Consider the following 72,089-nt stretch of genomic DNA (forward strand, 5'->3'; position numbering starts at 1 on the left):
TGCTGGTATATGTCACTGTCAAACAACACCCCAATATGTGTTCAGCAACATCTCCTGAGTACAGCGATACCCTACATGCATGGGTTTGTCAGATTGTTTGGCTGGTAAAAGGCTACTTTTGGGGCATGCGTAATTCAGGTGGTCATTTGGTCATTGTGCCTCCCTCTCCTCTTTGGAATATCTTTGAAGCCGGTTAACTCAATTTAACCCATTCAAACCATATATTTTTGAAAACTAGACACCCCAGGGTATTCCAAATGCTGTTATTTTAACCCTTTCCATGCACCAATTATAGAACTACACTTTGTCAAACTTTGTAATAGTAATTTTTTTTATTTTTTTTTCACACAAATTGTACTTTAGTTATAGATATACAGGTCCTGGTATATGCCACTGTCAAACAACACGCCAATGTGTGTTCAGGAACATCTCCTGAGTGCACTGATACCCGACATGCATGGGTTTGTCGGGTTGTTTCAGATTTAAAATGCCACATTTGGGAAGTGCGCTTTTTTTCTCCATTTTGGTCAGTCTGTACCTATGCCCTATCTTTGAGCTAGGCCACTCCAATTTACCCCATCAGCCATTTTTTTTATATATTAGACACCCCTTGGGTATTTGAAGTGCTTTTATTTTAACTCTTTGTTGAGATTTTTGAGAAATTTTAGCACTTGCTCAAAATAATAAACTTTATTTTTTAATTTAATTTTATTTTTTTAATACTTTTTTTATATTTTTTTTTACACATTTTGCTGGTACTGGATGGTTCATCTAGTGACATCACTGCATAATTATTTTTAAATGTTAGCACATTTTTTTTAAATTTTTTTTTCCATTTTTTATTTATTTTTATTTTTTTTGAATATTTTACTAATCACATAGTGATTGGAAAGCTGGGCTCCATTGACTTGCATGGTTGAATGCAGTACCTGTATTCAACCAGCAAGTGGAGCCAGTTCTCTAGAGGGTCTGGAGACCCTCTAGCGAACTTTTTCGTCTTTATTGTTTTATTTCCCGGGCCGCCGCCATCTTGCTTGATGGCGAAGATCACCGGCAGCGGCGGCTGTGACCGCTCTCCGGAGCGGTCACAGCCCACCCAGAGGTAAGTGTTTGGTGTCGCTGGATGCCTCCTGATCGAGGCATTCCAGCGACACCATTTAAGTTTAGGAGGCGATCGTTGATCGCCTCCTAAACGCTTTTAAAACGGGCGTCCGCCGCCATACAATGTATGGCGGCTGTTGACGCCCCGGGGAGGGGCCAGGCATGGCCCCCGATGCCGATCTCGGCCTTGCTGAATGCCTCGACATCGAGGCATTGCAGCAAGGCCGTTTAAGCGAAGAAAGTGATCCTTGATCACTTTCTAAGCTTATTTAATTTTTTGACGGTTCAGGACCGTCAAAGGTCATTTAGTGACCTTCTTGTTATGACGGTCCTGAACCGGCAAAGGTCGCGAAGGGGTTAAAAATGACTTTTTATTTTTCCATTATAGTCTATGGGCATTCCGTTTTGTCATTTGTTTTAATACGTCCCAGGAAAAGCTATAGGGCAAGAGAGGTATGTCTGACAGACAGGTTGCTTTAGGGACAGACTAATCAGGAGCTCCAAGTTGGGAGGGCGGCTTGGTTATACAACGTATGTAGGCCAGTATGTCTAGGATTTATAATATATCATATATATAGCGTTTGAAAACTAATGATGCAGAGATGGGTGACATTGTGTAAAAGTTAACCTTTTTTCTGACCGCATTAAAATGAATGACACCAACCACCTTACAATGAATCATTACACCTTACCATGATAACTGAAGTATGTTCCTGTTTACATGTGTTCGGGTGCTTGAAACATGTTTTAGCCTTCCAGCTTTTGGAACCCTGCAGCCTGAATACAATGTATGGCAGCCAGAAAACACTGCACTTGTAATGCAGCCAGATTACTAAAAGTGTGCTTCAGCTGTGCCAGCACCGGGATGTGTTGTGGAGCATGTGCAATTCAGACAGCACTGGCGTACAGAATGTTTTGATTGTAGTGTGTACCAGCTGTCCTGATGCGTTGATCGCTATGCTGAAGCATTCGCCATCTAAAAGCTGTCAGAAACACGCTCCATTATACTTTTCCAGCTGCCGGAAACCACTAAGAGTATAGTATCTTTAAACCTTGACATACGAGATCTTGTTTGTTTACATAATGTATACTTCAGTATTCTATTTCCGTGCAAATGAAAAAGAAGGATCCAAATACCAATAAACAGTCAACGTTCAAATAAATATGGTAACATTTTGTAAACTCTAAAATCTTTGGGCACCACGTACATCCATCACTTAGTATGGATACTTTTGCCAAGGGACTTACTGCCATGTTTTTACCATGAATGAAGGATTCATTGCCTGGTTTATAAATAACACTGGCTCATACAAGGGTGGAGTGGAGGCTTCCTTTTGTAGAAACTGCCCACTCAAGAAAAAAAAAAAGGTAGCCTCCATTGACTTTGTAATGAAAAAAAAATCACAGGTAGGACAGTACCCTGTCTTTCATTCTCATTCCTATATCAAACAGGATCAGACTTCAACAGTTTATTTTAATCTTCAATAATGCGGTTTCATGTTAAACAAAGACGATGAAGTGCTTAACGGAATTTGAAAAGATATTAGTGTAGAAATATATATATTTTTAAACAAATGTGAACACACTACAAGAAAATATGCGGGTCAAGTGCCGGGTCAGTGTTCTTTTTACAATTCTCAGGTAATATAAATGTAAACCAGGATTTAAAATTTTCTGAGGGCCAACACTTTGTTCATCCGCTTGTGTACACATCAACCAGTCACATGCACACTGTTCAGTCATAAAGTATGCATTAACACAAACACACAGCTTACTGTTTGAAATTGTAGGATTAACAACACCCCAGTAAACACTTTGAAAACAATAAAATGGGCTTCAAACAAAAATCTAATTGTCAGGATTGAACTCAAGTTCTTGTATCTAGTTCTGTAATTATATCTGTACCCTTTCTTTCTTACTGATGTAATTAAACAATATCAGTTAATTCAGAAGTGTTAAAAATATGAAAAATAAATTATTGATTAAGGAAAAAAAAAGGATTGTTCCATGCCATGCAATGATGTCTTAAAGTGAAGGAGCACGCACCATAGAGGAAGCCATAGTTTTTGGCCCTGACCAGATCCAAGACTTAGTTTTCTTTTTTTATATTATATGATTTCCCCACTCACACACTTGCTACAAATAGGTCAGGATATTCATTTTGTCGATACATCTTGAAAAGCTCCATATTTAATTCATTGGTATATACAATGCAGTTCTATGCCTGCAGCACTCAATACAATAAGCATTGCATAACAACCAGTTATTGCACCTTTGGGAGAGACAAGGGTTGATGCTTTTAACTATGCTGGATATATCCACCGTGAACAAAATGGCGTCAATAAGCAGGCTTGGTTGGTGGTAACCCTGAGATAAAAGATTTATTTAGTGAGAGGTAATTAGGAAACACTGAATTGTACAAAAAAATCAAGAAACCAAAGTGTTGCAATTTTCCGTCTTAACCAGCCACCTTACCTGTCAACAACCTGTCATCGTCCACTAGAAATATGTCCAACTGACCATTAACCAGCAATCAAACTGAGATCATTGCCAAGCCGACCGCCAGGTGCCTAGAAAATAAGCAGCTGACCTACCCTTTAAACAGTGATATGCAGCATGCTGTCCAAATGCTACTCAACTGCAAACTCCTTACAGTTGATAGAATATACAACATACCTAATGCTGTGCTAACTGATCATACATTTATTAAATGGTGGTGTGGATTCCCTTAACATTTCAAACTAGAGTTCCATCATAAACTAGATCCATGCTAGATAAACAATTGACCCTTCCCAGTAACCAGTTGCATGAACTCTCATTCTTTATAGCATCTACTGGACCTGCTCCATCAATCAGCTGGAGGCTGTGAGATCTCTTCCCTCAATCCCTTGTGCATTTATTGTGCTCTTGCAGCCATGATCACAAAACTACTAATTGTTCTGGATTAATGTGACATAGCTGGAGCAGAATCTGAGCTAGTGCTATTTGAAAGAGACATATGCTTTGCCAGACAGAGGCAGAGTCCCACCCATTCCGATCTCTTTATGGGACTGTGATAATATTATTTAGAGCTCTGGTCCATTTCATTGATATTACACCTTCTACTCCCAAGCAGTTAGCAAAATCATATCCATCGTTCTTAATTAATCTTTGTTTCATCTTCTGCTCCTTCTGTATTAAGGTTTGCCATTAAAAGATTTATTTGAGAAAACTGCTTTGTTAACCACTCCATTCAAGCATGGCTGAGGATGGAGGTTGTTAGCACAAGGTGGTTGCTGGTCTGGTGGTGAGCTGCCACACATGGACACAATGCTCTGATCTCCTCAAGTTTCCAGTCAATAGGAGGCAGCTGTAGCATATTGATCCTGCCCTCACCCTTCACAGTCTATTGGGCTGTAGGACAGTGCTCCTTTTGAGGGTTATCTCAATCTCCACCCTGGTCCTCTTTTCGTGGATGTCTTTGGGGCAAACTTGGGTTTGGGCTACTGTGGGAATTGCCTCAGTTGGATTATTGGGATGGATGGAGACACAGACATCTCTGCCCCTGCTTGGTGACCCCTGCACAGTGGGGTCTGACGAGAGGCATGGGGGGTCTGTACAATATAATACAGGCAGGGGATTTGCACAAAACCTTCAGGTAGGGAGTTTGGGTTCCAGACGGAGGGAAGCTTCATAAAGACCTTCTTCGTCCAACACTCCTGAGGAATCCAGGAGATACTGTGTTACCTGTACAAATGTGATATCAGTCATAACATGCTGTAAATGATTTTATAATTATGTTGACATTTTGTGAAAGAGTAAAAAACCTCAACTGAACTACAGACTGCTGTTTTGTTTTTAATTATTAAAAGGGAAAGTTGTCTATTTGCTATTAATCAGTTGTGCACAGTATATATATATATATATATATATATATATATATATATATACACATATATATATATATATATATACATATATATATATATACACACATACATACAGCACTGTGCAAAAAGTTTTAGGCAGATGTGAAAAAATACTGTAAACTAAGAATGGTCCTCATGCCCGTTTCTTTGTGCTTCTTCAAAAGAGCTTGGACAGAACACATGGAAACCTCTAACGTGAAATTTCTACCTGAGAAAGACCTTGTTGATGAGGTATAACTACCTTGTGTCTTGTTGCTGTGCTTGGTATTGCCATGGTGTATGAAATTTGACATTAAACTGTCTTCAGCAACCTCACGTTGTTAGTGAGTGGAACTGTGCCTAACCCAGTTTTATTCCTCCTACACAACTGTTTCTACTTTGTTAAGGATTGTGTTTCAACCTACATAATACGTTGATCATGAGCACCTGGTTGGGTATAATTGTTTAATAATTACATCTAACTAAATGCCTACAAAATTCCTGACTTTGTGCCCAGAAGAATTGATGCCGTTTTAAAAGGCAAAGTTTGGCGACACCAAATATTAATTTGATTTAGATTTTTCTTCTGCTCACTCACGTTGCATTTTGTTAAATGATAAAAAAATAAGCTATTTACATGTCTATTTTTTTTTTAAAAAAACAAATTTTCTACAATTCTACACACAATTACTGTTTACTACATGCCATTTTCCATTGGACCTCCTTTTTCAAGATGCTTGTAGTCTGTCTGGAGGCCAGATAGGCTCTCTTCAAAGAGCGGGCCTAATGCTTTATTTAAAAAAAAAAACAATGGGTGAAAATACCTTAGGCTGGTGCTCAATCTTGTACGATGTTTGTTGGAACTGCCGAATCTCCCGTATAATATGTGATATCTAAAACCAAGACAAACATAAGCAGCAGTGAAAATATCCGAATTGCCAAACACAGAGCAAGAAAAATATATTATATATATTATTATATATTTATTATCTTTATACATTAAATAATTTTAAGTTTTTTTTGGAAAAGCAAGCTGTATTTGACATTTGGTGTGAACTGTTGTACATTTGTTATTATTAGATCCCAATACACTTACCAGTGTGATCATTACAGAACCCATAGACCCTCAACTGAGAGTCCAAGTTCATTGGACCCAAAATAAAGAGACAACTACTTCAAACTGCTGAACTTTACAGAAAGAGGAGAGCTAAATATTTTCTCATCCTTTTCCTGTAATATTTTACTTTTGTATATATGAATATCTCACCATCCTCATCTTGGAGAAATTGACAAGTCCATCCTCGGTGTAATTAGGGGTCCCCTCCTCAATACATGCCAGATCAGTCAGGTACATTCCCAGATATGGAACACAGGGAGGGTCGCAGCTGAGAAGGCAAAAAAAAAAACCACAGAATTAAGCTGTGAAATAAAACAGCTGCAAAATAGTGATATCGCTAACTGGACCATGAATCCCATTTCTGCACCTGTGTGTCTAAATTTTCCTTTTTGAAAAGGGATCTATATTTTGCTATATATTCTATATCTAAAACCTCATGTATGCCATATCTGTTTATATTATACGTTAGATTCCTTGCTTGCGGGAAAGTGGTTGACACTTTTTGAACTGGGAAACAAATAAAGCTAAGTGACCTCCCCTGGCCCCTGCAACCCTCCATGTATGCATACACACAGGTATTCACACACGCACCAACACTGCTTCCCATAGTGAGCCTGACCACGTTGGACTGGCCTTGCGTAAAGAACTTGGACCAGCCCAGGGGCAATTGTCCCTTGTCCTGCAGGTCAGCCTAACCTTTCTTTTCTGAAAGCTATATAATCACGTGAAAAATACTTTGGAAAACATATTTCAGCATTCTGAACATCACTATGCAGTTTGACTCACCACCCAGTGATCTTTTTGTGCAAAAATGGTTGAGCTGGCCCAGCAAACACACACAATGGTTCATGTATGATCTCCAAAAATGTATATTTGATGATATAGAATGTTATGTACATTATAACATATACATTCTCCTGCAGAGGAACAGTTAGCCATAGCACTCTGAATTAGGTAAATATAATCATGCTGCTATTGAACTTACTTCTTTAGGGCTTCTCTTAGGTTCTTAAAGCGGCCTTCTGAGGACACTAACTTCTGAAGGCGGTCAATGAGAGTCTTAGTCTGTGACAAAATTACGAGATGTTATGATTAATTACTGCAAACAGGTGCAAAGAAGGGTAAATGATGCAAGGACAAAGGGTATTCTTGTATGGTGCAAGGGAGAGAAACTGAATGGAGAGGTGTACATGTTATCCCATCTATTAGTCTACAACGATTTGTACCTCGCATTGAAAGCTGATGTTCTGCATAGGTACAAATTCTTATTAAAGGGTACATACTTGTAAGGTTTGGATCGGAGAGCACTGCAAATACCTTTAACAATGAATTTGATTTACTTAACAGCTCTGCATGGAATGAAAACGCTAAGAGAGAGTTAACATTAAAAGAGGCTCTTAGATGATATTCAAGGTGCCAAACAGTAAATGGCAAAGGATGAAACTTCCAGTAGAGTAAAACAAGGCAGAGTTTTTCTTTGCTATGTACTGTAGTTTGGGGTAGCCGTATTAGTCCAGTGTATAAGAATGCAAAAAAACCAGAATGTTGCAGAATCTTGTAATACCTTTTTTATTGGACTAACAGTATTTAAAATAATAGACGAGCTTTCGGGAGTCCTCCCTTTATCAAGTCAAAAGCATTTCTGACCAAGCAAGTGAAAAACACAGTTTAAAACTGACCAGTACATGTTCTGATACAGGGTTAAAACAGGGGTTAAAACAACACGGTAGAGAATTTGCAGACAAAAAACTAAGAGGGTCGTAAATAGTAAATAGTGGCATATACTGCACAGATAAGGCTAGGGGGGGAGAAGGGGTAAGCGTGTAGGAGAGAGAGACCAAGAGAAAGAAAAAAAAAAAAAAAAAAAAAAGCACAGGTTATAGGAAGTTTTGATAGTGTGCTAAGAAGCTCAAATCCACATTAAGTCCTCTGTTTTTACAATCATAAAAATGTATCATTTTGGCTTCAAATGTCTTTCTTTCTTGGGTGTTTTTGAAATGACCTCTCAGTGTTTTGATTTTAAGGTCATATATGGAGTCACCTGTTTGGGTAAAGTGGTGCCCAACTGGAGTGCAAAGGTTTTCTTCATCATGATGATTGATGGAGTATCTGTGCAGATTCATCCTTTTATTGAGTTGCTGGCAGGTTTCACCGATGTAACAACCTATAGTACATTTGGTGCATTGAGTACGATCCTTTAATATTGTATGTCTTGTTGTTGTGGGTGGCTGTGTTGCTGTGTGGCTGTGGGTACAGATGTGTTGGCAGAATTTGCATCTGGCTTTGTTGCATGGTTTGCTTCCATTATCTGTGTGTGTTGTTTCAGTATGTAGTTTGCTACATTGAAAGTTTCCGGCTAAGAACTGCATCCTTAGTCACAAAGCAGCACCATAATAAAAATAGAGCTAATCTCTCACCAATAGAAAGAGATGCAATCAAGGATTTAAGGAATAATCAAACCATCACAATCAAACCAGCGGACAAGGGAGGAGCAGTCGTTATTATGAACACCCAAGATTATATAGAAGAGGGAAACAGACAATTATCAGACAGCACATACTATAAGAAACTGATCAAAGACCCCACCAAGGAATACACTACCAAACTGAGGAAGCTGATCAGATCTGTCCCAGAGGAACAGCAAAAAGGATTGGAAACGTTCATACCCACCAATCCTAACATAGGGACATTCTACATGCTTCCGAAAATCCACAAACCAGGGAACCCAGGCAGACCTATAATAACAGGTATGGAGACACTAACCGAACCAATTTCAGGCTTAGTGGAAAATATTTTAAAACCCTTTGTTAAAAACACTAAGAGCTTCATACAAGATACCACTGACTTCCTTAACAAACTCAGTCAAATTACAAACTTGCCTGCCAATTTCATACTTGTAACCATGGATGTGGAATCTCTATATACCAACATCCCACACGAAGATAGAATTGAGGCCTGCTCTCTGTTCCTCTCAGAACATACTCATAAGCAGAAATACAGTCCTCAAACCATTACTAAACTCATAGAATTCATCCTCACACACAACTACTTCAGTTTTAACAACAATATATATCTGCAAACCATGGGCACTGCCATGGGGACGAGAATGGCACCACAATATGCCAATCTATTTATGGCTGACCTGGAACAATGATTCTTGGAAACACAACTTCACAAACCCTACAAATATTATCGCTACATTGATGATATTTTCATTGTCTGGACGGACGGAAAAGAAAACCTCAGAAAGTTCCATTACGCATTTAATACATTTCACCCATCTATCAAACTCAAAATGGACTTCTCCACAGAAAGTGTAAACTTCTTGGATACAACTGTCACAATAAACAAGGACACACTACATACATCCCTATACAGAAAACCCACAGACCGATCCAACTACCTGCACAAATCCAGCTTCCATCCATCCCACACAAAGCAAGGCATCATCCATAGCCAAGCCACCAGGTACCACCGCATCTGCTCCAACACTGATGACAGAGACATGCATCTAAAAACACTGTCTGAGACACTCAAACAAAAGGGATACAAACCTAGGATCATCAATAATAAAATTAACTCTGCCCTACAAACACCACGTGAACACCTGTTGCAATACACAGACAAACAAACATCCTCACGCATACCTCTAGTAGCCACATACAATCCTGCCCTAGAAGAAATCCGAAAAATCATCAAGGATCTGCAGCCAATGCTAGCAGAGGATGTGGTGTTAAAAGAAATTTTCCCTGAACCCCCCATCTTGGCCTTCAGACAACCAGCTAATCTCAAACAAAAGCTGGTGAGTAGCAAACTACATACTGAAACAACACACACAGATAATGGAAGCAAACCATGCAACAAAGCCAGATGCAAACTTTGCCAACACATCTGTACCAGCAACACAGCCACCCACAACAACAAGACATACAATATTAAAGGATCATACTCATGCACTTCACAAAATGTTGTATACATGATTCAATGCACCAAATGTACTATAGGGTGTTACATCGGTGAAACCTGCCAGCAACTCAATAAAAGGGTGAATCTGCACAGATACTCCATCAATCATCATGGTGAAGAAAACCTTTGCACTCCAGTTGGGCACCACTTCACCCAAACCGGTCACTCCATACATGACCTTAAAATCAAAACACTGAGAGGTCATTTCAAAAACAGCCAAGAAAGAAAGACATTTGAAGCCAAAATGATACATTTTTATGATTGTAAAAACAGAGGACTTAATGTGGATTTGAGCTTCTTAGCACACTATCAAAACTTCCTATAACCTGTGCTTTTTTTTTTTTTTTTCTCTTTCTCTTGGTCTCTCTCTCCTACACGCTTACCCCTTCTCCCCCCCTAGCCTTATCTGTGCAGTATATGCCACTATTTACTATTTACGACCCTCTTAGTTTTTTGTCTGCAAATTCTCTACCATGTTGTTTTAACCCGTTTTAACCCTGTATCAGAACATGTACTGGTCAGTTTTAAACTGTGTTTTTCACTTGCTTGGTCAGAAATGCTTTTGACTTGATAAAGGGAGGACTCCCGAAAGCTCGTCTATTATTTTAAATACTGTTAGTCCAATAAAAAAGGTATTACAAGATTCTGCAACATTCTGGTTTTTTTTGCATTCTTTGCTATGTGAAACCAAGCTAATTCTACGTTGATGACTAGTGACAGAATCCCAAGTTACAACCAGATGGAGGCATTAACACTGGGATCTTGCCTTCTCTATGAAATATGATCCATGAAGGCTGCTTACTGGAATGTCAGCACCATTGTATTTAAAAAGGATCAGTCATCTATACAGCTTTTATTGGGCTGATGACATTCCTATAATGAGCAAAATCTAGCAGACAAGTTAAAAAAATAATTTTTGTAATTCCATTTAATATATTTAATAAACATACTAGATTATAAAACGTGCAATTCACAAAGGTAACTAGTTCTACTTAATAATGTAAATGTATACTGTAAGTGCTATTCCGGAGACAGAGAGCAACACGTGTCTGGCTAGTACCTGTTTTGATACTTTAATCCAGGTTCTCTTGAGCCGGTAGATAGCGCTGCGGTTTAACGAAGATGTGATTTCCAGAACTGCGTTGTAATTATGAAGACATCGACAAATATCGGCGACAGCCACCCACTTTTCAATGGTATACCCGCGAGTTACTGGGTCTTCACCTCGCAGAATTTCAGTAGCAATCAGATTACTCATCTACAATACATTGCCAAATGGAATGGTAGAGTTACCTTTATTGGTACAACTTTTCATATCCCAATGATGTGAAAAAGTCATATTTTTTATCCCAAAACTGAAGTGTTTCCCAACCTATCTCTGCCGTATAATAAAACGCTCAGCAAAAGAATGCTTCTGCATACAATGAAAAAGTAAACAGATAAAATTCACAATAAAGAATGTGGAAAGGATATTATTCAGGGTGTCAACAATAAGTGTCAATGGAGTTACATTTCCTTTGTGCTAAACTCAATAACTTCTGTATGAAAGCAGGTAAAGCACTACTTGTTTTTCTGCAAGGCAAGGACAGTGGAGCAAATACAGCTAGCTTTACTGACCCAGAGAAAACAAAAACAATCAGGGTGACTTTAATGGGATTATTCTCTGCAAAAATAAAATATTCATTTCACAATGTCATGCCATGGAATACGGAGTTTCCCTTTCTTCCACGAGTAATGATTTTGTAAACTTGAAACTCACATGATTAAAGTGTTTGCTGGTGTTCATTATATACGGAGTTCGCTCATACTTTTCCATTTTCATCCAACCCTGGCCAAAAAATTCCCTGTGGTGAAAGGGATAAGGAATCATTATTTGTAAAACTGGAAGTGTAATGTAAATATACAGTGTCTGAGGTTAGGAGGATGGACGAGTGGGGATGAAATTTATTATTATTACCGTATTGGCTCGGATATAGGCCGCCCCCGTATATAGGCCGCACCCTAAAAGTTTGGTGCTTTTTTAAAGAAAAAGTTTTTTTCTTTAAAAAGCACCAAAAAAACATGCTGCCACTCTGCCCCCCCCCGAGATATGCTGTCACTGTCCTCCCTCCCCGAGATATGCTACCACTGTCCGTCCCCCCCCCCGAGATATGCTGCCACTGTCCGTCCCCCCCCCGAGATATGCTGCCACTGTCCCCCCCGAGATATGCTGCCACTGCCCCCCCCCCGAGATATGCTGCCACTGTCCTCCTCCCTCCCCGAGATATGCTGCCACTGTCCTCCTCTGCCCCCCGACTTACCGGAGCTGACTCCCGGGTGTCTTGCGAGGCCGGCGGGGGACATCTACGCAATACGCGTATACAACTTCCGGTGCCGGATGTGCCGGCACCGGAAGTTGTATACGCGTATTGCGTAGATGTCCCCCGCCGGCCCCGCAAGACACCCGGGAGTCTGCTCCGGTAAGTCAGGCGGGGGGCCAGAGGTAAAACGCATCGTGCGTTTAGACAACCTCCCGTGCCGGCCCCCCCCCCGTGGGAAGTGCTGGCAGGGGAGGCTGTCTGAGCGTATCGGGGAGTAGGATGCAGGTCCCCTGCACCGCTGCGGGGGATCTGTATCCTAACCCCGCTGCCTGCCCGGCGCCCGGGACTGCATGTCCCGGGCGTCGGGCGCTAGACCCCGAATATAGGCCGCACCCCCACTTTAAAGACTTAAAGTGGGGGAAAAAAGTGCGGCCTATATCCGAGCCAATACGGTATTTATTATCTTTTATTTATATAGCGCCAACAATTTACGCAGCGCTTAATACAATACATAAGTTCAAGGGATATGACAAGACGAGAATTGACAGACTAAGACAAACCGATACATTAGGTGGAGAGAGCCCTGCTCGCAAGCTTACAATCTAGAGGGAAATGGGTGACAAACATAAGGCACAGAGAAAGGGTGAGAGGTGGTGCGGGGGGTATCAGTGACGGGTGAGAGGTAGTGTGGGGGGTATAAGGCACAGAGAAAGGGTGAGAGGTGGTGCGGGGGGTATCAGTGACGGGTGAGAGGTAGTGTGGGGGGTATAAGGCACAGAGAAAGGGTGAGAGGTAGTGTGGTGGTTGTCTCAATGACAAGGAAGTTCTAGCAGCTACGGTGGAATGCTTCTCTGAAGAAGTGGGTTTTGGGATTTTTGTTGACTGTTGGGAGGGAGGGTGAAAGCTGAAAGTTCAGTAGAAGTAGATTGGATGAGTAGACTGGATGAGTGGACATACTGGGAGAGTATTTGTGAAGTGGAGTTTGTTACTCACTCATATGGTATCTTTTTGAAGATCAGGTGATCCAGTAAGGTGAGCTGTTCAGCAATTTCCAAAGCAGACAGAGACTCAAAGGGTTCTACAGGACTACCCAAGACCTGCACATTAACACCAACGTGACAAATTAATCTACCACACAGACTTATTCCTTATATGTTTCAGTCTGTAACGTATTCGGAAGACATAGTACATGTTGTGATCAGTCTTCATAAAGTAACATGTAGAATCGCATAAGCTTTCAAGACCCCAGAGATTCAGCACCAGTCCCCTAAAACTTCTACCTTTTCTGGAACCAATACAGTGATACACACTGAAAAGGCATTATCATGTCACTTGTGTGATTTATAATAATATATATAATATTCAGTCACCAGTATTTACCATCCTGGTTTACATATTTTTGCTGACTTACCATATGTTCAATTTCCTCCAGAGTAACCTGGCTATCTCCAGGGTCCTCCTGAGTCAAAGTGCTAGAGACAGAAACAAGTTTAATAAGTAATATATCGGCATGTTTTGGTATCAGTGTTAGAAAAATGCTTATGTTATCGTAAATATTATTGCTGACAGAGACATAAGTAGAAAATGTGTAGTCTGTGATATATGCACGAGGTCACGCCAACATGTCTACTCTGTTATTCTATATATATGTGCAAAGGGTCAAGTCTAGGCCATTCTTATTTATGCAGCTTAAGAGGCGTAACCTGCTTGAAAAGTAACCAATCAAAATATATATATATATATATATTATTAGAAGTAGATAAGATGCTATATAAACCATGTAATCAAAACATGTAATCAGACAACGCTTCCACTTTTGTTTGTTGTGTGCCTTGTCTCGATTATGCGCATGATCTAAATAAAGGAAAACTCTGAGGAGAATTCGACCATTATTTCAACCAACAATCAGTCTATATAGCTTTTTGTTAATATGTGGATGGCATGTCATCATTACACAATGGCACAAGCTGAGTTACGTCTCAAAAATAAAAAATACATTGTATGCCATTTGAATCCAGGTTTCCTCCTCCACTCTCATATTGTTTGCTAAATATAACCCCTTTAAACATATTCTCTCTTTTTCTGCTCTCTATTCTTTATCCTGCTCTTGTTTTGTAACACAAACTTTTTCTCTAAACGCTTGTACTTACTTCTCATATAAAGCCTTACTTTCACACTTTCTCATCAAAAGTTTCTTCTTATCTACTCTTTTAATGCCTAACTCCCCAAAACCTTACTCCCTCCTTTTCACCCAAATTCTATGCCCCTGATTCTTCTACCCTCCTTCTTATATGAAGCCTTCCTTCCTTACTATCTAAAGACTATTCCCTTTTCAACTAAAGTAATACTCACTTCCACCTTTCCTATCCTTCTATTTCACCCCCTCTTTAAACCCTCAAGTACTGAAAAGACTGGTTATGCAGAAACTGTAGAAGACATTTGTTTTTAAAGAAAAACACATTGCAGTGATATAAAGAATTTCTTTCATACTTGTATGGATGTCTTCCCCTCATACTCAAGAGACTCAGCAGGGGAATTAACTAATGCAGCCACTTAATCTGCTTAGAATGAAGGTGTCTTATAGGATATTCGCTGTACCCTTACTGTGGGTGCCTCACCGGATAATATTGGCCGCAGCCTTCCTTTCTTGGGCTAACAGCTCAGGGTTGTGTATGACCTCCTCAAGGAAACAAATGACTTTGGTCTTCAACTGTATGTTTGTCTCAAAGTCCTATGAAAAGCACACAGACACACATATAAAGAAACACACATTAGTCAAAAAACATTCTGTACATATACCTCAAAAAGCACAAAGGCTACTTGGAGTGGGGGATCTGAAGGTCGTTCGAAGCCAATTGGAGGTAGAGGTAGTACTTGGAGGTGGAGTAGTGGCGAAGGCTTATTTACAGATGGATAATCATGGAGAGGGTTGGTGGAAATGGTTGTTTCTTGGTAATGGGAGGGTGGAGAAACAATTGTAGCAGGTGTAATCATTGCTAGGCAGAGGATATGGACAGGGATTGGATATTTGAGATGAGGCACCGACATGTTGCTTGAGTATGAGTGAGTACCGTGAGGGTACCTGTGCATGTTTGGACACCCAGTGCCTAAGTACATTTAGCACGCGGTTTGTCGCTGCTCTCCTGATCACAAATTCCTTGTCTCCGTTCCTCTGTTCGGAAGGAAATCCTGCAGCATACAAAAGTCACATATCCTCAGTAACAAGGGGAGGCCGGACTATGCCTCCATCCCAGCAACTTGCAAAGGGGCAAAAAGCATCAAAATAGACATAGCTATAGGTTTTCCTCAACATACTTAACACTAAAGGATAGACACTGTTTTAGGGATAACCATTGGGAAAAACGTAACTGCATCTTTAACACAAATCCCCTCCCTGTGTTTTAGCATTGTATGACCATAACCCCCATCGTACTCCCTCCGTCGTACTCCCTCCGTCGTACTCCCTCCGTCGTACTCCCTCCGTCGTACTCCCTCCGTCGTACTCCCTCCGTCGTACTCCCTCCGTCGGTCCTTGCATAATCCCATGATTTCTGTATGCATTTCCCACTCATAAATCATCTTCTGCATTAACTTGACCTGAGCCTGCACATCAATAAGCAAATGCCCTAATGTTATGGAAGCCATCTGTTTTTTGTCATAGCGACCCTTTCGTTCATCTCCCCGTTGAACACCCATATACCTGCTGTGGCCAAAGACATCCTTCTGTAGGTTTCCTTGGTTGGTGTACCCTCGTTGGCTCCAGCGGTTGCGATAGCAAAGGCAGAAGCCGCAGATAGGTTGCTGCGTGTATTATCGTGTTCTCGACAAGATGTCATTACAATGCCATTATTATAAGAAAAGAGCGTGAAATCTATGTAAGGAAAAATATTAAAATGGCATTTATACCTGTATGTTATAATAACATACAAATATATATATATATATATATATATATATATATATATATATATATACACACGGTATAATCTACATCAATTTATATTATGGAAAAATATCACAGGTTTGATTAAATGTAGATGAAAAAAAGTAATCAACAAAGAGGAATTATTAATCGCTTAAAAGATGAAAACATTAAATCAAAAGAGAACATATTAGAATTAAACTGAACGAGGTAATGGACTTCGTGGACTATAATACTGACCTGTAACCAAGATTAAAAGATCTTCGTTGACCTATAGACATAGTGCTCTAAACAAGGGATCATACAATAAAGTCTTGTAGTTTCTTCATGAGTAGCTGAATGTAGCAGAATGTAGCTACAAGTAATTTGTAAAGGGGAATAAACTGGGATTTGCTCATATCCCACTATACTATGTGTGTATATATTATTTTAACCAACCTTTTACATTTTATGAAAGAACGGAATAAAGGGGAAAAAAATTAAAGTAATATAGATGGAAATAACAATAAGATGGGTTTTGGATGTATGTATTAGTATGTGGAATTGGCATATGTGAGTGTATGTGTTTATGTAAGTTTATGGTGTTAGCATGAGCGTGTGTCTACATATGGTGTTAGCAGGAATGTATGTATTTGGTGTTCGCATGAATGTATTTCAGCAGTGTAAGGGTGTGTATATATTAGTGTATGGTATTAGCTTGAGAATGTGCATTCGGTCTACGGGTGTGTTAATGTATCATGTTAACATGGGTGTGTGTATCAGGGTATGGTGTTAAAATTGTCAGGGAAGATCCTAGGGTTAGTGATGCTAGGGAAAGGAAGCATGTATAATAGAGTCATCATGTGGAAGTTGTTGTATGGTGTTAGTATATGTGTGTATTTTAGTTAAGGGGTGAGCCCCAAAGTAATACTGAATCCAGTCTTTACTATCCCTAGGCTCACCCCTGGTATGAATACATGAAATTTATATTCTGAATTCCCAAGGCAGAAGAATTACAGATACATTAATCCACACCACATTAGACAGTGAAGTAACCTGCAGAATTCCGGCTCCTCTGAGATATTGGAGTGGTTGGGGACCGGGTGGGAGAAGTATCTGTTTCAGCTTCATCGCTTTGTGTTTGTTCTGTATCAGATTCCACTCGAGTGGAAGCTTCAATGACTGCAATATAAAATTGGTCAGTTTTCGAATGATGAATATTAATATGCACACCAACTCATATATTATCCTTTGTGACTCCATTCCTTAATATCAAAACTCTCACCCCCCCCTTTCATTAGTATGATAGACTTACTCTGTCTTTGTGCTGCAGACTCTTCATCTTTCTCTGCTGGTGGTTCCTCTCCCTCTCCCACTTTGCTGGGGAAGCTTCCAGACACATAGAGCTTATTGATGTCCAGAGTGGTTTTGCTATATGGTGGAGGTCCAGGGCTGGAGTAACCATTAGACGAGCATCCCAGAGCAGCAAGATCCAGCGCTTTTCCACCAGTGATAATTGGAATGTTGAGTGACAATTTGCGTCTGCGGCTTGGGGAAGAGGACTTGGTGATGGAGAGGGGTGGCGGAGATGAGAACTTGCGGGTGGCCCTAGGTGATTTGGGTGGTTCACCATACAAAAGTTTATTGTTCTGGTTACTGGCAAAGAGGAGCTCCAAGGACCTGGGCATATAAAAAAGAAGTTTTGAATAAACGTGAAGAAAAGCATGGCGGCAAACTGTTGAATTTACATGAGAGGTCTTTTTCTTAAATTGATGCCCACCTGGCTGGAATAGCACTGACTGGCCTCCTGTAGATAGCAATAAGTTTGTCGAGCACAATATCCGCACAAGTGAAAACTCTGTATGAGTGCAAGAACGTGTTCAAGAAATCAATACTGAGGAAACGCAGATCTGTGAGGCGTTCCAGCAAGCGCTCAACACTTGCATAACGGATCTGTAACACCTTGCAGGAATTCATTGTCTTACTGAAGCGAATATCAACATCATCACAGTACAGTGAGCTGTCAGACCTGTGGGATCATATGAGCAAAGGTTCTTATTTCTCAGATTTCCAAATCACACCATCAACCAGCATTACAAGAATGTACACAGTTACATATTTTACTCAGATTGGCAACGATTCTTGAAAAGGTCCATCAAGAATAGAAAAAACACATTAAGACTTTTATCCAATGTTTTCCAAAAAGGTTAAAAACAAATCTTGATCTCCCCCCCTGGATTAACATTAATTAAACCAAGGTTAAATTATTACAATCTTGAATCACTGTGTTTACTAGTTAGACATGCAAACGTTTAGAAATTATTAACCAAATATCCCAAAACCACTTGGCATTGTATTCTACATCTTTACTGCTCTGGCTGTCAGAAAAACCCTTTCCTTTGCTTAATGGCAAACAGCTTTGCCTTAGAGGATGCCTCTTTTCTGCCTGTAAATGTCTCAGATTAAATAGATTCCTAGACACGTCTTTGTGTTACCCTTCAATATACCTGTACTTCATAATCAAGTGGTAGAAGTCGGGGAAAATGGCGTCTTTCCTTCAACGTAAACAAGCTTAATTTGTGAAGTCTGTCTTTTTAGCTGATATATTCAATGTTGTTGGCGGACTCTGAACCCTTCCCAGTCCTACCATGTCTTTTGTTTTATAAACTGATGCCCAAAACTGTATTGTCAATGATGTATGAAGTGGTAATATTACATTCTCATCCTGTACACTCAATCCCCTTTTACTACTGGATATCAACTTGCTTGCTTTTGCCGGAGCTGCCAAAGACTACTCCCAGATACTTCTCCATAGAGGATTTGCAAATTACGCGGCCATTAAATGTGTAATTAGCATGCTTGTTTTTCTTCCACAAATGCATGATTTTACATTCTTCTATGCTGAAGCATGCAAGTGCCCAATCATATCCTTCTGAAGGGAGCTGACATTCATTTCTGATTGAGTCATCTTAAATAATTTTGTGTCATCTGCAAACATTGATATGTTGCCTTAACCCGTTCAGTCTCCTTAGGACGCAACTGTACATCATTAAAACCTGTGCCAAGAAGCCCATTAGGACCTACGTCCTGTCTTTTTTGTTCAGGGCCATGGGCATCTCCCTGCTGCTACGTGGGAGATCAGACGTCTATTGACTGATGTTGTAACAGGGCCACGAGCGCTGATACACCTTCATACAAGGAATGCCCGATCACACGATTGGGAAAAATGAAATATGAATAAAATGAAAAAATAAAATTGATTGGGAGCCCAGTGATGTCATCACGACCAGTGTTCCCTCTAAGCTGTACGCTTGTGCGTGCGCACATAGCTTTCAGAGGGAGCGCACACGAACAAAAATTGTGCGCACAACCAGTAGCGTACCGAAGGGGGCCGGTCTGCTACTGGTTGTGCACACGGCACCCCTTCAGAGACGGACAGTAATGTCCGCCGCTAGAGGAGCAAGCTCGGTTGGGGAGATCAAGGATCCTGCTCCCTTTCGATGCGCGCGGCGGGATTTGATGTCATATCCCGGCGCACAGCATGAAGCCACATCCACTGCCTCCACTGCAAAGGAAGGAGAGAACACAGAAGAGGAAGAACGAAGAGGAGGAAAAGTGACAGGTAGGAAAACATTCTGTGAGAGTGAATTAGTAAGTGTGTGAGAGTGATGGGTGTTATGCTGTAGTTTAAACTGAATGTTTGTGAATGAGTGTGTGTGTGATAGCATGGATGTGTACGTGTGTGGGGGGGATAGCATGGCATAGGGAGGCTGTAATCATATTCCTATCAAGCTCAGGTTCCAGCATGTACTGGCTGCCTGAGCATGATAGGATTGCTGTTAGCAATTATATATTTTTTTGTTCCATTTTGGTGTGTTAACCACACCTTTATTAAAAGTAACACACCAAAATTGGACAGAAAAATTCGATAACAATATTTTGATATATGATTTCTAACAGCAATCCCACTCCTATCATGCCCAAGCAACCAGTACATGCTAGAACCTGGGCATGATAGGAGTGTGATTGCTGTTAATCATATATATATATATATATATATATATATATATATATATATTGTTATTGATTTTTTTTGTCTAATTTTGGTGTGTTACTTTTAATAAAAGTGGTTTTTTTTCTTCTTTTTCAAGGTGTGGGGGGGTCATTTTCGGTTTCAGTCAAGTGAATGCTAAATTTTCAGGTCCAGAATTTTCATTTCGGTGCACCCCTATATAGATATATATAGTATATATATATAGATAGATAGATAGATAGATAGATAGATACTAGGCCAGACACTAAAGTGGTAGGCCTACACCACATCAATGTTTGGCTTAGTATATAGTGGTTGGGGTTATGCTGCATTATTGTCAATGTCTGGCTCAATGTATAGTGATAGGTGTTATGTTGTACCACTGTCAATGTGTGCCTCTGTATATAGTGATAGGTGTTATGCTGTACCACCGTCAGTGCGTGCCTCAGTATATAGTGATAGATGTTCTGCTGTACCACTGTCAGTGTTTGCCTCAGTATATAATGATAGCAGTTATGCTGTACCACCGTCAATGTTTGCCTAATGATAGAAGCTATGCAGTTTTAAAGTGTGTGTGTGGGGGTCCCACGTACAGGATCCGCCCCAGGTGCCAAATACTCTAGGTACGCCCCTGCGGACAACAGTTTTTCCCAAATTTTTTTTATCCTTTATGCGGTCTGGAGCCTCCGCTCGTGATTCGCTCATAATTTACTTTTGCAGTGAGAATTTCACCTTTAAAAAAACATTACAGTAAGTAATACTATACTGTACCAAAAATATAGAATAACAATTTAAATTTAACATTTGCAGAAGCATATTGTGCACACAAAATTTTGGCTCTTGCACAAGAGAAATTTTCTGCGCACACCACCTAAGAAAAATTAGAGGGAACATTGATCATGACATCAAAAAATTTGTGAAATCTCCAAAGTGATCTTGATCTCTGAGAACAGTGCAAAAACAAATATGTAAAGCATCGATGTGGCTCTCTTGAACCCAATATATATATATATATATATATATATATATATATATATATATATATATATATATATATATATATGGGGTATGACTGTAATTCAGCTATTGTTGAACATAAATTGGGTCATTGTTGAGCTGTGGAACCTACAGAAGAAATTTTAAGCAAAATTGCAAAAAAATTTATTTTTTGTTTCTATTTTAGTATTTTTTTTATCTACTATCACTAATAATGATTATGTTTTGTGTATTTCTATGATGTCCAAAGAAGGCCCTACTTCTCCTGAATCATTTGATGTATCATGATTTTGTGCAGGTTTATCAAATATGGGGATCAAGGTTTTGTGCAGGTTCATCAAATATAGGAATCATGGTTTAACACGGTTAAGTGCCATGTGTTACAGATTATTGACAATTAAATAATATGGGACCAAGAATGGAACACTACTCCACTCCAAGCTTTTATCCAACTGGAAAATGTACCATTACACCATTTACACAGTAACCAAGTAATAGTATGTTAATCTGCGTCATATCTAAAACATTCCAGAACACCTTCATACATTATATGCATATAATTTCTTGAATAACTCACTTAATCATCTGGGGTACAGAGACTTTGGAGTTCTCCTCAAATGCATTCATCATAAGACCATTACAACGGATGTTATCCACGCACTGTAGAGCAGATACAGGGATAAGTGGGAGGAAGACATTGGCATTGAGTGAAAGAGAAAGAGAGGGACTTATAAGGTAACACAATACAAACGACAACAGAAAGGAATAATAGAAAAGACAATACAAATGCACACTAAAGACCAGAAGAACAGATAAGAGCAAGCTAGGTTTTTGAAAACAGGATATCTTCATATCCTCATATTACCAGAGAAGAATGTAGATTAATTCACACAGGTGGATCTGTCAGGGTCACTTATCCATGATAACTGCCACCTGTGCTCATGTGAAGAGAGAATGAAAAACCTGCCTTGCTCAGAGTCATTTAAGGACAGGGCTGAGAGGTTTTTGCACAAAGCACCAAGCAAAGTATAGCACACAGAGAAGACAGTACAGAGGAGGATATGTAGGGCTGAAACCTCAGATCTAGAATGTAACAGTAGACATCACATACATGTAACGAGACACATGAATCAAAGGGCAAATATATAGCTATTTTAAAAGCAATGTTCCTTAATTTACCCCATTTGTTGGTGCTGTGTTGACACTATATTTTCTGGGTCCAGAAAAGGGATAACATTACAAACAAGGAAATGCAGAGAATGTAAAGTAGTGAGTCCATACCATGAAAAAAGTATAACATATGGCTTAACATATAGCACCGAAAGTACACGTAAAAGTGCCCAGCTGAAACAACAAACAACTAAAATCCTACAGGAAAAATGTAAAGCATTAGGATATGAGAAGAGTGTGCAGCATGTGAGCGGTGTGCGAGACAAGGAGCATAGAAATACATGGAAAGAATTGACCTGAACATAACTAAGAAGGAAGCCCAAATAAGAGGTTGAAGTGAAGAACAGTTAATGAAAGACACATAATTTAAATGAGAAAGTGGATCGTAGGGGAATATACACCAGGGTCTGCAGACAAAAGACCGTCTAAAAGGTACAATAGAAAGAACAGAACACATAAAGCAGAGGGAGTGTAACAGTAAGATGTCAGTGATACCAAATACACACAATGGTGCCATAGTCATGATGACAGAGTCAGAATGATGACAAAGTGATGACACAGTGGTGACCTGGCTAATGTCACTTGTCCATGCTGCCTTCTCCTGCCTGGAAGATGCCAGCAGAATGACAACAAAAGGTGGAGAGTCCTTGGGTTCCACTGAGATCTTAAAGTCCAAGTGATCCCCATCCTGCGTTGGGGGCCTACCTATAACAGGAAGCAGAAGGACATGGATAAAGTTACATGAATAACTTCTGTGTTTAAACAGATGAGCGTTTACAGAGTTTACAGAAAGCAGAATGGCTTGATATTATTGAGGCATTTGTACACAATGAGATAAGGATCTTTTTGAATGGAACATATATGGAAAATACCGAACAATATAATTGGGTATATACTTACTGTCATCATCATCTTGTTCCTCCAATAAAGTGCAATCCATTAGCGATATTACTCCATTCTACAAATCAGGGAAAGAGATCCTGTATTAACCTACAACAATCATTAACAAGTCACAAAATACACTGAAATGTTGGGAATACTCGGGACCAAAACAACAAACTTTAACTGACCCATCCAGCCCAGAGTCTACCAGTAAGAGAGGCAGGGTTGTAACTTTCATGAGGTAGGACAGGCAGCTGCTCCAAGTGCCACATGCACAGCCCGTCAATTGTCATCAATGGGTTAATGTCCTTTTGTCTTTTCTATATTCCTGAACTAAGAGCCTGTTGTGGATACCCTTAAAAGTAATTACCTTTGTGAGATGCAATTTTCCCCCAGAGCTGCGTGTACAGATCAGAAGGTGTTTGGAAAATAAGAAGCATTGCCGTTCTCCTTCTTTCTTTAAGGACAGAGACCCAAGGCGTCCCCTTGTTACTCTGCCCTTCTCTGACATGGGGACCTGGATCAGACAGCCTAAAGGAATCAAGATCAGTTCACTACCTTTTACTATAGGTAACATCTTCACCACGTGGTTACAATTTGATAAAAGTTAGTCGGTTAAAGATCGATCGATCCCATCAACACCCTGGTGGTTTCAGTTTTAAGGCCAAGATCAGTCATTAGATCAGACAAAATGACTAAAAGCATAACTGACCTGCGTCATTTCCAAATGAATTAAACGAAAATAAAATAGGATCAAAAGTGGTAGTAGAGAGACAGTGGAGATGGAGGGATGCAGTGAAGGTGGGGGCTGCAAATAATGCCTTGTAGAATACAGAGTTTCAGATTTGATGTGGGAGTACAGCGGTTTGGTGCAAAGGTGTGTGGGATGGGAACTGGTGTGTGTGGGATGTGGAGAAGGCAGAAATTTGTTCAAAGCCACTATCTTTACCTTAATTAGAGTACTTTCCACAACAGCTAAATCAGTAACCACACTGTTAATAAATAAGGTCCCTCGGGTAATTGTGCTCATTTACTGGTGTTTATGAAAAAGTGCTTCACAATTACAGCCTTCCTTATAGAAATAGTCATCCAGACTTCAACTCTGGTCTCATTCTCCTGCTTAGTCTATTGTGTTGTATACAAGTCTAAATGTTCTAAAGCCCATACTGTACCTTGCCGCACAAAGGTCTGACTCGTGTCCAGCAAAACCTCACAGCCTTCAACAATCATCCTCTCAATGGCCAAATTCTTACGGATATTTTCAGTTTCACTGACTTCATCATGCATTATTCTAGGAGAGAAAAGTATATACAATATTCTACCAATATAAATACCAATTTACCCGAATCATAATTCACTGCAAAATCTTATTCGGTCAAATTCGGTGTACGCTGTGATTTTTTGCTGCTAAGTTATGGTTTGGAATCTATCACAATGAATAACTTAGAAACTGTACTGTGAAGTAGTTGCTGGTAGCCCATACATCTATAGGTGACCATTAGAGGATACATGGGAAGAATTATAGATGACTTAAGTACGACAATTATAATATATAAATGTGTTGTATATTTTGAGGACTATTAAATCCATCCATTGAACTGACTAAGTCATTACTCACTTGGGGCTGCTGGAATGATAAAATTTCTGGTAACTCACCGTGAAAGTTCCTCCAATTTAGATTTAGCGTAGTCAAGGCTGTTCCTTTCTACATGCTCGTGAGGTGTATGAGCAAGCAACTCATGCAGTGTAAGGATGTATCGCGGGATCTAGCAACATTAAAAAAAGAAATAAACCCATGATCATATCAACAATGTAACTCTCATAACTCAGATTCTAGCCCCCTGCATTACATCTTGTTTTTTCTTGGGAGGGCAGACTAGATGAGCCAAATGGTTCTTATCTGACGCCAAATTATTTTCTAAGAGCCTCAGTCATTTTACACCCTGATCTACATTTCTCAGTCTACATCTATGCATTTGTAAAGGAGATACCATTCACAATTCTGTTGTTCTTTTGTTTTTGCTTATCTTCTCAGTCTGTATGCTGCCCCTACACACAGCTTGTTTTTTTATTTTATTTATATATAGTTCTTTATTAGACACCTGGAACATGGGATAGGTGAGAAATGTCTCTAGGGTGCGTTCTTCACAGTCTGGCTTGGCCTCATACTGTTTCAGTAGTTTGTCAAAGTCTCGGTTCTGTTTGCAGTGAGCCAGAATCTGAAGGCTGTACTGATGGTTCCTCACAAACTCCTGATAAATATTCAGCATCGGCAGAAGGATGTCGAACAGATCAGCTGTGGAGAGAAGACCGCGTATTATCCCACCAGTGATGCGAGAACATAGTAACAGACAGAGGAACACAGAGTAGTGTCTAGACCGAGATACAATGATACATACAGCTAGAGGTAAGATGACAGGATCAGAGGAAGATACAATGTGACAGGATCACAGAGAGACATACACAGATATACAGGTCAAGAGACAGGTCATACAATCTTTTTGTCTCCTCCAAGAAGGGTATTATTAAAGAAACACTGAGTTGTTCACATGATGGTAGGACGGATATGGACAGATGGGCATGTAGACATTCTCACCCAAAACCAGTGTGGGCCAGCTGGATATTCGAGCTTTAAGCCCTTGGTAAAAGATCTGGTGTAAAAACATGATGGTTTCGCTATGAAAAACAAAAAGAAAACATAAGTAAATAATCTACAACCTCAAAGTCAACAGGGAAACCTTAAATTCGGTACAAGAAAACACAAATGAACTCAAAAGAAGTAAATAAATTAATGCCTGACTCATTTCATATCATTTTTAAAAAGTCTGAGGTGCTGAAACTCTGTTTATTGAATGCTTGTCCAGGCCCAGCAACATGTAGCATTAGACGGCCTCTCTAAATTAAGCTACATTCGCAGAGAGCCCACAGTTACCTGTTAAGGAAGATGCTGCTGACATCATCATGTGTAATTGGTGGTTTCTTGGAGCTAGCTGCCATACGCAGAGGTCTCAAAAAATTGTTGACTAGAATGTGCAGCTGCTGTACATACTCAGCCTCTGCCTCTAACATGCTAAACACAACCTGGTTTCTCTTGCGCATGCTGTCTGCATGAGGAGACCTCGAGTAATCCTGGATTATGCTTTTCCACTTTCTGCGGCACAACCAACCGCGCAAGAAACTCTGCACCTGCAGGAAGAAACAGGATCAGGGGAGGGCAAGCACCTTCGGACTCGGGTGCAAGTAAAGCCAAGTGGGCCCATCGGTTTCTTGTTCCCCAACATATGCACTGGCACACACATGTCCATACGCTTACACAAACTTACACACTCATCCTAACACACATACACTTGCTTACAAATACTTAGAATAACATATACCTACTCACACATACTTGTACTACCATACACCTACTCATACTAACACACACTATCACAACCAGGCTAACACACACTCACACCACTTTCACATACACATTCATGGTCACACACATGCTTATACATGCATTCTCATTCTAACATACATACTTACATACATTCATTCATACTCCCGCCCTTATGCTCTCCCTTACTCACTCACTAACTCGCTGACCCCCTCACACTCCTCACACTTCACTGGCTTTCTCTCTGGCTATTCAAACACATAACCACTTGTTATGTGACCCCACTGTGTTCCTGCCTCCCTGGCCCGGTCCAACCCTTTGCTAACAATCAAGGACCCGCCTGGGGTGGCATTTGTCCCCTTTGTCAAGGAAGCCCAATGTATTTCTGGGCCTGTTGTGGAATGTATGTGGAAAGTACAGTATGAATCAATATACCTTTTTGATCTTCTTGATGTCAGTATCGTCAGTTGAGCTCTGGGTTGACTGGATCCGTTCATTGTCTTTTAGTAATGATGCAATCTATGAAAATTAACAGACATTAACCAATTTAATTTGGTCCGTACAGTTGTTCTCCTTACAGAAAAAATTATTTTATTAGAATTATATATATATATATATATATATAAGCTGCGTCGCAGCTCTGTATCTGTAACATTGACATCACAGCCTCACAGACACCTCTAAAACAAGTGATAAACCTACAATCAGAGATGCAAACAGCATTAGCGATCCATGCAGGACTATGAAACACTGAAGTGCAGTGGAGTGTGCAAAAGCCTTACAATATATATATATATTACTATTATAATTATTATTGGCTGACCTTACAGCCTAGTGTCTAATAATGCCACTGTGGAAGTGGGGAAGAACGCAAAAGCATAATTTGTGTGTGCGGATGGGATTCTGCAGAATCCTTCCATGCAATTGTAAGGCTCAAGCAATGGTGATTTAAAGGGTGCAGCTATTATACGCATTAAAACGTCCCTTCAAGGTCAAGTGCAGACAACTTGGCAATGCACACTCAGCAGAAGCTCTGCTCACTTCAATTTATCTGCTGTATAACACAGTTTATATGATCTGGAAAACAACAGCATCTTCAGGATTTATTAATCCCAGAGTTACTGTGGAGTTGCAGTTCAATTGAAATTAAGATTTGGAACATAGTTCATCTCAACTCCTCACTGTCCACTATCCTGCCACCCAAATAGTACCTTAGATGGACCTTGTTCCTTCCTACTAGAGCAACTTTAAGGTGTGTGTGTGTGGGGGGGGGTTAACTTTCTTTTTTGTTTTTAATTGTTTAAAATTATATGAGAAGAGGAGGCACTCGCCTTTATCGATTGGTTAATAATGGTTCATTCAGCTTTTTTTTCAAATTATATTTTGTTTAGATTACTATTATTTAGCTTACTTTACGACTCAATTTAGGTGAGTTTAACTAGACATCTATTTTGTAACTCACATCAACTCAAAACCAACTTGAATATTAATGAGTATGCAAATTGGTTTTCGAGTTGGGACATGCAAGAGCTTGTCGAGTCACGGCAGTCTATTAACCCTTTAACTCAACTTTCAATGAATCAGCACCAAGACTTACTCTCTTTGGACCTACTAATATCTTTGTTTACCTACTGATGTGGTTTCCTAGGAATATGTGTATATATCTCAAGGGGGTAAGCGGAAGATAATTTAGGAGGGAAGGAGTTAATGCTCCAGTGATGAGAGGCAGCTTGTTATTAGCAGGACATCTAAAGTTCATAAATATTCAGATTTCCATGCTTTAATATCAATTTTCATTTACATATCAAAGTGTCAGCAGCTGTGACACAGACATCACAGCTTGGTGACACTGTGCCCTCCTCTCATCTATCCACACAAAATATGTGCATCATGTACACAACACATACTGAATGCACTTTACAGACATCACATGTTAGGGATACATTGCCTTCTTCCCATCTGTCTGTATAATCAGAGAGATTGAGAGATCGGTGGACCGTTGAACGTTTCTGCTCCTTTAATTTCAATGATGCTGCAAACTCCTAGATAATATCCCAATAAATATCAACTTATACACAGAGAGAACACCAGAACTCCAGGCCTCAAGGGCCACAAACATGCCACAGTTTTTGATATCCCAGCTTGCGGACAGGCATCTCAACTGTGTGAGAGAGAGTGAGAGTGTGAGAAAGCGTGAGTATGAGTGTGCATGAGACAGCATAAGAGTGAGAGAATGCATGAGTAAGAGTGAGAGAGTGAGAGTGTAAAAGCACGAAAATGAAATGCAAAATTCCTGGCCTGCTTGTCTGGAATTGTCCAGACCTGAGCTAAAATTTGCCACCAGTCTTTTGAGACGGGGAATTGTTGTGAAACCTGAAAATAATGCAATTATTATATATATAAACTATATGTAGTGACAAAATGCAGGTGTAGTAGATGGAGTATATCTGTGACACCAGAAACTTCCCTCGTCATGATATAGAAATCATTCTTATAACTGAGGGACTAGGACAGTCTTTATAAACCTTGCTAGAGTGTGAACACTTGGTCCTTGTTGATGCAAATTGTTTAGCGAAACACATCAGGCAGTTAGGGAGCTTGCTTGCCACTCTTAGTTGCAAGCATCGCTCTGATTTAAAGTTTAGATTTGTATCTTGGTAAAGATAAGGTCAGGATACCAAGGGCTTTTGTGTGTAGGGGCTGCGCTAGTTAGATTATGCTGTTTTGGGAAATAGCATGTGCATGTATGTCCCTACCCTCTTCCCCCATGGTCACTACATGAATTGAGTTTTGGGATGAGATTGCTTAAGAGTCTTTTTGGTTTAAGACTGGAAATAAAAGTTGCTTCAGATGTTTTCAAAAGATATTTTGATTCCTTTACTTAGTTGTCATGTCTTTTTAATTAATTCTTTCAACTGAGTATCTTTGTAATTGTTAATGTTCTCTATTTTATTAATGCCATTGTTGTAATATGTAATAATTAAAGTAAATGAAATTCTCTATAAGTATTAATAAGCAATATTAATTTATTATATTACAATTAAACAACTTCCCTTTTATTCAATACTGATGGTGTTCATCAGATATTGCTGTTGTAAATCTGGACTTGCTCGTGTTAATCTGGTATTACTGATGTTCCTTTTATGTTAAAGGGATTTGGGGTGGCATTCCTCTAATCCCTGTGGAATTATGAAGTGAGTTTGGTAACATTACAGCCTTTTGTACAGTATTAGAATTTGTCCACAATTATTTTGGTGTCATTGATATCACTTATGTTTCTCAGGTATCAGTATTAAAAACATACGGTATATGTATATGTGCATTTGTATATGTGTACACATATGTCCTTAATATTCACTAGAGTTATTACAGAATATTCAGGAGACCAATCACTAGGGGTTGTGCCCTTGTGAAGAATTTCACTGAGATTGGCCTTTAATCATGGATAATTAAGTAACTGTGTTGAAATATTCAGCTTTCCTTGACAAACCCAGACACACCTCAGATATATATACAGTATGAAAAATAAATCCTCCTTAATGAGTATGCCTGAAATGAAATTTCTATAACTAACCAGGTCTACACTAATTAACAAAAAATCATAAACTCAGAGACATTCTGCGGGAGATAAAAGGTCACATGTCCCCTTTTGATTGCATATCTGGTATAAGTGCTCTAGAATTAGCTAGATCTTGTGTGCTGGTTGCAGATGCCCCTTCCTCTCTATGGCCCTCCTTTCCAAGCTTCCTGTTATTGTCTATGAATTTTGTGATTTACATGGCATTAATGGGTTGTAGGTGTGATGATGGTATCACAAAAAATTGGGAATAATCCAGTATATCAAGTGTTAATACATGAACTAGAGTCCTCTCATGAAACTGTGTATCTCTACTAGTAATTATTTAAATGTAACAAAAATATTTTGATCCGGAGCTTACTTGAAAACTGGTTGACTTTTGGATCAACTGTTTTAATTGTTTTGATTTTCTTGGGTGTCTTCTTAGTTTATTGGAACATGCATGGTGTTGTGAGTGTGCCCTTATGCGTGGTTATTTTATATATGCATCATTGGACGGCTAATGGTTGTATTTAAGGTCCTAGTGAGTATTTTGTGTTTTTTTTCCATATTTATCTAGTATTACTGGTTGTGTGGTGGAATTAATGGAAATACGCTGAGGTTATGGTGCCCAAGTTCACACTGGGTTCTCACCTCAGATTTCAGACGCTCCACCTCTACCTCTCCATCTTCTATCTGCTGTCTCAGCTGTTTTGCCACCTTCTTCTCTGTCTCAACAATTTGTAGCAAATGTAGATACTTCTGCATTAATGCTTCATGTTCTGTCACCAGTGTCTTGTAGCTAAATAAAAGGAGATACAATGTATTTAACTGGCAATAAACAAATAAACATATGAAAATACAGAATGATGAGCATTTTCCTTGTCTTTAGGGAGTGGGCTTGGGGCAGTGTAACCTTTATAGGTGGATATGTTCACTAAACAGATATGAGATGTTAAAAACTATTTTTGGATTAGATCCTAAAACTAAACTGAATGCCACTGAAAGTCTTAAGAGCTTGTTTTTGGACAGCTTGGTAAGCTCTATTATGTGCGTCGTGAGTTTAGTCATTAGTCAATGATACTGAGAAATGTTTGATGTGTTTGTGGAATTTGAGTTATATCCAAATTCTAATTGGATTACAGTGTATATTCAATGTGCACACCGACCACAGGGAATGCTTTTTTAAGGGTATCAACAATATGGTGTGTTCCAAAATACAGTGACCCCATAAGACATGCAATCATGAATGTGTTGGCCATAAGGCAGCTGTTCCAGAAAAATACAGAAGTAGGTGATGTGCATTGAAACCAATGTGAACACAGTACTAATAAAGTGCAGCAAAAACACCAAAAACAAACTTCACAATTGTCTAAAACAAAACAATACCAAAATGGTGCCTGTCACGGAGCTGGCTAGTCCGACCGACTACCTCCGCTGTCTTGTGCTCCCTTAGCCTGGGACAACACACTTTCCCCGGTTCCCCAGTCACTAGCCGAGACTCAGTGTAGGGTAAAACCAAACGAAGACTGACTTATTTCTCACACACAGGACTGGATATATCCAGCAAAACACACATTTACATAAAACAAGATATTGGGACACAAACCGCCCCCTTAATCTGCCTCTCAGAGACAACAGGGGCAGTAACGGGATTAACAATACAATAGGTGTGTGGGGGGGGGGAGACTGATTTATACAACATTAAACATCAAAGAATGGTGGTCACTCCCTGGTGGCAGATCCTGGCTGTCTGCTGGAGATAATCCCCTCAGCCAGTGATGAGATGATACTGCTGGGGGTAGCCACAGAAGTCTCTACAAACCCAGGGCCCATAGTCAATAGGGAGGAGGCTGGCAGTCAGGCTTCTCCAGTGGCCCCAGTGATGGAGGCTTCCGTCACAGTGCCTGTGCCCCTTATACGTGAATTAGAATATACCAAGGTAATATGAAGGTAATGTGACCTTATAAGGCCATATTACCTTGGTAAATTCTAATTTACTTATAAGGGGCGCAGGCACTATATTGGTATTTTCAGGTGTTCCAGAGTTTACGGACAGCATTTCTTTATTGGGCAGCCTCTCCCGAACTTACTAACCAGAGTCATAAAATGTTCATAAAATCTATGTATCAGACATTACAGTATAGCTTACTAGTGAGGGTTCAATAAAAGTGTTTCAGTGCACAGAAGGAGACAGTATAGGGAGCAGATAGGTAGTCTTGGCTTGTGAGCTTAGAACAGGCCCACAAGCAGCATTAAAGGGGCTGCCTCCCAGTATCTTGGTAATTTATAGGTACATTTAAATGTTTCAGGGTAGTTAGAGCTTGCTGAGTATTGTGTTTACAGCCTAGGAGTTTAGCATGAATAGGTCTGCTTGAGTGAATGCCAATTCATTAATATACAGAGTCAGGATAGGGGTGCTTAGGCTCTAGAGTTTAGAAGTGTATAAAAGGTAGAACTTCACTGTGTTCAGACCTTTTTGGATACATCTGGCACAAGGATTTGGTTCCCTCATAATTTTTTTTTGATGTTTCAGGTCAGGATCAGTGCTGCGGGGTCCCTGAGCGCTGGCATCAGTGAGGAGCTTAGCTGTACAAGGATCAGGTAGTTCAGGTGGCACTAGTAGTAGCAGTTAAGTGCAAGACTCACACCATGGGCTCAAGCCCTGGTGAGCGACAAGCAGTGTGTCCAATGTGCAGGGATGTTACACTGGTGGCTACTTGTCTCTCAGGGTCCCCAGCCAGTCAGCAAGATTGCATCAGTTAACAAGGGAATAAAAACCAGGAAGACAATGGGGGCAGTGGGATCAAACCCTTTTCAACTCAAGATTCAACTTTTTTCAGGTGCAAAACTGAATAATATAGATTCAGTGTATATAAGAGGTTTATATCCTATGTTACATCGTGGCAGACTATGTTAAATGGAAAAGGTGCGTGAACATAGATGTTTAGGAGCTAGACTTATCTTATATATATATTACCTATTCAGCTACAATAAAGAACAAACACAACCTGCTTTAACTGATAAAACACAAGTTATTGTATTGTTATTGTCCGTATTGAATATATCATTCAAACAATTCACACTGTGGGTTGGGAAAAGTAGAGAGTCTCCCAAGGCTAATCACTTCAACAAAAGCTAATTGGAGTCCAATCAATGAAACGGCATAAAAGCTGGAAAGGGTTTCAAAGTAATCTCAAAATGTTCATATATTCATCAGTCCACAGTTAGAGATATTATTTATAAATGAAGACAATTCAGTACTGTGGCTGGCTACCCTCCCCAGAAGTGAGTGCCCAGCCAAGATGACTTTAAGGGCACAACGCATGCTCAATGAGGTAAAAAAGAACCCTAGAGTAACAGCTAAAGGCTTGAAGGAATCATTGGAACTGGTTAACATCTGTTCACGTGTCTACCATACGCAAAACATTGAACAGGCATTGTTTTATGAACAATAATTGCAGAAAACCAGGTAATTTCAAAGGGTTCACTTACATTTTCTATCCACGGTGTTTATAAATAATAAAACTTTCCAGTGCAGAGTGTTTGCTGTATGGATACATTATGTTGGAGCTTTATGATTCCAGTCTAGTGTATTTGGGCATTTTACTGTATATGCAGTGAATATAGATGAAAGATGAATACAGGAGCTGTGCTTTTCTTGTCCTCTAAGAGCGGTATATGTTGCTTGGTCTCACCAAGGAACATTTTGTGAATCCCAGACAAAGTGGCAGTTTGTGTGTATGTTGTCTGTGTGTTTTCTGGACATAGTGGGTGTATTAAGCAATAGTGGGTGTAGTCTGGATGCAATGCAAACTTATACCTGGCATGGTATATTGCAATCACCAAGGAACAATGTGTGAATCCCAGACAAAGTGGAGTTCTGTGTATGTTGTGCGATCTCCGGGCATAGTGGGTGTATTAAGGGACAGTGGGTGTAGTCTGGATGCAGTGCGCAATTATACCTGGCATGGGATATTGCAGTCACCCACTCATCGCAATCCTTTGAATCCTCTGTCCGTAGCTCCAGAGGCTTCTGATTCTCATGATTAAAGTTGATGATGAAATAATACTGAGAAAACAGAGGAAGCCAGTGATCAGTGAAGTAAAACTAATCATACGCTCATTATATTTTGGATAAATAAACAAGGTATGGAGCCAGGATACACAATATATGCACACAGCGGGATGGATACATTGATGCATAGAGATGATCTGTACATGTACAATATGCAACTTGATGGGAGACTGTGGCACAAATTTGGGGTATGCATAAACAGTAACTCCGGTCCAAAGTTTGTAAATTGGTCTTATTACTTTTGAAGCACATAGAATATTCTTCCTAATTGTAGTATTCCATTCTTTGCTATAGTGATAAGACCACATTTCAAACATTGCACCGGAAATTACTTTTAATGCATAACACTCATTTTATTTGGGAGCAGTGAAACAAAAGAACCTAAAATGTAATGACCTATTGTGGTGAAGACATTAAAAGTGCTGTGTACTGACCTGAAACAAATGTACAGAGATTTATTTTTAGACTTCTAATGAACTTAAATCAAGGATTCATTAATATAAGCTGATATCCATTTATAATTGGTAAAGAAGGGTCCCTGGGGCAAAATTTGCAGATCTGGCAGATGTTTCCTTATGTAAACTAAATCAGCACAGAATCACTCAATCCTAATTATCTAATAGGTGAAGGAGATTACAGCTCACACCTACAACTGCAAGGTAATTAAAGCGGTACAGTACTGAGCAAAAGTTTTAGGCAGGTGCTGTGAAGTAAGAATACAAAAAATAGTTTTATTTACTAGTTTAAAAGACATGTTTATAGTTTATTTTTTATAATTTAACAAAATGCCAAGTGAGCGTACAGAAGAAAAATCAAATCAACAAATGGCGTCACCACCTTTTGCCTTCAAAACAGCATCAATTCTTCTAGGTAGACTTGCACACATGAACTTGGCAGGAGTTATTCGGAGAACTAACCACAGTTCTTCTGTGTATTGGACAGAACATCTGAAAGCTTGCCCTGAAATTTCTGCCTGGGAGAGATGTGGCTGTTACAGTATAACTACCTTGTGTCTTGTTGCTGTGCTCAGTCTTGCCATGTTGTGTGACTTTTGACATTAAACAGTCATCAGCAATTAAGTTGACGATCATTAGCACCTGTTTGGTATAATTATTCCTACATCTAACTATATGCCTACAAAATCCTTGACTTTGTGCCCTTAGAAGAATTGATGCTATTCCGAAGGTAAAGCTTGGTCACACCAAATATAGATTTGATTTATATTTTTCTTCTGATCACTCACTGTGATAAAATATAAACTATTAACTATATCACACTATAACATTAAGTTAACCCTTACTGCTATAGGACCTGTGACATTGTACCTGACCTATAGCCCTCACTGCTTGTTTAAAGGAGGAGCCCTTATCCTGTATATGATCTCCATTCCATAGCCATGACCTGTCCTGAACATTTCATTCTTTTGCTATAGAACCCTTATATAATATCAGTCCAGGACATCTCATCACTGTATATATTTGCTGCGTACCTCCCACTGCTAAGTTACAGGACTCCTCGTGTCCTTCGTCTCTGGTATGCCTCACTGCAATATTACAGCAGGGTTTCTGAACATAGATCTTCAAAAGCTCCCAACAGAGCAGGTTTTTACACGTGTTCTAGCTAAAGCGACATCTGTGTTCATATGAGTAGAAAACCTGCACTCTTTGTGGTACCTGAAGCCATTGATGAGAAATTAATCTTTATAGGAACTCTCAACCTAGTATAATTGTATTCTAATTATTTTGCAGGATCAATTCCCCTATAGGTATCCTGTACATTCTTCTCTAATAGCACACAGCACCCTGTAACACCTTTTACAACTATCCAGCTCTGTTACATGACCCATCTGATTTGCTCACATTTGCTCACATGACCCTTCGCTGTATAACTTTCCTTTTGATGCCCCTTCTATACCGCAACCCTGTATGTAACTATTCTCATCGAATAACAAATCTCTTGTCACAGTACTCACACATCAACCATGCATCTATCAGACAGCCTGACAGCTATCACATACCTACCACTTCTCTATTTCAGGTGTCTAAGCGACCATATATATCTGAAATTACTCTGTACATTTCAAAGGGGGTCTTTTCCACCGGGTGCCGATTGTTGTTGAATATGTTGAAAAACATAACACATTAGTCCTCTCAATCAGATTGTATGTTATTGATAGACTCACTAGAATCTTCTTGCGATCTGAGATCTGCTCTGATTTGATTGCTGCTTCTTACACAGGGATTTACTAAATACAGCATTGTCCGTATTATACTATATTGTATATGATATTGTATATGTTGTCATGCACAATGCCTTGACTCTCTAATGTGCAGAACAGCTGGGAGGAGAAAAAGATGGGCTAGACTTCCACGTACAACAGTCACAAGAGGTGAAGAGACTCTTGGCCAGTCTCAGATCCTCCAAGTGTGACCCCCTAAGTTACAACCATACACGGAACATCAACAAATGATTGCCCTATTTAAATAGTACTTATGCAATCATGACATTACTCACATAGAAACATAGAATTAGGCAGAACCACTGTGCCAACCTAATCTGACCATTTTATTCTGATGTAAAAACATTGGTCACGTCTGTTATTTAGGATAACCATAGGCATATCCCATTGGTGTTTAAAATGTATTGCTGTATTAACCTCTACCACTTCGGATGGAAAGCTGTTCCACTTATATCCTACCCCCCCCCCTTGTTGAAATAATACTTCCTTACATTTAAATGTAATTTCATTTTAAATCTCTTTGCATTATATGTTTGACCCATACCTGTTCTATAGCAAACACTTCCAATACTTCCAGGACTGGCGCATTAATTTGCTGCTTTATTATTACCTACCATTCATGCCAAAAAAAACCCTAATCTGCTGCCACCCAGAATGTTTCTCTGATAACTCTGCACTTCTTTCTGGTAAACAAGAATTTTCTATGTTTTAATGTTTTTGTAATATATTTTTTTCATAAATGTGCTTAAGGATGTAAAAAATGTTTGTGACGCAACGTTTGAAAAATGGCCTTATCACCATAACAACCAAAGGACTGCTTCATTGGTTGCTATGGTGATAAAACCACTTTTTGAACAATGAGGCAGAATGACTTGTTATACATAAGAACAAATTCTAATGATTTTGTCCCCCATTGTATGTGGCTTCTGTCCTACCAATGTAAGACTTGACCTGCTTTTTGGGGTTCATCACTTTGTGTCCTTGCCTGTGTCCGTACCAATGTATGAAATCTGGACACCTTTACTCTTCCGTTAGTATGTATGTATTATATATTATCTCATTTTATACATACAGCATAACTAATCATTCTCAGTTAGAAGCAGTGATTGGATAAGCCAAGGAATTTATCTTGATCATACTTAAGATATAATAGGTATAATATTTATTTATTATTACTTATTATCTAATATTTATTATATATGTGGCTTCAATCATCCAGGCTCCCACAATGCACCTGGTTTTGAAGGCAACCTTTATGTGAATCAAACCACCCCATTACAAAATATACATTGTGTAAACTTACACCCTGATCCCCTACCCAACCACTCTGTGCCGCCTCGACACTATATACACTGGAACTGGAATTGGGAATTGGGCTTTTCCTCCCAGTTACACCAAATATGCCCATATGCAACAACACGTCAAAACAAGCCTGCTTATACCTGGCATACTACACGTTGCTTTAGATTGGCTCTTTGAGCAGGGCTCTCCTCACCTGTTGTTTCTGTAAGTCAAATTGTTATGTTATAAATTACTTATGTCTTGTTTACCCATTGTACATCTCTGCTGAATATGATGGTGCTATATCAAACAATAAATAATAATAATTTCATATATTATAAAACCCTTATCTCACCAGAACATCAGTAGCATGGAGGAAGCCAGAGGCCCTTTAAATCTTACTTGACGCCTATAGCTGATGCTTTTTGTTGGACTAACGTATATGTAAAATTACCTTAACTTTCAGGCCCACAGAGGTCTCTTTTTCAGATGGTTTCTGAGGCCCTAAAGGCTTTTGCACTTTACATATTTTTGCATGAGACTCCATGTTTTCCTGGGTGAATACAGCTATATGCCCGTTTCCCAAAGTTTGGCCAGAATGTGGCCAAATTCTGTTTATGAGAGAAATGGCCGAGTCCCAATTCCAGGTCCTTTTTCATGTCATTTTTTATTTAATGCTTCACCTCAAAGCTGCCCTTCCTACCTAGGCCTCCCCTATGTATAACCTGCCATAAGCTGAGCTCCCATACCCAACCTTTACATACCTTTACATAACCCCAGCTAATGCCTGCTCCTTATTGGCTGATTCTCTAGCAGTATAGCCCCATATAGCGCTGCAGCCCCTGAGCCAGTGTGTTACCCCATGGCCTCCTATTACACCTGTATCCCCTTCCTATGGCATACCTGTCAGCCCTCCCCTCCCCCTTCCCTATCTCCAGGCTATGCAATCCTAACCGCCGGGGCCCCTGCCCACACCTGCCTGGATGCGGCTCCCTGCACGCAGTGTATACCTGTCTGTCCGGGCCGCCCTTGGCCCCCCGCTCGCAGCTGCAGCCCTCCAGCAGGTAGAGGGCACAGGGACGGCCGCTGGTCTCGCTCTCGAAGCAGAAGAGCAGGTTGTGCAGTAGGGAGAAGCTCCGGCTCTGCCAGCGGCTGTTGTCCGAGCTCCTCTTGCTCAGGATCCCCCTCCGTGTCCCATCTTTGCGGGCAAGCTGCCCCAGGTATATGGCGTGAGCCTCGTTCAACCGGAGCCGCTGCATCTTGTGGCCTGGGCTATCAGCCCCGCCTACGGCACCCCAGGGTGCACCCCAAGTCGGTGCACCCGCTCCACCCCCGCCGGTGTCCGGTGCTTCTCGTACAATCAGGTTCACCCTCCCTCGTGCACGATCAGCCCGCTCCTCCCCCGGCACGTCCCACAGTGCCTGCAGACCCCAGTGAGCTCGCTCCTCCCCGCCCCGATCCCGGTGCCCGGAGCACTCTCCGGCGGGTCCCGAGTCTCCGAAGCTCGGGAGGGATACGTCATGTGACGTTGCTACGGGGAACGCTGCCGATTCAGCACCGTGGACAGAGCCCAGCCCACGGCAGAAGGAGCGCCGAGTGGGCAGCGTGGGGTCGCCCCTAGGTAGTCCACAGCACCCAGATACAAGCCAGATGAGCGTTACGACAAACCAGTGGGTTTGATGGAATAGGCTGGAGTTTGGGAGGTGAGGAAAGGCACAGCTGGAGGGAGAGGAGACACAACGTCAAGGATGGGGCTGAGCTGCGTGGAGGAGATGCAGATTTTAGAGAGTGAGGCTTTAAGGGGATTATCTGAATTCCGATGGTCTGAATTCTTAGATGGCTGTCAGGGTGGATGAGCAATAATACCCTCCCTGGGAAGGAGAAAGTGAAAATTCCAGGGTTAAATGAGATCTTATGGACACGGTGCTGAATCGGCAGCGTTCCCCGTAACAACGTCACATGACGTATCCCTCCCGAGCTAAGGGACAATTCTGTGATATGGAATGGTATAGATATTATAGGGTCACAGGTGAAAAGGCATTCCTGGACATGAGTTAGAAGGTAATGGATGGGCATGGCATTTGTCATGTGAAGACAATGGTTTCTGGATCTGACAAGCTCATGGATAAATCAGTGGTCCAATAGGTGATGATGCCATGGCAGGGGCTGTGAGAATGTTGGGAATCTATAGGTGAGGTGAGGAGCAGAGCTTTGGGGTCGGAGGAAGAAGATTATTTCAGACTTGACAGGGAAGTAGACCAGCTTCAAGTTCTAGGCTTGAAGGTTAATAGCCAATGCAAAAAGGCAAGACCTTAAAGAAGAAAAAGGTCTAGAGATAAACCCATAAAGTTAAGTTACAGTGCAGAAGCTTAGAGTTCACATTTAGGAACGATGGTTCTAGTTTGATGTGCTGGGTTATTTAGGGAAACAGAATTCTGGTACACATTGCAAGTAATCACATGCAAAATACAAGGGTGTGATGGAACTGTACATGGACGATGGATATGAAGATAATTCCTGTGTGGAATACAGACTGGTGTAGGAGAAACGGGAAAAATGGACAAGACTAGGCTCATGGCAAGGTGGCAGGTGTGACTCTAGAATGACAGAGGAATGTTACTCATGGTAGTAACAAGCTGATGAGCAACTGAATGGATTGAGTGGATGGTTCTTAAAGTTTGGGATTTAAGATAAGTGATCAATAATGAGGATTAAAGTTCAGCTGTAAGAGTGGAAGTAGTTAGCAATGAGTGTGAGCACTGAGTTTTAGGAAGCAAGAGAAATTATGAGACTGGTATGAGGTTAATGAGAATAAAGAATAGTCAACCCTGTGCACTGGTGTTTTCAATGGAATTATTTTACATTAACCCCAAAAATATCCATTAGTGTAGAAAAATCTTATTGAAATATTTATATGAAATCCTGTACACTCTTATTTTGGCTTTGTAGGTTGTTCTGGGCCATCAGGGTGGACATCTCTGTATGCATGATATGGGTTCAGACATGACAGCAGTACAGGATTGGGAGCTTGATCACAATAGAGTTCTTGTGAGCAGGTAGCTCACATCAACATCTACCTATTAACCAAAATGTTAAAATGTACTATTTGGTAAATCATACCAATACTGTAGATGTATATGTGTTACAACACTATTATTGTTATTTATTGATTGTTATAGCATCTTCATATTCTGCAGGACACCAACCCATTCATCTGTGCTCCATGGAACCATAGAACCAACGCTGATGTTATAATGTGACATCATTTTCAGTCCACCACTGCACAGTACCGCGCAAAGCTTCATCTAGTCCAGAGCATGTCCTAGTTAGGAGCAAAATACTCAAGCACCATTATCAGATAAGAACCATTTAGTCCTTCTAGTCCCTCTCTATTCTACTATATTTTGCCTGTGGGGTTTTAAAATCCCAAGTGCATTATTTTACACTTATCCACATTGAACTGTACCTGACATGATCTCCACTATTCTCTTAATTGAATTTGCCGTTTGGCTTATTCCACCAGTGATACCTACCCTGTTAGAGACCTTTGTATCATCTGCAAAAATACTTTTTTTTATTTGCAGAATGTCTACACCAAACAGTTTCAATTTTCTTTGGACTGCATGAACCTGACCAGTATTAAGACAGATTAAAATACATTGGTGAATTGGAAAACTGTTGGGGAAATAAATATGTGTACATTACATCCCAAAAGTGGTATTTTAATTAATTAAAATAATTAATAAATAATTAACTGGTGTTCAAGGATGTATGCATGAGCGTGTGTAAAAGAAGAAGTTAGATCATTTGCAAAAGGTGTCAATCATAAAATCAATCAGCCGCTTTATATCTGGGTGCATGTTAAAAAAAATCACCCCTGCTTTTAAAGGGACGCTCCAGTCATCGTCTGTACTTTAGTGTATTTGTATAGATGTGTGGTCCCTTTAAATATACCCGGCATCCCCATTTAAAAGCCTACCTGGGACATTAAACTGCCCTTTTAATATCCCCAGGTAATTCACTCAACAAGAACTGTGAAAAGTCCTGCTCCAGTCCTTTCTCCCACAAGTTCATATTTCAAGGACTATATTTGCTATAAATAAAAATGTTTGCATTTGCTATGGTAGTAAATTAGAATTGAAATGCCCATATGTACATACATAGGTAACATGGGTGTAGAACAATATGTATATGGCTACATACACTAAAACCACTGTCCTAGTTTCTGAATGAACCTTTTGAGTGGCGTTGAGGCAAGCGTTATATTGCTAAATGCCTTTCTTACAGCTTTTGGCATTTAGGAGGGTTAAATACCTCTGCAGCAGGAAGTATTAGAAGTATTAAACATAGCATCATGAGATTTCTGAGGGAAAAACAAGCCTTCTGGCTTGTCTGGTGTCTGTAGATGAGTGTTTAATAATACTTCTACTACCCCTTAAATTTAAGTGGAAGGGTTTCCATCACCTTTTACCCACCATAACTTATGTAATGGTATTTCTGCAGCAGGAAGAATCTGCTGCCGTTTGCATCGGTTTTAATTAGTCTAAATTTTCAACGATGTCTCTGCTTTGTCAAACGGTCAAAATTTTAATCAACATCCACTTGGAACTCTTTGTTTTAGAACCGGCTTCTATATATACTGTATATGTATGTATATATATATATATATATATATATATATATATATATATACTGACACGCGCACACACATGCACACATATAAACAGTGTATGTATATGTGGTCATGATGATGTCACAGTTATGCTTGCTCATTGGGTTCAGATATGCTAGATCAGGGTGTTTGGGGTGCATTCCGAGCGGCTGGATACCAAAGTGAAGGGATTGGTGCAATGATCAGACTGAGAGACAGAGCTATTTATAGAGTCCTGTCGCCTACACACTTCTAGCAAACGTCTCCCAGCTTCCTCGGCACACAGAGAAGGAGAGAGGAGGGTGGGGGGCAAGTGGGAGGAAGGAGGACGGAGGCTGCAGACGCAATTTCTTTGTGTCTATGTGTGTACACAGTGAATTAAAGTTCATAGTTTGTGTAGTATTATATACATGTCTATTTGGGTGCATACTGTTTGCTTGTAGGCTATGAGGATACCCAGGAACTGTCCGGGTTTGACTGTGAGTCTCAGGGTCTTTGCCCCAATCTTAGGGTCTCAAGATAAGGGGATAGTTTCTTAGCATCACACATTCTGGACATGACTCCTTTCTCTTCTATATGGCTGTGATCATATATAAGACTGCCAACGGGGGCTTTTGCTGTGAACATGGTTTGTCTGATATTCCTGCTTGAATGCAGGTGAGTAAGTGTATCTTTAAATAATGAAGGGTCAAGTAATTAGTCACGATGGGTTTTATGACAAGTGGAGATAAAATGTGATAATAGCGGGGCATACTTACTGTACAAGAGAGGCTGAAGAACATGGGAGAACCTGCTTGTTTTTTATGTTTAGTACTAGTTTATGTCTAACTAGTGAGTTTGGCCAACCTGGCATCTTATGTTACCAAGGGGTAACCAAACAGCATTAGAATCAAAATACAGAAGATACACAAGAAATGTAATCGTATCACTAATTAGACACAATAATTAGAGCCTTGCAACTCGGCTTACCTGAAATACAAGTTTATTGTAGAGATAACTAACCGTTAATAGATGAGAATGATATAACTGGAAAAAATATCCTGCAACCTTTTCAAAGAAACCAACCAGGGCCCAATCCTCAAATACAGTAAAATATGAACTGGGTGGTAGTTAAGCACATGTCCTTTGGGGATATTTATTTATGTTCTCCCTAGTTACGTTCTCAACCTCTGACATATATTGCTGCTAGAATATTAAACCTGTCTCAGACCCCAGATTACAATGTTGTGACTCCTTGCAATACATGCCTAGGGACATTTTACTGCAATAGGAGGATCTGCGTCTTCTCATATATCACGCCTGTTAGTGCCTATGTTAGAGATGGAGCCCCCATGAGTGTTATCATAACCAACTTAATGTTCGCTTATTCTAGACACTAGCTACTAACGTTGCAGTTGAACATAAGTTGTGTAGAGTTCAGGAGGGCCTATCTACAGAAGAATATTGACATGTTGGAGAAAGTTCAGAGGAGAGCTACTAAAATACTCAGCAACTTACAGGATAAACATTATCAGGAAAGACTAAAGGATCTCAATATGTATGGCTTTGAGGAAAGAGTGCGATAGAAACATTTAAATCCATAAGGAGACTTAACAAAGTACAGGATAGAAATTGATTTCAAAGGAGGATACATTTTAGAACAAGAGATAGTAATCTAAAACAAGGTGGTCAGAGGTTTTGTCGTAATGTAAGGAAGTTATACTTCATAGGGAGGGTGGTAGATAAATGGATCAGAAAAAATGGGCTGAATGGTTATCTACCAACCATTTCTATTTTACTATGACCTTTACTCATTATTCCAGATGCCTGAATTATTTTTAAATCTGTCGTAGTATATAAAGAGGTTAAAATATTTACGTGAAAGGATGGGATCGGCAAAATGGTGACACCAAATCCTAAAACCACACTATACAAGCCCATCATACAAAGCACTGCCCACTGCTTTATGAATAGCATTATTAGTGTTAAAACAGAAAAATGTTGAATGTTCTCCATGACACTATTTTTTAGAGGTAGTGTCGAGAAGTTATGGAAGCATGAGTGGAGAACACAGTGGTTGGTGTGGCCAGGAGACTTGCTTGAGGTTGCATTCCCTGTAGATCGAACCCACTACTTAGTGTCAAGACATTACAAAGTTAGGACTGAAGATGCAAGCTTACACTCACAGATATATTTGAGTCCTCATCTGTGTCCACATCCCTTCAACATTCTTAGAGCCATGGCATAAATGTGCCAAGGTGATAAAGGAGATTTTTTGAGGAACATCACATGCAACCAAGTTCTGAAAAGACTCACAATTGAGATATATGCATTGAGTAGTGTGCCCAGTGCACCAGGTGCCTGACATCATCCACTACAGTCTGTTTTTTTCCCTCTAAAACAGCAATAATTATAGGTCTATTTCAGACAGTACAATAAAGATCCCTGCAAAAATAAGCTCCCCTATACAGCTAATAATCTGCTCCATTTTCTGCTAGTTTGAGATGATCCAACATGTGAGTGATGGATGAATGGAGCTTCCACATGGCTGCCCAACGATGTCACATGAATGCACACCACTGACCTAATGTTCACACATAGTGACATACATGCAGTTCTGCCCATGCATTGACACGAACAGACACAGTTTCATCATCAGAAATAATATATTTACCTACAAACACAAAACAGAAGTAAGGTGTTTTCAGCATGGAACTGAGGGTTAGAGCAGAGGTCTTGTTTGCCTTTAACTCTCATCATGATAAACCATAACTATAAACTATAGTTGCTCTACCATGGCTTCACTATATACATGTATCAGTATATATATATATATAATAGATGCCACAGAAATAATTTTCCATTACTACTGATACTATTAATTATGTATTGTTCAGCTGTTCTGTGCAGGCTTCTTTATGGTTAAATGAAATGTCACAGCGAGGCAAGAGTGATGTGTTGAGACTAGACCCAAGTAATCAGCTGCCCCTCCTAAGCGGATGTGTGCAGGTAGCACAGGTGTGTTTGGGAGAGGGTGCTAAACTGCACAGGACTAGCTCCGGATATTCAGGTGCACGTGTCACATCAATATGGCAGCCAAGCTCTGACATGGAAGGGGATTTTCTGCTTGCTTTGCTCAATGTGCACGCATCAGAACACAGGATCCCTTCCAAAACGGGCTTAACCTCACAATGTATGACATGCACCAGAGGCTCATTCTGCCCAGTTATTTTGTGCCACGGGCAAAGGAGTGGCCAGTAAAGAGCTTGACACGAGAGGGAAATAAACTGCTAGGTCTTTAGTGACAAAACATATTTATTTAAACTGCAAATACTCCACATAGGCAAATAATAGTAGAATGCATACAGTATATAAGATTGTTGTGAAATATACTGTGATCCGTGTCAACGCCAGTGTGGTCATATACACTGAATCAGAATAGATAAAGCATTGGTCTGGGTATCCACCACATGATTCAGTTACTTTGCACGTACCCCTCTGCATACCCCCAGACAAATTCACATACCCCTCATCATACCCCCAGACAGATTCACATACCCCTCATCATACCCCCAGACAGATTCACATACCCCTCATCATACCCCCAGACAGATTCACATACCCCTCTGCATAACCCCAGACAGATTCACATACCCCTCTGCATAACCCCAGACAGATTCACATACCCCTCTGCATACCCCAGACAGATTCACATACCCCTCATCATACCCCCAGACAGATTCACATACCCCTCTGCATAACCCCAGACAGATTCACATACCCCTCATCATACCCCCAGACAGATTCACATACCCCTCTGCATAACCCCAGACAGATTCACATACCCCTCTGCATAACCCCAGACAGATTCACATACCCCTCATCATACCCCCAGACAGATTCACATACCCCTCTGCATACCCCAGACAGATTCACATACCCCTCATCATACCCCAGACAGATTTACTTACCCCTCTGCATACCCCAGACAGATTCACATACCCCTCATCAAACCCCCAGACAGATTCACATACCCCTCTGCATAACCCCAGACAGATTCACATAATCCTCATCACACCCCAGACAGATTTACTTACCCCTCATCATACCCCCAGACAGATTCACATACCCCTCATCAAACCCCCAGATTTACTTACCCCTCATCATACCCCCTGACAGATTCACATACCCCTCATCAAACCTCCAGACAGATTCACACACTCCTCATACCCCTCATCACACCCCAGACAGATTCACACACTCCTCATACCCCTCATCACACCCCAGACAGATTCACATAACCCTCATCAAACCTCCAGACAGATTCACATACCCCTCATCATACCCCCAGACAGATTCACATACCCCTCATCACACCCCAGACAGATTCTCATCACTTAGCAGCCACTGGCAGGTCCACTTCATCATCCCCAGTCCAGCCTTTCATACAGATGCCAAACTATTAGCCCCTAATGCCCCCTTGGCAGTTGTGCTTTCGCAGACAAACATGTGCAGTGCGGTGCTCCAGTGTCATTTAAGACTTGAAGGGTCTGTCCGCTGTAACATATACAGGTTTATCTTTAGTTGAAAAAGATTGTGCCTGATATGGTATTTGCTAGTTGAATTTTTGCATGGAATATAATTTAAGAACTTGTACTGTGTGATAAAAAAATCTGCGCATTATTTTGCAGTATAGATCGCAGCCAAATGAATAAACACAATTAAAAAGATCCATTTAGTCATATGCAACATATCGCACAAGTAACATCCCTTCCTGTCGAAAGCGGCATTTTTCCAAATCAACATACGGACGCTTTTCCAATAGACATTGGAGAACAAGCTGTATTTTATGCCAATGTTTGAGAAAACTGGAATTGAAAATTAGGATGCCGTTAGAGATAAACAATAACAAATTTGTCTAGCACAGGAGTGTCCAACGTCAGTCCTAGAGGGTCGCACCGTGCTGCTTTTCAGGATAATACACAACCCGCTGCTCAATGATACACAAGGATAATTGTTTAATCATATGTTAAACAGAAAAATGCTAAAAATCATTTAGAATTACGTCCCTCAAGAATGAATCCTTTGCAGAGCCCGAAAAATAGTTTTATTTATTTATTATAAACCAAAGCTCATCCTGTGCTGCTGTCCGCCTGTCCGTCTAGCGGACAACACTAGAGAAATAGGTTTTGTTTATTAGTCTTCCATTCATTTTTGAATATATATTTTATATTTTATAGAATGTTTTACAATATATTCAGCACTTTAATAAATGTGTAACATTTGAGATACATTGACATATTGTATTTCTGTTCGGTGTATACTTCCATTTTGTTTATTAATCTTAATTTATTTATTACATATTTATTGAGTAAAATGTATTCTTATTGTGGCGTATATTGGAAACCAAAGCCTGCCTGCATTTGTCATTTAGCGCTAGCGTGGGAATTCACATATAAAATTACAATTCTTGAAACAAGTTTAAAGGTGTACAAATGTTTCAAACCAAAATGAAAAACCACAGGATGATAGCAACATTTAACAAAAAAATGGAAGTAGATGTTGATGGCTCCTTGAAGCATCTCTATAACTGAACAGCCCGACGCATTTTATATGCTGCCGTAGAACTTACAAATATATTTATATGATTGCACCTATATGAATCTCTAAAAACGCTATAAATGGCAGCTGTTATCAGGGTTAACAATTAGAAATAGAGTATTTGAAGGCAGATAAGAACCATTTGGCCCATCTGATGTTGACTCACACCTTAATCATTCTTTGGTGTGATCTTAGATTCAGGATAACTTTATGCCTTCCCATGCATGTTTAAATTCCCTCATGGTGTTAGCCTCTAACACTTCTGCTGGGAGACTGTTCCACTTATCTACCACCCTCTTGGTAAACTTTCTTACATTACATTTAAAAATTGACCTTCTAGTTTTAGCATGTCTCTTGTTCTAACATTTCTCCTCCTTTGAAGTAAACCTCCCTCCTGTACTTTGTTAAACCCCCCTTTAAGTATTTAAATATTTCCATTATATCTTCTTCTGAGCTGGTTCTGTATAATGCATAATTCAATGTGTAAGGAGAATCTTCACTAACTATCCAGGGCCAGCCAAACTCTTCCAGAAGCTCACCAGGGGTCGGCTCTTCATGCCATATAGTAAAGTTGAAGAGCTGGAACACAGGTCTCCTACAAACTTTTCTATCTCTTTAGACGTAAGGTCATGTTTTATTTATTTGCTGCTGTCTGTACTATGGAAAACCTTTCTGTCTTTTGTGATCAGTCTGTGTGTATATATATGTATAATCCATGAGGCAAAAGTATTTTGGGGCATTTTATCCCCTGGGCAATCAACATCCTTGTTGGCACATGTATAGGCACCCCTTAGAAATATACAGTGTATCATCTCTCTATAGGATCTCATCGGTGATCTCTAATACAGATATTCCTAACCTGTAATAAGAGATATGGTCGATTAAACACACTGGTATTGTATTCGGTGATCATAAATATTAATGATTATATATATCTTTCTATCTATCTATCTATCTATCTATCTATCTATCTATCTATCTATCTATATTTATATATATGTATATATATATATATATCTATATATATATGTATATATATATATATATATACATACAAATCTCTTTCTCTGCTGATCTCCACATAAACATATGTAGGCTCACTGAATGGTATAGATATTATTAGCGAACACATGCATACCATGTGTTCTTGTATTGGATACACACACACAGAAAACAGAAATTTATGTACTCCTACACACATAAACACATGGATACTAACGTTTATCTGCAGTGTGAGTTGCTAGGTATGGCAAAAAGTTATACATCAAAATATCGCGCACGGTTACAAACCGATAGTACGCAAAAGCATACCTATATATACAAGCGCAAACAAATAAACACGAGCTTCCTCATAAACATAAAAATGTATGTATATCATTCCAAACTACCAGGAAATTATGAAAATAGCCTTTCTGGAATAGTCAATATAAGTTTCCATGGAAACGCTGCAAGGACAAAAAATAGAAAGATGTGACACAGCCAGTCTCCATAGCAACATGTGAACCTGCCGCTGACTACGCACAGCAGAACGCCCAAATATGTCATGACATGGAATATGTGCTGACGGGTTCCTGCAGCTTATTGAGAGGATGGGAAAGAGACGTTGCTTTATTATAGACACATACATTAAGAGAAAGCTCAGTCCAGACAATCTATTAGAATAATGAAGGCGCTGTAACGGACATCCACACCCAGATTAAAACTAGTACTCTTACTCGAATTGCACCAAGGACACAACATTTTCTTCTGAAAATATTCTGGAAGTACTTTCATCCTTCCATATAGGGTTCCGTTAAACCATATGATTTCCTGTAATGATCCAAGACATTCAAAACCCAAGGTGTAATAGATCCAGGATATCTACTATAAGGGTTTCCCAAAATGCTTTCAGGCATTAAAATTGTAAGGTTTTTCTGGACTGATCCAATACATTTATCCTTCTGTTGTCCTTAGAAGGAACCAAACCATTCACGCCTTTATTATTTCCTAGATTTCGCGCATGTGATTGGTGCATGTGTAATAGTGTACGTAAGACCTAACTAGCTTCTGAGAAGTCCATGCCAGTTCTTCTAAGTGTAGCCTTATTATGGCAGGTCATCTACTGTACACTAAGACCAATAAGCGGAAAAGTTGACATCAAGGCTTTTAGCGCAGCTAAATGTATTTATTTAAACTATCTACAATTTGTGTTTTTTGTTCTTTCAATAAGTGTGATTGTTAAACTTTAAAAACAACCTAGGCTTCCTAAAAGTAATTTCTTCAATGCCTCCTAAAGTTGAGAGAAAGCAGCTTGGTAGAGGTTGTCTTAGCTAGATCTTTTTAGAAATTAGACTTCTCTGCCACCCTTGTTCTCAATACAACTAATTATAATTTTAGAAACCACTCTGTCTTGGAGATACTTCCATAATGATGTAATTTCCCCCCATTCATAATCTCACACATACAACACAAATATTGTATCCTTTAAACTATATTATTTTTACATGATTGTTCATGAAAAAGAAGAACAATAACAACATATGGTAAAATCTGGTAGATTGTCTAAGGATGCATTATAAATGAATGTTATAAGAGACCTTCTGGGGAATTATATCAGTATCAACTCAGTTGTGTTATTGGATCCTTGTTTCTTTGTATAGCTGTGGGATTTATTATTTTAGGACAGACTCACCAGGGTTGGCCATTTATAATGCAGATATAATTTATTGATACAAAATATTTCTTATCATTGCAATTAACATACAACTCAGGTTTTAGTGAATAAAGTGCACTGTAAAAACATGACTGGCTAGGGAAAGCGAAAGACAGTGATTTACTTCATTTAAGTTAAAATGACATCAAATTCAATAGACTCAATTGTACCTGTAGTGTAACAGTAATTATTGCTGACAACATTGTCAAATGGAACTAGTGTTTTTTTCAACATCCGGTTTTGTGATATTATGGAGGTGCAATAGCTCCCTCTTATCTCCCTATTGTACGCGTCACTTATCTAGATGCTGTAAGGTTTCAAAAACATAAGGCCACTAGGTTGCCCCCATCTAGACTGTCATTCAGTGTCACATGTTAGGATTAGGTGCAGTGTTCATGCGAGGACAGTGATGAGGAGCTGAGGAACCAATTCATCTTTTAAGTCTTTTTTGACTCTGCTGAAAATCATCTCTTCTCTCCTCCCTCTCTGATCCTCGGTGATTGCAGAATATTTTTGGGCAAATCATTGTATGAAAAGCATAGGGTAGACAGAGCAACGTGCACTGAAAACCGAACCAGGTCAGCTGGTAATCCAAGTAACTGAAACACATGCACATACTAACATGCTCTAATTCACTCATACATATATATACACATATATATATATGCACATTTGCATCTTCTCCCTAGACTCGCCCCTGTCACTTTGAGACCATAAGCTGACACACACTTTCGCTTACACCAGACACTAATACACACACATTATAGCCATTCATGTCAGCTATGACACTTCCTGCCTTTAATGTGGGGTAAAATGGGCAGCTTCACTAAGCTCAGGATTACACAAGGATCCGGAGAAGCTTCCCGTATGGGTCTCTTCAAGAGAGGTTTTTTAAAGTATTACCCAGAAGTCCAATACTGATACGAGGCCTCAAACTCCATAGACCTGCTGAGTGATAGGCTATACATAATTTCTTTTGCAACTGCAGAGTATGCAATCATTAATAGAAGGTTAATAGTAATCTTTTAAAAGTCTAAATAGAATGCCAATGTAGCCTAATTAATTGCAGTAACATACAACTAAAGGCATTGAATTGAGTACCTTTCTTCATCCAGCTGTTTTTAACTTGTCATTGATTGCACGCTCTTTGATAAGTTTGCAACATGCAAAATGTTCTAAACGTAATAGTAAGAGATGAAATGGCACTTTTCAACTCTGATTTCATGGCATATGGTACTACAGCTGCGAAATATACCTTTAGAAATTTTTGACTGAATTACAACATGCCTCCTGACCTGTGGATCCAGTCACAATGAGGTGGCAGGTTCTTTCCACTCATGGCTGCACACAGCAACCAGAAGAATGTTTTGGTGAAAAACCTATTAGTTGTATGATGTGCCTATAACCAAACTTTGCACATACCATGAATATACCAGAATAGTTCATCCAGGGACGGGATCTAACAGCAAGAGTGATCATGATAATATACACAACTACCAATAATATAATGAAGGAATGAGGAAGGTTTGACAGGGCATGTGATGGGATTGGCAAGTGTGTGTCTGCGTACATGCCATTCATCACAGGCACCTCGCATCCTTTCATTACAAATGTGAACATTTTGTAGGTAAGAGACTCTGGCCATTGCGCAAAGGCACAGGAAGCCCACCATTTCATAAAAAGTGTTTCACCAAGGTTATCTAACACTCTAAGTTAGCCAAAGTTGAAGTGAATATGTACAAGTCAGCCTGGAGGAATCCCACCAGCAGTTACAAAAGTATGATAAACAGCTAAGTGTGTCATAGGAAGATACCTAGTGTTCTTTTGTAAGGAAAGAGTTAATACCACATAGTATTAACATGTTACATTAACAATGCATGAATGAATATGACACACCAGGAATTTGTCTAACTTTGGTGAGCTTATGGATCTTGACATCATTGGTATGAATGTCACGCATTACCGGGGTTCCTGGAGTTACAGGTGAGCACCAACCAAGGTCTCTTCCTACATGAGAGCAAACATTTGAAACGTGGCAGGTAATATACTTTGGTCATTGATTAAAGTTACTTAGCAGACATAAGATTATGTGCTGGTGGATACATGTTGCTCATGGAATGATCTGTCATTGACATGTACAGGTGAGGTAAGTTTGAAAATAAAGAGGTGATATGGTACAGTAGCCATGACCTCGTTCAGGGAGGACACATAGTTCACTTTGTCTTTACAACACCCAAGCTGACCAGGACTCCTCCCTCAGTTTATAGGACAGGGAACTAGTGTCAGAGAAATGGAATGTAACGATTCGGCAGAAGTCCTGAGGCATAGAGAAGAAACTGGGGCCAATGGCAGTAAATTGGGGGAGGGTGTAGGCAGACAAGGGAGGTATGAATGGGCTGGGTGTAGGGCTGAGAGACACATTCAGATCACAGTATGAGGTCAAGAGGTAGAGGGACCTGAAGGAGCAAACAGAAATCTGCTGGAGATACAGTATCAGCATTGCAATTTCAGAAGAACTGGAAGATTTTAACTTTAAGCTCTTTCTTCACAGAGAAATCCTGCACATCTTGGGCTGTCATATTCCATCGACAGATTGGTACATGAGATTCCTCGCTCTTTCTGATATTTCAAATGTTTTAATATACTGAAAGTTCTTCGCCAGATGCCAGTATCACTTCCTTATCACTTTTCCAGCCCAGCTTTTTATAACTAACTGTTGGACGGAGAACTGATAAGGCTGTGTGACTGCCACGCACATCTCGAATCTTTCACCTGAGGTGAGGTCATTGGAGTCTGGGGTCTCATCATTGGTACCCACTGGACTCTTCCACCAACTGCTGCCTGGAGTTGAAGATACATTATTCAGAAGTCACTGGCTATAGTCTGCTTCTATATCTGGGGAGTTTTTCAATCTGTAATTATTAAAACCCAACTTTGTTGCATACGACTTCTCACTCGGACCTCTCAATTGACATGTGGCCTGTTAAATATCTGTTCCTCTTCTATCAGATGTAATTCATTTTGTAGGATTTCTTAAATATGTAGACCATAGTTTTTAATTCCAATTTAAATGGCTAAAATGAAATAACCATTAAGTTACAGTGTAATTTTGATATAACTATTCTGTGGTATTTAACAAGGTATCGGGAGTGAATTCAGTTAATGGTGTACAGCAATAATGAATTATCATACTTAGGTAAAATGTATCTTACTTATGCAGGGTCAAGTGATGTGCAGATTAATGAAGAAATATCAGGTAAGGGTATATTATTTCAGAAAAAGAAGCAAGTTAAAAGGATTTAACTTGTCTTTATATTTTAGGGTCTTGAGGAGGATGGGCAGATCTACAGGGTAACACATATCTTTGCATTGCACTTTGATTTCTAAGCGCCCCAACAAGCGTTTTTGCAAGATTTCGAGACTGCAAAGGTCTCGAAACCTTACAATCTGTTACACTTCAGTTAGCCAACAAGGGTATCATGTTTGATGTTTTTCTTCCACATGGATAACATGGTACAATTCTATACCTAGGAATTGTTCTCATTGGCATGTCACAGATAAATTCCCTCGTTGAATACAGGTAATAAGTAAGCATTTTCATAAAAACCATCATTAGAACCAATTGGTCTGTCACCATTCTGTCGCTACAATGGAATCTTTGTGAAGGGCCATTCTAAATGCCTTTAATTAAATGATTGTATAAAACATTAAATAACGAAACCATTGCGTAGAAGAATAATACTTAATGCCAATCTTGGAGATGAAATGTATAGCCATCAATTTAGTTTATGGGGGGCACTATTTTAGTAGTTTGTTCAAATAGAAAAAGAGTATCACAATATTCTTACCATGGAGGCTATATGGCTCATCATCAGATCTATAAATCAAAGTAATTATAAGAGCCCATATGCACCATGGACTTCTTCAAGACATGTCAGAGAGTCTGGTGTCATTGTATTATTGACACTTTGCCTACCCTGCAACGATAATATATAGATCGCAGGGATCAAAATTAACTAATGGAGATTATAGGGATCAGGGACAAACAGTAGTCTAAATCAAATGGTTATGGTTAAATAATTCACAAAAAACATGTATTGTTATGAAGGGCAAATCATGTCTGTTTCCTGCAGGGAGAAGCACCAAGTTCATTCACAAATTACGTTAATGCTAAAAGATGAACTTTTTTTAGTTTAGTTTAGTGAACCAGATCAATGTATACCTTAAGGAAACAATGCCTACATCAGGATTTGGGGCAGTTAATGGTTGGACAATGACCAACATTAAATAACCTGAAGACAAACCTTATAATTAGATTGTATAGATTGTATATTCTAGGATGAAGTGCAGAGCAGATCCAAATCATTTTAAGGTAAAGCATCATTTTGAGAATTGAATTGTCATATTTGTACAGTCTGCATGGTGTTTACTTGTACGGGGTAATATCAGAAAGTTATGAGAATAAAGAGTATAATGCATTTGGCACTCAGTCCAAGAAAATCACATCCACGTTAACGAGCATGGAATATCACAAACAAGGAGCACTGAGAATGGCCATTGAATCGCTATTATGGATTTTACAGTTTTGCATTGATATTGATTGTACCTAGAAATTGCATTTGACAAAAAATCGGACGATTTCAGGATTATATTAGGGGAGACTCTGAAATCCAAAATGAGCAATGTACCCATTAAATTAACATACATGGATAATATGTTGTTTACTACCAAGGCCAATTATGTGTTTAGCTGAATGTGATTACTTTATATGTGTGAATATTCTATGTTAATTGTTCTATAAAGCAACAGTGATACCTTGAATAGATTAAAAATGTAAATCATGCGCATTTTACGGAGAAAAAGATGAGACAATGTACAGATTTTATCCATATGACATGTTACAGCTGTGATATAATCCAGATGATGTGATTTAGGGGAAATTTCGGAAAATGGATCAGTCTGCAGATGCGACTTCACCTAGAGCTTTAATATATTGTTTGATCCTATCTGACAAAAAAGTAACATAAAAGTTTCCAAGAAATCTTTATTTGCCTGAACATGGAATTTTTGTCTTTTTTTCTTTATAAATATGGTATCAATAAAAGCAGTAGATTCAAAATACATTGTGTCCCTGAATATAGTAATTAAAATAATGTATGATTTAACAAAAGGGGAAAGCCGAAAAAATGCTCTAGCTCTTTCTTTAAATTTTGGTATACTCTCATCATTGAGTATTTTGAACCTTCATTAAAGAAATCCCAATATTGCTTCACTCGATAGAGCTAGCCAGAGAGTACACGGTGAGAAGAGTTAAATGTTATCTGAATGTAAATGAAGGTTAAATGTTAGACATTTAAAAGCAACACTTTTCGGGAAGCGAATCCCAGCCCAATGTACAGTTCAAGTGCTTGCTTTAATCATACGATTATATGAAGTCTATGTATTGCTGGGCTGTGTTGCCATAGTCTGTTCTGCGCTATGTAGAATTAATGGGTATTTTCTTTTAAATGGCTGTTATGGTAAACCTAGTTGAAGCGAAATAACACTTTTCATCTCATGTATTATACGTTTTAGAAAACCAAGTCGGAACTGCTTAAAAAAGTAAGAGACAGAATGGAGACACCTAAAACAGAATCATTCTGTAGAGGAGGGAAGTTTATTTCAAAGGAGGAAAATTGTTATAACATGAGGTCATAATATACAACAAGAGGGTCAGAGGCTTAGATGTAATGTAAGGAAGGAGGGTGGTAGATAGATGGAACAGCATCACAGCTGATGTGGAAGAGGCAAGACCAAGGACTGATTAAGGTCTGGGTCTCTACACCAGGAAAAATGGGCAAATTCTATGTTTCTATGTAACGCTGCATATTAGTGTTCATATATCCTGTTTTCAACAAATGCTGCATTCCTCCAGAAAAAAACTACACAACTAGATCTAATAACTTAACCAAAAGATCACCAGAAATGTGCCAATCCAATGTTCACTAGGTAACGATGTATGAATACAGTGTTGTAAGTAGTATGCTCTCTCTGCTGTTATGTCCCTACACAGGAAAAAGATCTGGATGCCTGTATCGCGAAAAAAGAGATTTAGGGAGGTAAAACCTCTTTAATGACTTAAAGCTGACCTATCATCTGAGTGATTCCTAGAAATCATCAATATTATTCAATATGATCAATATTTTAAAACAAGTCTGACACTTTTAAACCGTCTGGTGATCAGGGCATAGTATTTCCAGGCACACATCCGACCTTTTCTTTCTGATCGGCTGTTCAATTAAATCACTGCAATGCAGGAAAACAAGGTATAAGTGTCCCTACGCATAATGAGATCCAAGGCAGCTCGGTTGAGCGAAAGCATAATCCAGGAGGTTCGGATACTACAAAATACCCCAAATATTCCTGGTACCTGTCAACTCAAAGCTTAGGTTATAAGGTTTTAGATGTTATCAGTGGCATAACCCCTGCAAAGAGTTAATGGATTTCTATCCAATGTATATATTCTGTTTTGGATCTAAGTAACTGTAGGCTTGGGAAATGTCATCGTGTATGTGTGATATCAATCCTAATGTGTGTGTGGTTACATTATGGAATAAGTACATGCAGTGCATCAATTTTGTTACAAAATAAGTCAGTGCCTTGTTTACACCTTGTGTAAACACAAATACGTCTTTCTTGGATGTTTCAACCCTGTCTCCAAGAATGATGGCCCTTGTCACCAACCAATGTATATAGTATTACATGCACTTAAAAAGTTATATCTATCTTCACTACGCTTCCATTAGTCTTCCCCAACATTCCCTTAAGATGCATATATGGTAGTGCCACCTATGGGTTATGGTGACCTTTCCCTTATCCTGGGCAAGCCTAGTTGGAAATAATTTCTTTATAGATGGACAGTTGGGCAATAAATGACATGTCAACTCATTATGTAGTGCCCCATGTTAGCTACATTTCCACGATGTCCCTAAATTTAAAAGAACAGTCTAATTTCCCAATAGGAGATTTTTTTTTTTTTGTAATGTTGGAGTACATTTTGCATGGACTATCATATAATGTACTGGCAGTAATTGGCGCTTATCCACTGGCTACCTCTCCTAAAAGAAGGAAACATTAGTATGTAATGTAAACCTAAATCAATTCTACAGTTCGGTGGGCTGATCAAGGGAGATCTGATCACCCTAACCGGACTATGATCGCCAAATCCCACAAAAGTAGGACAGTGAGGCAGCTTTCTAGGACATTGCCTAAAAATCAAGGACAGTCCCACAGGAAACAGGATGGTTGGGAGTTATCCTTCATACTAAAACATAAAATTGGAGAGTTGAAACTACAAGTCTCAAAGAACTTTTAGAGAATAGAGTTGAGTGTTCATATCTACAGCAGCTGATATATTTTAAAAACATGTACTTCTACATGGGATGCTAGGACACTGAAGTCGTTACTGTTCTACCTGGTCATCATTGTATATAAATATCAAGTTACATTGGAGGAATATTCTGTGAAAAGATTGTAAGAATGTAAAACATGTTCTAGTTTAACAAAATCCACCTTTCCTTAGATGTATTTTGACATAGGACGTGATTGATGGGAAAACAGTTGGCATTTTCCAACTTGCCTAAAAATCTAAAATTTGACAGCTTTGCTATAAGGATTTTTTGTACAGTTGCCTATGCAAGATAGAGATTTTCATTTTGATATCCCAGTGAGGAAAACAGAGGAACAAAGGATGGAGTCCTGTGCAACCCTAAGAATCTCACCCTTTACCCCAAGACCCCCAGAGCTCCTGGGTATGAATATATAGGACCAGTCTTAGTACCAGACGTCCAATGAAGCTGCCTGGTGCCCCTCTTATTCATTCAACCCGGCAGTGGCATCTTCTTCTTATGGATAAGGGTCTTTTGCACCCCCTAAACTTCTAAAAGTTCAGAATGTTTGGCATACATCTTCTATGGCCATAATAATCATAATAATGTGATTAAACAGCAAAGCAGTAAATACACAAAAAAATTATCAGAAGTTACATTCAGGAATATTTTAATGACACTAAAAATAATAAACCAATCAAAAGATTTTTAAAAAGTAGGCATAAAGATTAGATTTTTTTAGCAAACATGGAGTGCCCAAGACTAATCTTACAAATATTTCAGATTTGTTTTGTGGCTAAAATACATTTATTGGCAAGAAATGAAATAGAAAAAAACTCTATTGAACACAAAAATGTTTATCAAACACAGAAAAGTTTTATTTACTTTATTTACCTGTTATTGAATTCAAGAATAAATGTATCTTAATTAAATTTTATAAAAAAATGGATTTGGGGTATTTTTTATTCAAAATTCAAATTTGGTCTTCTAAATTATTTTTTTAATCAAATAAGATGTTATTTAACAATTTAAATTAAAAAAAATTATAAGACTTGCATACTGTATATATATAGTGACGTTACATTTTATACAATGCAAATCTATACAATGTTGGATGCTACCTTGCAAATGTTATATACTCCCATGTCCTATTGCAGTAAGGATTGTAGTGTATAACGTTCATATATGTGGTAGCTATCTGTCAAGCCATACTATAGGGGATACAGGGACTAGTTGGTCTTTGCAACTCCTGGCCTCTTTTCACTCCTCTCTCTCTGTCTCATTCCATTCCAAACTTCTGTTCTTGTTTTGTTAGCCCTGAATGGATGGATTTAGATCCCGACACACAGGAATGTCAGTGGCAGCGCAATTTCCAGGAGGAATAATAATTTGCTCATCCCAGCAAATCCCCAAACCCAACACAGCTTCGTCTGGTATGCAGAACTGGGATCAAAGGCTGTGCGACTTCTGCCACTCTGCAATGTTCTGCAGACCATGCTCCCCTCCTGCTCCTGACATGAAGGCTGAGGGCAGGAAATACCAATATTAACAAAAAGCATACGGCCCGCATTCAGACGCCAGCCCCAGGAGCACTCCAACCCTTGGGCACAACCGTTTATGCACAATCTGCATTCACAAAGATTCTCCTACTACCTTTTAACCCTGCGAGTTCAAGGTTGGTGGGTTGGTTAGGTCACTCCACAGGGTAAACAATGTACTAATGCACAGAAGTTTAAAAATATGTCGTATTGGCCAAAAAATTGTGCTTTTGTGGGGAAGGTGAATAATACATATTATGTCGCTGATTTTTTTCATCCATAATAACTGTTAGACTTTCAGTGAGGAGGGTGAAGGCTCGATTCCAGGAATAAAAATCATAGTCGCCTAACAAGGATACCTTAGAACAAGTAAGAATTGCTGTCTGAGAAACAGCCTAAATTTTCAACATCTGCCAAGCTCTTGCATTTAGGGTAAACATCCCATTAAACGTGCCAAGACAGAAAGGAGGTGGATGCTATGGCATCAACAAATCAAAGGTCTAGCAGAACAGAATCCATAATATTACAACCATCTTAAAGTCTCTGGCCTAGAAATAAAACAGGAATTGGAGACCTGTCCCTGTAAGTCAATTTGTTATGTTACATACTGTCTACCCATTGTACAGCGCTACGGAATTTGATGGCGCTACCGTGTTTCCCCGATAGTAAGACACCCCCGATAGTAAGACGTATCGGGAGTTTCAGAGGGGTCAGCTAATATAAGCCGTACCCCGAAAGTAAGACATATGTCTTACTTTCGGGGAAACACGGGGGATTTGCCTACGGCCTACGGCCGCATTAACGCAGGGCATAAGGGGCGCCTGCCCCTTAGGCCCGCCGCACCTGCGACCGGGTCCGCCACTCTAAGGGGCCGGGAAGTCCCCACCAAGGCCGGCCTTACGTGTCTGCGGCCGCACAGGATTTAAATTAAAACATCGGGGTTTTTTTTTTAACTTTATTTAACATCCTCCATGTTAAATAAAGTTAAAAAAAACTTTATTTAACATGGAGGATGTTAAATAAAGTTAAAAAAAACTTTATTTAACATGGAGGATGTTAAATAAAGTTGAAAAAAACCCCCGATGTTTTTATTTAAACCCTGTGCGGCCGCAGACCCCTAAGGCCGGCCCCTTAGAGCAGGGCCGACCTTTGGGGTGTGCGACCGCACAGGGCGCCACACTCCAGGGGGTGCCAACCTGCGGCACCCGGCACCCCTCCAGAGACGGACAGTAATGTCCGCCGCTGGAGGAGCAGGCTCGCAAGGGAGCGGTATCGGAGGTCTTTAACAGACCTCCGGCTCCCTTGAGTGATTTTAAGCCGGGTTCAACCCGGCTTAAAATCACTCAAGGGAGCCGGAGGTCTGTTAATGACCTCCGATACCGCTCCCTTGTGATCTGCGCGGCAACAGCTGTTGTGCGCCGGGGTTTCTTGTCAGATCCCGGCGCACAACACTGAAGCCGCGCCCACCGCTGTCCGTGCCCTCTGACCCGGAAGGAGACAAGAACTGGCGAAGAGGAGGAAAAGAAGCTGAAAGAAGAAAGGAAAGGTAGGAAAGCATTAAATTCGAAAAATTTTTCCCAATATAAGACATACCCCGAAAGTAAGACATAGTGGGGCTTTTAGGGATAAAAAGAAAGTAAGACGCTGTCTTACTTTCGGGGAAACACGGTATATAACACAATAAATAATAATAATAAGATGGTTTCATCAACCGAATAATGATAAGGTTTTCCTGAATAAACTGTTATTTCTCACATTGGCATTGGAGTTGCGCTTATCTGATCACAATCCTTTGCTAATGTATTAGATGCTTCCACTGTTCTACTGCTGCTCAACCAAATAACCAAGCCCCAAACCCTATGTCTTTTGTATAGTACTAAATGCTTTTAAGCATGTGTATATATTGGGAAAGCCGTTAACATCTTGTCCTGGCTTGTTTAAGTTCTGAAACTCAGTGGATATTAAGTTATGCTCACCATAAACCATAGGTCTTGATCCTAGTTCAAGTATGAAAAGTAGACCCATTAGTAAAAGTTTGAAGTCAAGCAACAGATGTAGTATGAACATCAATAATCAAGTCATGCCTACAACAGGATCATTTTCTTATGTCTGAGCCTCTGAGTGAAAGTAAATACATAGGTAGGTGAGCCAAACTAGCAGGACAATGACCAGAGGTTTTAAGAGCTGAAGTACTGAAGAACAGTAAAAAGGCAACAACCAACAATTTACTGTTCTTTAAGAAGCTCCTGCTATTTCTTGCTCCTGTTCTTTCTAGCATATTACTGACCTAAAGCGGATATGTCTAATTTTGCATTATACAGTTCTTTACCATAATAGACTTACGTAAGAGTATTTGCATAGTAAAATAAGCAGCACATACATTTAAACAGCATTTTATCTGCTTAAAGCTGCTCATTGTGTACTCAAAAATATTATACCCCCCCATTGTTACATTGCTGGTCATTGTTGAGTGTCTCAGGCAGTCTTTGTGAATGGTGGGATAAGGAGAAGGGAGAGAACTTTTGCACTGGAAATTGAATAGTTGTTCTGCCATATTTACCTATGGATCTGCGCTTTACTGACTTTTTATCGTTACCTTATGTAAGATGGGATCTATCTATCTATGGCACAACAGAACAATGGCATCAATTTAAAACCAAATGGTTGTGAACGTGACAGTTCCAGTTTAGATAAAATCTAACAGGTGAACACTACTTTGTCCAGGGCCGGCCCAAGACATTGTGCTGCCTGGGGCGAAGTGTGAAATGCTGCCCCCCCCCCCCGCTTCGGGGAAAAAAATTCTGCAAAAACTGTCCTACATCCATTATGTCATATCATGATAGTTAAAACTAAAATTAGGAAGTGATAATTTACATGCAACTGCAAACTCCATATTTTTACATAGCTTTATTTATATAAATAGTTTAAATAGATTTATTAAAAAATACCCCTCGTCTTATAATCTATGTTGCCTCAAATGAGGTCTGACTATTAGACTAAGATCCAGATCCCCGCAGAGCATTTCTGAAGGCAGAGTGGCATATAGGGGGTTAAAAGGCATACTCCTCCACATGGGGCGCAAATACATAATGAGAAAAACAAAGATATAGTAAGTATAGTAAGGAGCAATATGTGGTGTATAGTCCCCTCTATAATGAAATCAGCAATTGTGTTTCACAAACTCCAAAGAACCAATTTAAGTTTCTTTTTTCATAAAATATTCAGATTGAAATAGAGTAAATAACACAATACCTTCACTTTCCCTCACACTGATGTCTGGAGTTTTGTCCTTTGACGTGACTAGAAATTCAGGAAGGCGTTTTGTCTCTGGATAAATAAAAATTACAAAGTTCTATTTATCCCTACAGTAAGTAAAGTGCCAGGAAACAGATAAACAAATACACACCAGGACAGGCTTTGACACCTGTCAAGAGCATAAAAAATGCTTTCCACATTGCTGCTTATTGTGTGTATCTGACTGTGCCCCCTGCCAGGCCCCTTTGTGCCCCTCCTTTTGTACTGGTTAATTATAATGCCCCCTATACCCATGTGTATCACCCCCCCCTTTGTGTATAGATCGTCCTAACCACCCTGTTGTGTCCTCACTCCCCAGCCACCCTCTAGGGGCATGAATATTTCCTTTAAAATTATGTCCTTCCCACCCTTTAAAATTAGGCCTTTCTTTAGATAACCAGATAGGACAGATAACCACAAGCGCTATTAGCTGTAGTTACCTCAAAAACAGAAGGCACAGCCAGTGTATGTTAACATTAAACCTGCTCCAAGGCCAAGAAGGTTTATTACAAAAAATCCTATACATATTTGGAGGAAAAAACAGTGATTTCAGAGGTTCATGATAACCTCCATAAACAGCCATTTTAACAGGCTTAACACTTGAGCTGACAGCTCACCTCTCATGTGCTGAGGTATTGAGGTCATACATTTGTGCTGTTTTGAGCAGTTGCTGTTTGCTTTGTACCACCAATTTTGGTTCCCATTTCATATTAAATAGAATATCGCCAATATGGAAGAAGGGGAGTGAACACCACCTGCACACATTTCAGACATGGTGGCACCATGTCTGAAATGTGTGCAGGTGGTGTTCACTCCCCTTCTTCCATATTGGCGATATTCTATTTAATATGAAATGGGAACCAAAATTGGTGGTACAAAGCAAACAGCAACTGCTCCAAAGAACCAATTTCAGTTTCCTTTTTCATAAAATATTCAGATTGAAATAGAGTAGGCCCGCAAATACGTTTCAATGATATTCAATTGTTAATGTCGCCTGACTCCCCTCTCCACAGCAACCCTCTAGGGGCATGAATGTCTGTCCGCGACTCCATCGGTCCGCTTATCACCTCAATTTTTTATTTTTTTTTAAATACTTACTTTTTCTTCTTCCACCAACGTGCTCTTCAGCCTCTTCTCGCTCGAGATCTTCTCCTTGTCACGCGGTGACGGGAACCTGCTCTGCGTGAGCCCGCCCCTTTGAGCGTCAATGCGCATCAAGGGGGTGGAACGAAGAGCCGAACCGATCGGCACGCTGCACGCAGGCAAGTAATTAAACGGCGGCGGTTTTACATTTATGTTAAAACCGGCGCCGGTAGCCGCATCAGCTGACAAAACAGCGGCACTTGGGACGGCAAAGTGCCGCCCCTTGAGAAGTGCCGCCTGGGGCAATTGCCCCAGTCTGCCCCATTATAGGGCCGGCCCTGACTTTGTCTATGGGGCACTTCTGCGCTCAGAAAGTAAAAGTTATATATATAATATATAATATTTAGGATCATTTTTAAAATCACAAAGATGGTCCAGAAATCTCCTGCAGCGACTGACCAGCCTAGTTTAGTATTTTTCCATTGGGTGGAGACATGTAGATGAGAACAAGAGTTCACATGGAGTCATGTGTAATCATGCGGACGGATACCGAGACACACCTCACGCTCTCCAATGCACTTTGTCACACAGAGTACATGTTTATGACAGATGTGTTGTGTGCATTTTTTCCATTAAACATAATGTTTCTAGAGGAGGAAGGGGGTTAAATAACATATCAAACCATCCTTTGACATTTAAATGTAAACTGAATGAGATTTTTTGTTAATAACCTTCAGTTCCTATTATGGACGACATATTAAAAGTTGCAGTTGAAGGACACATGCCTGTGTGTGATTTTTTGGCTTATTGACAGATAGTGATGTAAATGAGTACCTGAGATTTAGAAGAAAAATGTATGTTATTTAAAAAATGTAATTATTAAAAAACATTTTATTGCTTATATACTCAATACTATGGTGTGTATGGCTGTAGAATCATGAAGCACATTTATACCAAGCAAACATTCTGAGGTCCCAGAAAAGAAGAACATCAAGGGAGGAATTAACGATTTCAGTCCAAAAGAGTGCATCCTAAAGAGAGACACTTCTGGGGTAGAACTGCATCTATCCTTACAAACAAGAGATTTTGTGCTCTTCAGTATCTATGAGTCTTTAGTTCACCATGGTACTCCTTGAATAAGCACTTAGGTGACCTGGTATCCTTTGCCTTAGAAAATCATCCTTGCTTGCCATGTGTATAATTCATTAAACTCAATCCAGGGATACACATTTTGGGAGGTCCTGTTGTGCATCAGCTTCGATGATACTCAGCTGGCATATGTTTGGGAATTTTAATTCAGGCAAAGTTTCATATACCCTGATATCGTCTATATGGTGTGTATGTGCATCTGTATGTGCACATAGATACACTATATGGACAAAACTATTGGGACGCACATCTTAATTATTGACTTCAGGTGTTTCAATCAGACCCATTGCCACAGGTGTATAAAATCAAGCACCTAGCGTGGTACTGTGATAGGATGCCACCTTTTCAATAAAGCAGTTTGTGAATTATCCATGCTAGATATTCCATGGTCAACTGTAAGTGGAAGACCACGCAAAGTCACAGAGCGGGAGGACTAAGTGCTGAGGTGCATGGTGTATAAGAGTCACCAACGCTCTACCGATTCCATAGCTGAGGGGTTCCAAACCTCATATAATGTCTATGTATTTAGTCAAAAAAGTCCCTTTTGGTGTAATGGTCAGGTGTCCTAATACTTTTGTCCAACAGCTGGATAACTAGATAGATGGATGCATAGATAGATGTAGATAAACAAACATTTACAAATATTTACTAGCATGCTATTTAGTAATAGCCAATTGTTATAACTCTCTACTTTAGCACCGCATTTTAAGGGTTTAATTTGTGTATGAATTTATGATTTGACTTTTCTTGATGTTGGCAGGTAAAATATTTTCCTTATTTAAATGCCATGAAGATGTATTGGCCCTGCATTTTTATAGAATATTCTAAAACTTGTTTGCAACTGATTCATTATACTTGATTAGATTTGATTAATGTTTGCTATTTAGAAGCAGATGTAAAGGCCTTGGCACTCAAACTTACAGTTGTAACTTAAAACCATATAATTCTTAGAGAGATATTCCAACTCTATTTTCAAATAAAATTATTTTTACATATTGATTTGCAGAATATTCTGCATGACCGCTCAGTGGATAAACAGGAAAATAAGTTTCTATCCATTTTGAATGGCAAGCAGGTGCCACTCTGGTGAACATTGACTTCATAGGGGTGCTCCAAACATAGAATTTGATACAAGTAAGAACCATTTGGCCCATCTAGTCTGGCAATTTTTTCTGATTCAGTTCTTGGTCTCGTCTTATATTCAGAATATCTTTATGCCTACCCAAAGCATGTTTAGATTCCCTCACTGTATTAACCTTTACAGTTCTGCCGAGGCTGTTTCACTTATCTACCACCTGCTCCTATTGTAAACTATAATTACTATCTACTAGTGAGACACAAATTAGCAATAAAATAATTATAATTATTAAAAACATATACCCATACCATTATTTAAAAATAAACTCCTTCATAAAGCTCTTTAGTATCAGACCTCTAAGGGGGTTTAAAAATGAAATGATTTATAAAGTAATATGTTATACCTATATACCTAATATATTTTGATGCATTTTTTGCTATAAGGTGAACATTAAAAATGCTCTAATCTGAATTTGCATCAAAGGAAATTGATGCATTTTGATGGGTATCATTGGAAAAAATGGTACAAAACTGTAGTCCACAAGCTTGTGAAGACCACAGAGTTCATTTTCAGTGTCTTAGAAACGAACCATAACAAGAGAACAATTAAACTTGTATGCTTAGTGGGTTTAGCGTTTGATGTCTTGTTAGGTAGGCTGATGTATTCATAGGGGAAGATGCTAGACTGCATGCAATTTCAAGACCTCAGAGGTCATGTTCATAAATTACACAGTCATAATCTATTGTTTCAAATCTTAAAGGGGTGTGATACAAATTCACTTGGCATCACTATAGAGGTTGTGGGTCCTCCAACTATGACCATGGTCTTGGTCCTAAGAGGGCTGGTTGTTCTGCATGGTGGGTTAGCTGGAAGATCTGTGCCAAGTTATAAATCAATCCTGGGAGAAGCCCCAAAATTGACTTTTATTTAGTGTGATATTCCAACTAACTAAAAAGAGTGACTAGAAATACATTAAACCAGAAATTTGACTTGCAAAACGGAGGTTTATCTGGAAAAACGGTCCAATAAAAAGGTATGCAGTAATCATTTTTGCATAGATAGTTAGCTAGGGAGATAGATTGAAAGACAGATAGCTAGCTTTGCAATACAGATGAAAGGACACAGTTAATTTGGGTCAGCGCATCCAGATCACTCATGGACATTCTAAGTTCTCCCCCTACTGGCAAAATATAGAACTTAGGTAAAGTTTAAATGGTTTAAGGTTTATATTACTTAATCATGTATCTTCTTAAACATGCCGCCACTGCTGAACATAACATCATTCCGAGAGCCTTGTTCAATAGTTACTGGACAATTGTCAATTTGTCCATTTTTCTAGTTACATAATCTTTATACAATTTCCGTGCAACATAAAAGTTAATCATGTTTGGGCCCCAATTTATGTATCATTGTTCCTCCCATTATTTATAATTTTAAGTTGTGGATTGTTGTTCATTCATATGGGGTTTGCTAGGGAAGGTGAGAAGATTTGAGGGAACTTCAGGACAGATAAATTGATCAGACAATGCTGGCCCTGCCACGGGCTGCTGCGGATCTCGGCTTCAAATAGGTGAGGCTTTAAACTAATTAAATTGAAGCCCCCTAGTAAATGGCTAAATATGTTAGTTGACAAAAAACACGCACAAACAATAGGTAGTTGTAATATAAAATTTAGTTATGCCAAAAGCTGTGGCAGTGACAGTTTTTCTACACACCGGCCCTAAAGAAATCAAAAGTCACACGCAGTTGCTTGGGTCAGCTTGTTTGAAATTAATTTATGTACAGCATCAAAATAAGGTGAAAAGGTGGCTGGGTAATAATACTCAAATTATTATATTTTGATATTAACTAATCAAACCAGTTTTCTTATCTTCAGTCTAAAAGTTAACTATAGAATAGAGTTATCAACCCCATACAATAAACGTCCTTATGCCTGATTATAAGGGAGACAATGGGATCCATTGGTTAGCCTCAAGAAAACGACAGGTCAACATGTCAATCCAAACGAACCATACCCTTCAACACCCAAACAATACAACAGAGTGACATAAATGAACAGTTTCCTGTGAATTTGATAAAGCACCAGCAGACATTGTACAGCAAGCTTAGGAAACCCATGTGGAAGCAAATTAAAATAAACAATATAAATGTATTAGAAACCTATGAGAGCAGTCACCGTAACTTCCTTAGGCTTTAAAATATTATTCTTTAGCATTAAGTTAGTGCCCCTTTCTGGCAGTATTTGTATGGATAGGGCAAGGAAGAAGGGAGAGGACTTGACACTAATTTTGGTGCTTTATTTAAAGTTTGTTTTGGCGGTGGTATTGAGTGGTCATCTCCCTGTTATTCTCATAACAAACAACCAAAACTAGATTACCTTATTTCGCTGGTGTCACTGTGCTGTAAAGAGAATTAGTTGATATTAAAAGGAAAGTCATCCCAAACTGTCCAGATAATAAACAGGGGCCACTTTAAGTGTTTTGATCATCAACAGTTCTTCAGAGAGACCCTGAGAAGATGACGACCTTGTCTGGCTTTGTCATAGTCATTTGATGTCCCCTTAAGCCATGACCACTTATGGAAAATGCATACTGTAGGTTGCTTTGATATCATTGCTTTCCTTATGAAGACAACATCTGGTCTCATTAGGAGAAATGTTATTGTACTTATGTAAAGATACAAACCTCCTGTTTGGATGTGAATCTTCCGCCCACCACGTACAGGATCTGCTAAGTATTTCTGAGGAATATATTAAAATTTTGGTACTTGTGTGTCACATTACACTGCGCAGATCATTGTATAACAATTCCTCTAAAGCATTGTACATTCCTTATTCTATCAAAAATGACATAAGCCCTGTCTTTGTTCTCTAATTGGGTCTATTGTTCCCCAGTGAGTCATTTGGTAATTTTTATGTTTTAAATTGGTAATCAGTCAGCAGAGTGCTTTGTGAAATTGAGGTTAACTAGGGGGCTCTGTGGGGTAGCCAGCTTATAATCAAATAATTGTGGTCGTATTATAGAGTTTGAACGTGATTTTTTTTGTGCTAAAAGGGGTAAAGTGAGATTTAACCATTTCACCATCCAGTCTGTATTAGTACTTTTTGAACACTGGCGTTTAGACTAGACTTGGGCACCAGGGGGCTCTTCGTGTTCGTCTTCGTACTCGTCTTCGGTGAAAAAAAAACCTTCGCCTGTTCCTGTCTTCTTTTCGTGCGAATATTCGTGGCAATTCTTCGTGCTCATTTCATCTTCGTTTTCTCCCGGCTGCGTAGCAGGGGTTAATACGGGGTTAAGAACACATCGGAGCAGCAGCAGCAGCAGATGCGTTCGCGCCGTGAAGGTACGTGTGTGCGACTCTATTGGTCGCTGGAAGGGGGCTGGTCTGGCATCAACAAATGAATTGCAGAACTGCAGAATGCACCTCATTCGTTAATGGCAGGCAAGCCCCCTGCCGAAATGACCAATAGAGTTGCAAACACGTACCGAGGTGTGCTGTACACAAAATGACCTAGAGACAAATGCTCCAAGGAACTTGGCCTCCGTTTATCATACACAGTCACACATCCATAGGTGTTTAATAAAAGAATAGGGATTATTTTACATTTTTAAATTGATTTTGGACCACTTGTAATACATGCCTAACATTTGCTACCTCTTTATAATGGCATACTTTGCAACAACCCAACTTTTACTGGACAGGACTGGAAAAAAGGAGGACTGTCCACAAAAATGTTGGGTGTGTTGGCAGGTATGCGAATGGAAAAATGTTGGACAAGAACTAAAAAATAGCTTAGGGTTAATGTACGGTTATTTTTAAGATTATTAGCAGTGCACTATTTTGGTTAAAGATGTATTATGTCTAAATAATAATTTAATTTTAATTTTAATGGCTTTATTTAATTTTATTTTAAAGTTATATTTATTATTATTTACTTTATTATATTTATTTAATGTTGTAGTGCTACCCTACCCAGCTATACCTATGTGCACTAGCATACCTAGTTTAGCTAAATTTGATGGCACAGGAAAAAAGCAGGACTGTCCCTGAAAAAGTTGGGTCTGTTGGCAGCTATGTGGATGGAAAAATGTTATAGGGTGAAGTGTCAGTTATAGCGTTAATGTAATGCTATTAGTGAGTGTAGAAGTGAAGGCCAGGGCAAATAACAGGAGGAAAGGTCCTTGTGATTTGTGAATTGTACATGTGTGTGTTATGTGTTATGTCACTGTGTTATATGTGTTATGTGTGTTGTGTGTTATGTTACTGTGTTATTTGGGTTATTGTGTGTGTTATGTTTGGTAGCTTGTGTATCAGACGGAAAAAAATGAAATGGAAATGGAAAAGGAAATGGAAAAGGTGAATGAGTGGGCAATTGGCGACCCACTCACCTGTTTCACCCTAGGGCAAAGCATCCAAACAATTGTCAGTCCTAGACGTTTGGCAGCGGACTTCCAGAGCTCAGACACTAGGCCCTAGCGTAAGCTGGCTACTCCGGCGGAGGTACCAGGCGTTGCCACACCGCAAACAGACGCAGCCAGGGGGGAGAAACTACCCTTACCATTAGGGACATTTTGGGCATGACTCTAGCCAGGAAGCGAACTGGCAAAGAAGAGACGCTGGCACCACCACCAGCAGCATTGAAAAATGGAAAAGGAGAATGAGTGGGCAATTGGCGACCCGCTCGCCTGTTTCACCCCAGGGCAAAGCATCCAAACAACTGTCAGTCCTAGACGTTTGGCAGTGGACTTCCAGAGCTCAGACACTAAGCCCTAGCGTAAGCTGGCTACACCGGCGGAGGTAGCAGGCGTTGCCACACCGCAAACAGACGCAACCAGGGAGGAGAAACTGCCCTTACCGTTAGGGACATTTTGGGTATGACTCTAGCCAGAAAAGGAACTGGCATTAAAGAGACGCTGGCACCACCACCACCACCACCAGCAGAAGCAGCAGCAGCATTGGGAAAGGCGAATGAGTGGGCAATTGGCGACCCGCTCACCTGTTTTACCCCAGAGCAAAGCATCCAAACACTGTCAGTCCTTGGCGTTTGGGAGCGGACTTCCAGAGCTCAGACACAAGGCCCTAGCGTCAGCTGGCTACACCGGCGGAGGTAGCAGGCGTTGCCACAGCGCAAACAGACGCAGCCAGGGGGGAGAAACTACCCTTACCATTAGGGACATTTTGGGCATGACTCTAGCCAGGAAGCGAACTGGCAGAAAAGAGATGCTGGCACCACCACCACCACCAGCAGCATTGAAAAATGGAAAAGGCGAATGAGTGGGCAATTTGCGACCCGCTCACCTGTTTCACCCCAGGGCAAAGCATCCAAACAACTGTCAGTCCTAGACGTTTGGCAGCGGACTTCCAAAGCTCAGACACAAGGCCCCGGCGTAAGCTGGCTACACCGGCGGAGGTAGCAGGCGTTGCCACACCGCAAACAGACGCAGTCAGGAGGGAGAAACTGCCCTTTCCATTAGGGACATTTTGGGCATGACTCTAGCCAGGAAGCGAACTGGCATTGAAGAGACGCTGGCACCACCACCACCAGCAGCATTGGGAAAGGCGAATGAGTGGGCAATTGACGACCCGCTCACCTGTTCCACCCCAGAGCAAAGCATCCAAACACTGTCAGTCCTTGGCATTTGGGAGTGGACTTACAGAACTCAGACACAAGGCCCTAGCGTAAGCTGGCTACACTGGCGGAGGTAGCAGGCGTTTCCACACCGCAAACAGACGCAGCCAGGGGTGAGAAACTGCCCTTACCATTAGGGACA

General features: G+C 39.7%; 1 protein-coding gene across 2 annotated transcripts; it reads right to left on the reverse strand.

Moving 5' to 3' along the window:
• Positions 1-4,734: 4,734 nt before the first annotated feature.
• On the reverse strand, positions 4,735-39,145 carry LOC149300119 (ras-specific guanine nucleotide-releasing factor 1-like). 2 transcript variants are annotated; one of them, XM_089485695.1, is made up of 27 exons: positions 38,897-39,145; positions 34,254-34,360; positions 30,943-31,090; positions 27,168-27,251; positions 26,286-26,539; positions 25,950-26,029; positions 25,456-25,649; positions 25,010-25,119; positions 24,526-24,644; positions 23,724-23,884; positions 23,368-23,429; positions 23,040-23,172; positions 21,879-21,961; positions 18,053-18,301; positions 17,588-17,952; positions 17,329-17,454; positions 16,072-16,242; positions 15,454-15,560; positions 14,990-15,102; positions 13,783-13,843; positions 13,365-13,468; positions 11,831-11,915; positions 11,132-11,329; positions 7,091-7,170; positions 6,256-6,373; positions 5,813-5,881; positions 4,735-4,827 (listed from the first exon to the last, which is right to left on the reverse strand). In XM_089485695.1, exons 1-27 carry the CDS (start codon positions 39,143-39,145, stop codon positions 4,735-4,737), a joined length of 3,723 nt encoding a protein of 1,240 aa, XP_089341821.1. The 2 variants fall into 2 exon arrangements, with proteins under 2 accessions (XP_089341821.1, XP_089341820.1); XM_089485694.1 differs by having other exon boundaries at positions 17,329-17,445; positions 17,552-17,952.
• Between the last annotated feature and the right edge of the window lie 32,944 nt (positions 39,146-72,089).

The sequence above is a fragment of the Sceloporus occidentalis genome, unplaced genomic scaffold (assembly GCF_023333645.1).
Source record: "Sceloporus occidentalis isolate IW3139 unplaced genomic scaffold, rSceOcc1.0.p SCAF_26, whole genome shotgun sequence".
Taxonomy (NCBI): Eukaryota; Metazoa; Chordata; class Lepidosauria; order Squamata; family Phrynosomatidae; genus Sceloporus; species Sceloporus occidentalis.

Excerpts from the sequence above, each read along its gene's own strand:
- LOC149300119 (XM_089485694.1), bottom strand. The coding sequence starts at position 39,145 with ATGCAGCGGCTCCGGTTGAACGAGGCTCACGCCATATACCTGGGGCAG. Across the intron at positions 25,650-25,949 it reads CTGGCCCACACTGGTTTTGG|CTGATCTGTTCGACATCCTT; the intron begins GTGAGAATGTCT and ends TTCTCTCCACAG. Across the intron at positions 4,828-5,812 it reads AGATTGAGCACCAGCCTAAG|GTAACACAGTATCTCCTGGA; the intron begins GTATTTTCACCC and ends ACATTTGTACAG.